Below are 72089 nucleotides of genomic sequence, written 5' to 3'. Positions count from 1 at the left end.
TTGCTTTATTGCTTTTAGAATTTTCATCAAAGTCTTGGCAGGGAATGGTAAAATGAGGCCTATTTGGATTCCTTTTCAATGTAGATGTAAAATGTTTAATATTTCACTCTTAAGTGTCATGGTAAATTTATACATAAGATTTATTGATTTGGGTGTTGTGGTGTGGTGCAGGCTTATACACTAGCTAACAATCAAGAAGCTGAAGCCATTGGATCATTGAATTTAAGGCCATAGGTAAGGGTTTATAGCTATTTCTTCAACATTTTCTAGTCTCCAATGCCTATTTTGTAGATAGCTTGCATTATTAAGGATATTTGTTTCTCACAAAATAAGTTTTTATTATTTATTTATTTTGATTTTAGTTTACATTCCAATCAGAGTTCCCCTCCTACTCTTCCTCCCACCCTCTTTCCCAAACCACCCTTATCCACATCTCTTGCTTTTTGAAAATCATTCCTACAAAATAATGAATACTCCCTATCTATTTTATATATGCATTATATATTTTCAAATGTTGACTTTTTGGAAAGAAAGGGAGATCCACATATTATTGCTCTTTTTTTTTTAAATTAAGAATTAGAATACCCAAATCAATGTAATAAAGAAGTAACCTAGGTAACAGTGAGTTTCATACTGAGAACACTTCCAAACTATTCTCCATGATCATTCTCTAGCACTATCCTCATACAGGCAGCAAATTCCACACCATACAATCAATCGACCACACACACATCCATTTTAACTCTCCCACCTCAAACCAGCCGAAGCATCAGAAAACATTTATTTAATGTTAGGTTCAATAACAACTGCTATTTAGGCTATGTTATAAAATTTTAAGAGTCAATGTGGGGAGTTTTATATTTTCAGTTGTACTTGAAAGGTCTTATAATTTTAACTTATACAATGAATTGACAAAATATGCATGTTAAAAGAAAAAATGCATACACATTCATTCTGGGCTTCAGATGCATCCATACACAAAATAGCAGACTCCAAGGAAAGGACAAAGAGTGAAAATAAAGTAATAGTTTTATCATCATCTGAGATATAGTAAAAAACATCCAAGGCAGATCAGATATGAAAAAAGTAATCTATTTAACCATTCAGAGAGTGTAATAACAACCAAACAAATTCAACAATAATACACACACACACACACACAAACACACCCACACACTTTACCTGTCAAACCCAAGTGAAAGGAGACAATTATTTGGTGGAGATGCTGGAAAATGTTCTCTCTTCTCTTAGGAGAGTGACGAGGCCTAGGTAATCTATTGAGCCTTGGGCAGTAGATCAGTATTTATCCTGAATATACACATGGACTTTGAACTCCCATCCAACAATGTGAGATGCACTCTCACCCTGAACTCTTGGGGTAGGGTCTAGGCCCTGCCCTGGATGAAATGACAGACTATGGACACCTCCATGAAGGGCTTCACCCTCCCTGGGGAAATGAGGGGATAATGGGAGGGACTGGGGGGGAGGGCACGGGAGGAGGGGAGGGAAACGGAGAGGGACCTGGAACCGACTTGTGAAACAATCTTGTTTCTAATCTAAATTTAAACTTAAAAATAAAAAATAAAAAAAAATTAAAAATGGTTACTTAAAAAAAAGAATTGTCTATGCCTTTGTGTTTTAAATCCCCATAGTTCTGGTTTTCAGGCTCTATTCCTGTCAAGAGTATCTTGGCATATACATTTAAACTTAAAGTATGAGCTATTGACTATCATTCTTTTCCTGAGTAGAGTTTTTAATTTTTATGCTCATTTTTTATTTACTGTTGGGGGCTATGTGTTATGAAACATATGGAGTTTAGTGGATAACCTATGGGAGTTGCTTCTCTACTTGTATTATGTCATTTCTGGCAGTTCAACTTGGGTCATCAGTCTTGGCAGCAAAGGTGGATTATTTAGTATTTCTGACCAGTGTTTACATTTTAAAATGAATAGAGAAAAATGTTAACCCTAGTGACACAAACTTGTAATTGTAAGATGATAACAGTGTCCCTCTACCCTAAGAGATATTGGAAACTCAGGCGTCTGGCTATATGGCTTTGTCCACACATAGGGAAAGAGGAATTTCTTAGTCTGTCTGACACTTGCCTATAATTTTGTTTCAGCTTCTAGAAAAGATGGCACAAATCCCAGAACACACTCACATGTAGATTCAGCTATTGAGTCCCAGTCAAGGGTCTGAGAAATAATCTTAAATTATTCTTAGAGGCACTTCTCATGTCAGGTTTCTTGGGGTAGAGTGTTCTCTCTCCCAACCAAGTATTTCTTGCAAAGATACTGATTCTGGGGACCCCATTGCATTAGGATGGATAATGGTTGATTTGTTTTAGTCAGTTTGCAACAAAACCTATATTTTATGTCTATAGTACTATCATAGTAACTAAAACAATAACTTTAATAGACTCATACTAGAAGGTAGAATTGTTGAAGAACTAATATATTTGACTTTGTATCAGGTAGTAATTTTGAAATTACTAAAATTGTATAACACATTATATTTTTCAGATTTCATAATAGCACCTTAAATAAAATAATCTGCTAGAAATTGTTTGGGATTGGGAAGAGGAATTAATTTCAGTTTCTCTGTAGGGGTTTTGAAATACAGTGCAAGTGAGACTGCTGGATTTTATGAGACAGGGACACATTAACTAATAAAATAGACATCTCTGACTTGTGCTTTTCAGTGTGATATTGAGATGATGAAGCTCTTGAGGTGAGAACATTGGTTACAAATCAATAAAACCAATTATGCTTTGCTTTTAGCTTCCACGGTGCTAAGGTTTTCATATCACAAAATTGGGTTAATCAGTTAAGAATTAGGGAAAGTAGAGGTGCTTTCATTTTAGATACTTTAAGATAACAATATTTTTGTATCTTAATAAAAATATTATTATTCATAGGAGTTTATTGAACATATAAAATATTTCCCAAGTGTTCTTACCTTATGAATTGAAAACATAATAAAAAGAAAATGTTGTTTTGGAAGGAAGTAAAAAACCCCACCATTATTTAGTAATGTCTGTGGTGTTATGTTTTGCTGTCTGTTATCCACAGTACTGCTCACAGAATTTGGAATTTGGTGTCACAGTTGAGATGTCTAGACATGACTCTCACTATACTTTAACAGAAATGTTACATAAGCAACAAATTTTTTGAGAGCGAATAGCAGGATTTGCTTTGCTTTGCCATTTTGGTATTCTGCCACAACAAGGTATTTGGCAGAAGAGTCTTACTTTCTCCCCAGTTTTCTCAAACAACTGTGTGAAACTATTGTATACACCATTGAATAGGAGAAGCCTTTGTTGGCATCTTGAGAACTAAAGGATGGTCATGATATAAGTTCAGTTCTCCAGGATTAATGAGAAAGAAGGAAATTTTCACAAATGACTTTTATCTCCAAACACTCTGGTCTATCAGGTTTGGTCACCATAAAAGCCCATCATCCATAGTAAACAGAAAAGTTATGTGATAGTTCTCTTGTTTCCCAGGAAGGATAAGTGCTATCCAACAATACTGATATCATTTATCCCACACATTAATACTCCCACCTGTGTGTGTGTGTGTGTGTGTGTGTGTGTGTGTGTGTGTGTGGTGTATATGTTAGAAGTTATAGAACTTTGGGTGTTATCCCTAACATTCTACTTTGTTTGACTTATTTTCCAGGCTACCAGTTTTCCCAGCTTCCAGGCATGCATTCTCTTCTCTTTCTCCCAATCCCCGTAGGAGTGCTCAGATTACAGATGCAAATTACCATGTTTGACTGTATTTGGTTTCTGGACATTCTAACTCAGGTCCTCCTCTTTGTGTGTCAATCACTTTACATTGGAACCACACTCTGTCTCTGTGGGTGGTTTTAATCTCTCTCTCTCTCTCTCTCTCTTTCTCTAGCTTTTTGGATGAAATATCTAAAACATATACAAATTTCCTTACTTTTGAACTTAGGACTTTTAGTATTGGGTTAAAAAATCCTTTTAATTCTTTCATGGAGTTCTTGAAAGTGTTTGAGTGTTAGAGAAAAGTGGTTATATAAGAGATGAACAGGAAAAATTTAAAAAATAGAAAAGAACCAAGTAAAGAGACTATAGGCTTGATAAATACAAACACTTGAAAGTGATCATTTGTCCAACATCCAAGTGCAATATTAAGAAATAACTTCAAGTTGTCAATCCCGCAGTACTTTATTTTGAAATAGAGTATTGTTTATTCGTTTATAATTTATTTTTATGGGGTTGCTTTGTACTCTCTGTATAGTCAGAGATGGCATTGTACTTATTATTTCCTCATCTCTAATGTGCTGAAATTCCTCGTGTACATGACTCCATTAAGTTTGAATGCTGGGAATAGAATCCAGGGTTTCACTAATGCTAGTGAAGGCTTCTACAAACTGAGGTATTTATACCCCCAGATTCTCAAAGTGGACTTTTCTAATGATGACATTAATCTTGAGCTTCATTAGGATGAAGTTCAGAAGGTGATGTACAAGGATGTAACAGAGATATTGAATGGCCTAAATACAGAAAAAATATGCACTGCTGTTTTTTATCTTGAACTATTTATGAGATAAATACTATGATATTGAGAATAATCAGAAGTTGTCATTGGGATTTAATCTTTGGAAATCCAAGAATTTCCAATGATTGCTTAGTGCTCACCCTGCAGCTCCTATGTTACTTTAGTTGTAGTCATGCTACTTTTTAAGCATTTCCTCCACTTATAACTGAAGATGAGACTGCTAGAAAGAGAAATGACAAGAGATTCGTTTAGGACATTTTAGTACTTCCAGCTGAAAGAGATGTGTTGCCTACTTGTGTTTCAGGGATAGAAGGGAAGAGGTAGAGCAAAGGGTATGTGAGGTGTTTTGTTCTTAATTAAATGCAGTGGAATGACATACATTCTAGGGACAGGCAAGGTGGAGACGTTAAAAGAAAGTATGAACAGAATTCAAGATGCTTGTGCCTAGTAGACATTTGGAAACCTAGGGAAGAATCCAAAAAGAGGTTTAACAAAGAATCTGAAGATTGATTTTTATATCCTGCCTTCAGCCAACCCATGATTATAACTGTTTCAGAATTGTCAAAACAAACAAACAAACAAACAAACAAAAAGGACTATAGCTCCATAGCAACAAAACAGCATGGTACCAGCTTTAAAAACTTTCCATGTTTATCGCCATGCACAAAACTTGAGTTCAAATGGATCAAAGACCTCAACATAAATCCAGCCACACTGAACCTGTTAGAAGAGAAAGTGGGAGACACCCTTGAATGAATTGGTACAGGAGACTGCTTCCTGAACATAACTCCAGTAGCACAGACACTAAGATCGACAATTAATAAATGCGACCTCCTGAGACTGAGGAACTTCTGAAGGCAAAGGACACAATTCAATCAGCCAGACAAAAAAGTAATCCTCATATTGGAAAAGGTGATTCACTAACCACACATCTGACAGAGGACTGATCTCCAAAATTTACAAAGAAGCAAGTCTCCAAAACACCAAAGGATCCAATCAAAAAGTGGGATACAGAACTAAATAGAGAATTCTCAGTAGAAGAGTATAAAATGGCTGAGAGACACTTAAGAAAGTGCTCAATATCCCTAGCCGTCTGGGAAATGCAAATCAAAACAACTCTGAGATACCATCTCACTCCTGTCAGAATGGCTAAAATCAAAAACTCCAGCGACAGTTTATGCTGGAGAGGATGTGGAGAAAGGAGAACACTCCTCCAGAGCTGGTGGGAGTCCTGACTTGTACAGCCACTTTGAAAATCAGTATGGAGATTCCTCAGGAAAATGGGAATCAGTCTACCACATGACCCAGCAATTCCACTTTCAGGCATATACCCAAAAATGCACATTCATATAACAAGGATGTCTGTTCCACTATGTTCATAGCAGCATTATTTGTAATAGCCAGAAGGTGGAGGCCACCTAGATGCCCCTCAACTGAAGAATGGATAGAGAAAATGTTGTACATTTTCACAATGGAGTACTTTTCAGCAGAATAAAACAATGGAATCTTGAAATTTGCAGGCAAATGGATGGCACTAGAAGAAACCATCCTGAGTGATGTAACTCAGTCACAAAAAGAGAAACATGGCATGTACTCTCTCATATATTTATTTTAGACATAGATCTGGGGAGTGCCAGCATACAATCCCTCTGTTAGATTGTCTGGGAAACAGAACCTTCATCCAGCGACTGATGAAAGTAGAGTCAGATAACCACAGACAAACACTGAACTGAACTCCTGGAATCCAGTGTCAAAAAGGGAGAACTGATGGGCAACTGGGCTGGTTTAACCCACAGAAACAGTTGATCTAACAAGAGGGCTGTGTGGAAAGCATGGGACTGACCCAGACCCTCGAATGTGGGTGTCAGTGAGGAGGCCTAAGTAATCTGTGGGGCCTTGGGTAGTTGTAGGAGGAAGTCTGTATGCCGCCATTAAACATGTGACTTATTAGAGGCGCATACAGATGAGGTAATAAAAGAGCGGTTTACCACACCGCTAACCACACCCACTTTAGGCAGGACTAAAGACGTATACGGCTGGACGTAAAGACATATACGTACGTAGGTGGAACTACGTCACTAGCCAGGCCCACTTTTGGGCATGGCTAGGGGGCGTTACGGGGGAAGGTATAAAAGACAGCACACAGGAAGTCTCGGTCTCTTTTCCTGGAGTTCGGCTTCCGGTTCGGCAGCGGAAAACTACTTGGCTCATCTGGGTTACTTGTTTGGTATCTTGTGAGTAATTTCTACAATAAATACTTAGTTTTACTTTCAGTAATTGTGTGTCGCTTATTGTTACAGCGTCCCTTGGAGCATACAGGTAGTATTTATCCCTGGTGTACAAATAGGCTTTGAGTGCCCATGCCACAATATGGGAAGCTCTCTCAGCTGGGACTCTTGGGGGAGGGCCTAGGCCCTGCTCTGGATGAAATGACAGTCACTGGAGATCCACCATGGAGGGCATCACCCTCCCTGGGGATTAGAGTAGAGATTAGGTGAGGGACTGAGGGACCTAGTAGGGAGGGCAGGGGAGGAGGGGAGAGAGAGGAAGCTGGGATTGACATGTGAAACAAGCTTGTTTCTAGCTTAAATAAATAAAAAAATTAATTACCAAAACCCTTCCTATGGAGCAAAAGAGAATGGAATGGGGGTCAGTGGGAGGCATGGGAGAAAGGGAGGGAGAGGGAACTAGGATTGATATATAAAATAAGATTGTTTCTGATTTAAATAAAAAAGGGAAAATATTTTAATGGTGTATCCCCCTTTTATTTTCAGGTATCATTTGAAGACAGCTTGTCAACCTCTATTAAACTTTTGTTGTTGCTATACATAAGTTGAAGAAAATTGATATGTTAACAATAAAAGGTAATCCACTTCAGGAGCCTGGTAAAATTAAATATTATTTTGGGCCTTCTTTAATTTCAGCAGTATTTTTCTGGTTTTAATGTCTGAGTTCACCTATATTTGATTAATTCTATCCATGATTACTGTATGCTTTAGATGCAATTATCAATGATTTTGATTTTTGTTTTTTTAATTTCTAATAGTTCTTTGCTAGCATATGGAAGTTTGGAATTTTGCCTGATCATTTACTCTTTGTCTTTCATAAGTTTAATGCTTAGTTGTTGTGTATGCCCTTTACAGTCTTCAAACATTCCGCACATCATGGGATAAAGACAACTTTTCTTTTTACTGTAAAAATATAGTATATAGAGGTTAAATAATTAAGATTTGTCAAACTGAAAGTAATGGTTGTCAGAAGCGGGATTGAATTTCCACGCAAAACAACAAAAACTTTAAAGGAATTTTAGAAACAGAAGAACGGAGAGAAGCACAGATTTTGGTAGCAGCATTTTTCTCAGGTATGCTCTGTTTTGCTAGCCACAAGCCGAGATTCACATGGCTGGCTTACCGGAGTCTTCCTGACTCGGCATTAAAAAAAACCAAAACCAAAAACAATAAACAAAACAAAACAAAAAAACCAGCAAGGTTCTTTTAAGAGGCTTTTCTAACGATTTAAAAGTTGTACATACAGCTGGAAGTGGCAGGGACATCTCCAAGCCAGCAGCTGTAGTCATGCTTATGCCTGCCATCTTGTAAAAAAACATCCGTTTAAAACAGCCGCAGTTTTACAGATAAGACACGTGGCCAGAAAAACGTAAAGATTTACAGTAAAGTCAGACTTGGATGAACAAAACCTCTAAAGGTTTACAGTGTGTTTAAAAATATACATGAGACTGAGAAAGAAAACGAAACGGCAAAGTGGTAAATAATAGAGAAGCCGGCTGTGGTGGCGCACGCCGGTAGGATTTGCTGCAGAGGCAGAGGCAGGCGGATTTCCAAAGAGAAACCCTGTCTTAGAGAAAAAGAAATAAAAGTAAAATAAATAAAGTAATAATAGATAAATAAATAAGCCACATAAAGATGGAAAATACACAGAGAGTCTGGATACTGTATGCTATTGTGTTTTTAAGTTTTTTCATTGCTAAGGAAGGAACAACTGCTGCTAAAGTACTCTTGATTATACATGCTGCTAAATTAATCCAACTTCTATCTTTTGAAAATGCCTTGACTTCAAAATTTAAGTATAAGGATATGTTACTTGGAAAAGGAGATTTTGCTTATGTTTCTACAGAAAATGAAAAGCTGAGGATTCCTTCCAGGCTTCTGTGGTTTGATGAACCAAGACCCCCGGAAGCAGTGGATCAGGTGTTCCAACAATTGAGACAGCTAAGATGATGCAGCTTTACAGACCCCGAAAATATGGACTTATATAGGTTTCTGAGTTTTGTCATGATCCCCATGGTATAAACAGTGCCCCCTTCCAGCATGAAGCAGTTTGGAATGAGCCACGTCCTAATTCCCATCTTATTTATAAATCTTTGTTTTCATTTAAATGGGTTGCTTATAATTGATTAATGATTACAACCAATCTCTTTTTAATAGTAAAAAGGGGAATTATGGTATGGGTATTGTTTTTCATTTAAATGGTACAAATTCAAGGTCAATTTTGTGATGTTTATATTTCTCCTCTTGATTAAGTATTGTGCTTATACTGATCTTTTAAAACATAATGCATAATTGAATACAGACTATAGATAGTTACAATAGAATTTATAGTTAGGTAAGTTAGGTTTTCTAGATATATAGAGATGTATTTGAGACAGATAGATAGTCTTCAAACCTCTCAAAGACCTTCAGTAAATGGCATTTAAAATGGTTTAGGGTTTTTCTTGACAATGAGAAATGTCTGCTCCTGGCAGCACCAATTATGTCTGAGAGGAAGATGGGCATTGAAGAAACTTGTTATGGAGTTTGCTTTCAACATGGCAAGATTAGCCATTTGGGCAAGAAACTGCTCTTACCTAGACTGCTTGACTGTTGCTGTATAAATTGGACATGCAGGACCCACAGGAAAGTGACTGCTGAACTCAGTCTTACAGGGTTCCTGCTTCATGGAAGAGTCTAAGAGACTTTCTGCAGGACACAGAAAAATGACTGACAGACTGCCAATGCAGATGGACAGTTTGAAATTTCCTGCTTTGCTGAGAAGTGTTCCAGACACATTGTGGCCTATGGGCTGAAGATGGATGTCCCAACGTTACAGAGGAACTTCGGGTGACTGTCCAGACAGTAAGATATCTCTGTCAATCCTAGTGTTTATATATTATCCTTCTGTGGTCTTTGATGGAGTTGAAGACAGATAGCTATAATTATAGTTTTCCTTAGTTATGATAAAAGATAAGCTACATATAGAACTTTAGACTCACAAGGATGGGATGGATGATATTTTCTTTAAATCTTACTGAATGTTGATAGACAAAATATGGTAACTGTATTCTTACTTGATAACTGTTCTGTTATATATGATTTGACTATGTTAAAGCTAAGACCTTTCTTTTTGTTTAAACAGAAAAGAGGAGATGTTGGGAAAGTCCTTTGTCAATAAAGCACTGTTGAGCCAATAGGAATCTAGATAGGTGGGACTACGAGTCCAGGATGATTCTGGGAAGGAGAAACACAGGAAGAAGTTCGACATGTAACCGTCATGGGGTAGGAAGCCCGGAACTATTCTCTGGTAAGAGACATACATAGATTAACAATTATGGGGTAATTACTTAAGTCAGAGCTAGCCAGTAAGAAACAAGCAAGGCCAACAGCTTCATAATTAATATAGCCTCCTGTGTGTTTATTTTGGACTGATGCGGCTCTAGAACCAGGCTGGCAGTACGGATGCCCTCAAAGGAAAAAACTTCTCTTTACAGAAAGTCATTGAAAACATGATTAATTTTTTGGTATACTGGGCGATCTTTGAATCATCTTCCCTTCATTTTTATTTAGATGATATTACTTGGCTGTTACTCTAAATACAAATGCAGACCTATTTAGAATATTGTTGCATCCTAACATATTTTATATTGATACATAAATATCACCCTGCAAAGGTCAGGAACTTCATGTTAGTTTTATATTCTATATAGCCTCTGGCCATACCTTCAAATCACTGGGTTGCTGCTATGGTTACAAAATGATGGATGGGGTAAGGGGAGGTACACTTTGTGGTTATTTGTTTCCCACCTAAATGAATAACATATTGACTTAACTGATATTCCAGTAACCTAGGGTAGGCAAAGCAATTTCCTCAGGATATTGAACACTGCAGGAATTACTCTGTTTGCTAACTCAAATTGTTAAGTGTTTCAAAGGTCAATTCCAGGAACCTGTCTCAGTTATCCTACAAGTGCTACTGTGAAAGAAATCTATAAAATAGCCACTTTATTTTTATTCTTTGATTTTCATTGGTAGTCAGATTTTATATAAGCAAGATGTACCTGTAGCCAGCCTAACCAGAAATTGTTCATATAGATCATTGACAACTGAATCCTATAGTTAGTGAGGTATCTGTGGTGGAATTTGAAGCAGCTCCCCGTGGAACAAATCAATTACCAACTCTGTGTAGCTTGAGTTTAAATCAGCTTATATGTTTAAGATTCCAGGTTGAGAAACATGGGTTCATTAAGACAATTACAAAATGAATGGAGGCAGCAGATCCTATTAGAAAAGAAATGCCTGCTAAATTCACTCTGTATTAATGAAAATATTTTCTCTTTGACAGCTCAGTTCAAGCAGAAAATGATAATCTTTTAGACAAAGAAGAAATAAATGCTAGTGTACATACACATCTGCTTTGAATAATTCCCTGTAGTATGTTTTGTGGCTTTATAATAACAGGCATTGTCATCAAGGACAGCATTTCGTTTCTCAGCTCTCCCACTGTTATGAGATAACTAAATGCAACTTTAACAAATATTACTGAAGATTTACATAATCTAAGATCATCAAATGTGTACAAATTCCTTCCTCTCCATGGAAATCTTTTTGCTGGAAACTATGTCATGGTAATGTTGACTATAAATTCTAAACAATTCATATTGAACAATATGTAATTCAGATACTATGTGTGTATTCAGCTGTTTGGGGGGGTTATTGCCATTAACTGTCATCTACTCTGTGTTAGTTTATGAGAACCTGGGAATGATTCCAGTGGAATGAAGGAACTGTTGACACAAAACTGGCCGGAGGCTTTAGCCAAGTCTTGTGTTAGAAAATCCTTTAGCTTTTGGATTGTGTTTTCTTTGGAGGTAAGGAAACTGAGCAACTTCCTTTTGAATGAGAGAACCAAAATGTTTTATTCTCATGTGTTGTCTCATCTAAAACTCCTACAAACTCCCATTCAGAACTACAAATTACATAGTTAAGCTGTTCGTAGAATCTCACTGAGCAGCCGTTTTCCGCTGTGCTGGGAAATCTCCAGCTGACTGTTGTTCAAGAAAGTCCTAGAGGTAGAAACAATTGTACTCTGGAGAACCTATCAGGGAAGATAAACAAAGACAACATCCTGGAGCATATAACACACTTAATTGTCTGTAGCATGTATTATGGTTCGAGTCACTTGTTTTGGTTGTTGGCATGATGGTTCCATGGTTATAGGAGAAGGTTCTGCTTCTTTGATCTGGTCACTGAAAATCTGTTCCACAACTGAAACCTTGTTACAAAGTTACATAAATTCTCTGTGTGTCAATGTGAATAATTTTTATTTTCCCCTTAACTAAAATAGATTGATGTCTCACATAAGATAGTCTGGTTATAGTTTCCCCTCCCTTTACTCTTCCCTGTCTCTCCCCATCCATCTGAACTCATTCCCTTTCTGTTTATCATTAGGAAAGAAAGAACATGCTTCTAAGGGATAATAACAAAATGCAACAAAATAAAATATAAAACAAAAACTATCACATCGAAGTTGGACAAGACAAACAAGCAGAAGGAAAAGAGCCTAGGTGAAGGAACAAGAGACAGAGATCCATTTGTTCACATCCTCGGGAACCCCATGAAAACACTAAAATGGAAGTCATAGCATACTCTCAGCACACCTGGTGCAGACTGGCACAGGTCCTGTGCATGCTATCTCAGTTGCTCTAAGGTTGTGTGAGCTTTGCTCACATTGACTTAGACATGTTTTCCTGGCATCCCCCATACCCTGTGGCTTCTACACTCTTCCTGCCTCCTCTTCTTCAGGGTTCACTGAGCTCTGAAGTGGCAGATTTGGTGGAGAACATGAGGACTATCTATAAATCTGAAGGTACATGTTGCCTACAATGAGGCTATTGTTTTCCTACATACATACTGATTTCTGTGTATGCTTAGAAATTTGTGCGATGGCTGGACTTTGGGGGCCTGCTCCCCATGGTGGGATACACTCTCAGCCCAGATACACGGAGGAGGGCCTAGGCTCTCCCCCAAATGATGTGACAGACTTTGAGGATCCCCTATGGAAGGCCTCACCCTTCCTGGGGAGTGGATGGGGTGTGAGATGGGGGGGTCGGTAGGGGGATGGGAAGATGAGAGGGAGAGGGAACTGGGATTGATATGTAAAGTAAGATTGTTTCTAAATTAATTAATTAATTAAAAAGAAATTTGTGTGAATGTGAATATAAATAATTCTCAACCTACTTGGTGTTCTGGACATGCCTGGGGTATTGATATTTGTCAAAGATGATGATGCATGAGGATATGTGCAGAAACATGAAAGCTGAATTCCAAGAAGGCAACTAAAGACCCATACAGAACATAATTGTCTGGCCTTCCAGTTTATTTTCATTCAAATGTCCTTTTGGATACTTGGTTGGCTAACAGTGAATTTCAAATTATTACCTTCAATAATTCATTGTTTTATACAATTTAGATAAGGTGAATTTTCCCCTGTTCAGAAATTGAACATTGTGTTGTTTACTGTTTTGAAGGTTTCAGTAACAAAGCAGCTCATGGGATTAGAGTCATCCATCTTCCTGTATCACTGCATATTTATAATGCATGTGCAATTTATATTTACCTTCCTGTGCCAGTGTATATTTACAACACAGACAATGCTTGTCTACAGCATCATGCTGCTTTCAAGGTGACTCTTGGTATAAGAACCACTATCTCTCTGCTTCATTATGATTCCCAGTCAAGTTGTGCCTGACTATTTACACATTAAAATGCACGCTGTTTATCTAGACTAATTTTACTTTCATTTATCTTTTATATAGCTTTCTATTGCCTTCACACACATGTGTATGGGTTTATTAAATTATCTGTGGATGTTACCAAGAGAGTCAATGACGTGAGACAAAACAGTTGCTAGAAATAAGGAATATTGCATTTACCGAACTGAGAACTGGTCAGTCAGGAGTTCTCACACATATTCACAAGGAATCATAACTATGGATATTCATTTAAGTGAGACTAAAACTTGGCACTATTATAAAACCTATTAACATCAAGATAGGTGATCTTTAATATTTTAGCACTAAAACCACATGGTCTTGGTGAAAAGAATGACATTAAACTATATTTTCCTCTCTCTCTCACTCTCTGCGTGTGTGTGTGTGTGTGTGTGTGTGTGTGAAAATAGCATGTACTTCAGAACTCTCCGACCAAGTGCTCTGTCCATAAAGCTTTATCACGAATTGTTTATGTAATTACACTGCTATGGCACAGTGTAAAACTATGCAATAATGGCAAACAGTATGTGCTACTATTTTTTTGAGAATGTTGCAAATAAGTATCTTGGGAAAGACTATACAGTAGGCCTAAATATCAGAGATATTTTATTTCTTTGAATAATTAATGGTATAGAAGTATAATTGTTTCAAATTCATTCTGGAAGACATAGATTAATCCATTCTTCTGGTGACAAAGGATTCTAAAGTGTTAGTAGTGCACCAAAATAGTGTCCTATGTTTAACCCGTATTTGGTTCTCACCATGGCTCTCCTCCACACAGCTCCCTGTGGGTCTTTGATGATTACACGGTCAGTTATGGAGACCTGACTTTTTCATGGCAACATGAAATATGATACAAGGATTCATTTTCATATTTGAGTATATGTTAGTTCTTTTCACAGTCTGTTTCCCACATGCATGTAAAAAATATGGTTAAGCCTGCCATTATGGAACAAGATGCAAGCTGGGGAGAGTGGCTGATGGGCGGGGTCAGGGTGACAGCATATGGTTTTTACTGTGAGTTGGCTTATATATATCTTCATCTCCTCTCCTTTTGTCCCATTGCCCTTTGTTGTTTCACATTAATTTTATTTCCTCTCCAACTATAGCATTTTTGCTAGGTTCTTTTTTTTTTCTTTCTATTGAGCCAATGCCTTCTAGCTTTTTTTTAATTTTTTTTATTTTAATTTTAAACAGCTTGTTTTACATGTCAATCCCAGTTCCCTCTCCCTCCCCTCTTCCCGCACTCCCCTTCCCCCCCTCCCTCCCACCCTATTGCCAAATACTTCCACATAGGGGATATCTAGAGTCTGTCATTTTACTCTTGGTAGGGTCAAGGCACTCCCCTAAGAGTCCAGGCTGAGAGAGCATCTCTCTTTGTGCTATAGGCACATGAAGACAGTTTGTATACCAGGGATAGACACTGATCCACAGCTCAGGGCCCCATAGGTTGCCCAGGCCTTCTCACTGACACTCACATTTGGGGGGTCCAGATCAGTCCCATGCTGGCCTCCCCACTGTCGGTCTGGGGTCCAAGAGCACTCCCCTGTTCAGATCAGCTGTCTCTGCTGGTTTTGCCAGCCCATTCTTTGCCAATTTGCTCATCACTCCTCAATCTCTGTCACTGGGTTCCTTGGGTTCAGTTCAGTGATTAGTTGTGTGTTTGCCTCTGCTTCCATCAGTCACAGGATGAAGGCTCCCGGATGGTTATAGACATCAAGTTCATTATCAGGAATGGGCATTCGAGGTGGTTCCTCCACTATTGCTTAGCTTGCCAATTGATGTTATACCTTTAGATCACTCGAGGTCACTCTGGTGCCTGATCTGTCTTTGATCCTATGATTCCCTCTTCCCCCTATTTCTTTGACATAGGGCCTGTCATTATCCCAGGCTTGCCTCTTTAGTCTAGGCTGGCCCCATACCCATAGCATTCATCCTGCTTCACCTTTACAAGTTCTAGAATTTATCACATTCAGTTCCATTGTGCAAGACCCACACAAGATTAGTTTCCTCAACATTTTATCACAGAAGAGGAGGGTTAATGATGTCCCATCCCTCCAAGATGGACTATTGGCAATTAGTGGCTGTTGGGAGAGGGGTAGTGTTGTTTTCAGCAGTGTAAAAACTGAAGTTACCCATTAAACAACTGTGAACCCACGCTCATGCAAGCATCTCTAATTAAACCCAGAGGACCACATACAGAAGAAGACATAAAAGTTAGGGCAGAACTTCCTGTGAAGTCATTCAGTAGGAAAGGATGAGCAATCAGAGAGGGGCATGGGAATGTGTGAAAATGGCTTAAATTCCACATATATAAAAATAAAATTAAAAATCTAGAACAAATTATTTTTCAGAACATCTTAAATAGACTTTTTGGCCCATTTCCTTCTGACATTAAATAATTTCTGTTTATTCTTGAGAAAGTTTCCCTTCTTTATGCCCATTATTTATAATTTTGTCATTAGTTTTCTTCACTTGTCTGGTAATTCTCAATCTTGTTTATAGATGATGTAATTGCTCAATTAATTGTATCATTAGGAATTGATTTCCAGAAAATGGCCCAATTAGTTTATTTAATATTTTGTTTTTAGGGCATCTTTCCACTCACAATGAAAACTTTCTGCCCCAACATGTGTAAAGCCTCCTCATCCAGGACTGTGTTTAGAGCACAACCAATGACCTAACAATAGCACATCATAATTGCTTACATTCCATTGTTTGCAGCAAAATTCACACTTTATGTATATATGCTGAGCATTGACAAATGCACAATTGGGACAGAAGCTTACTGGAGACCTGTAACCTGGAATTGTGAGCTAAAATAAATTCTCATCGACATCGCTTTTTATTACGGTATTTTACTATTGTCACAGAAATGAAACTGGGACACAGGGTTACGCAGAGTCCTTAAAATCCTTTGTGCTTAACTCGTTTATGTCTTCCCTGGATCCCCAGGTGACCACTGATCATTTCATTTTCTTCTCAGTTTAAATGAAGTAAGGTTGAAATTCAAAAGCTCATAGCCTTCTTAAATCTACCCAGATGTATCTTTTAATTAGGATACACGCGCCTGTGGTGTGTGGTGTGTGGTGTGTGGTGTGTGGTGTGTGTGTGTGTGTGTGTGTGTGTGTGTGTACTTTGAAAAGTTATACTTGGTTTGAGTGAAAGTTAAGAAACCAAGTGGAATGGGTTTGTCTACTTTGTATGGGAAAGAACCAGGCTTTGGGAGCTCAGCTTTGTTTCTTTAGCAGTTGTTTCTCTGGCTTCAGTTAGAGAGTAGATGTTCATGGAAGAAGGTCAAGACTTTGGTCTAGTGATTTTCTACTACAGGGATCTCATAGTATTTGATTAATAGTCTTAGATTCTTCCATGTTGCTGTTTCTTTTGAAGACATCTCTGCATTTTTTCAAAGACAATTCTATAATGAAGAAAAGGCAGGGAGGAGGGCATTCTATCTAAATATCATCTTATCATATACTTGCTAAAAAAGGCATTATGGTGTGTCACCACTCTCATCAACAATGCTTTAATCTGTACTTCCATGTTACTACTAAGGTCAAGTATGTTCACACATGTTAATAGGTATTTTATATTTCCTTTAAAATAACTATTCATTTATGTTTATAGATATTAACTTGGAGAAAAGTTGGGCAGGATGAGTTACTGGTATTAAAAAATGTGCAGTGAAGGAAAGCAGGCATGTTAACTGAAAAAAAGCACATCATGAATAATGTGGTCTTTTATCACATATTTTGAAGGCAGAATATAAGCTTATGGCATTTGTGACAGGCTGAAATGATAGCCATACAGAATTTTATAAGCAGCTGAAATATCTTGTAGAATGAATGCCAGCATTGTGAATATATTTCTGTACCTCCTTTTTTAATATATTGTGAAAATTAACCTTATTTGAGGGTTTGTTAGAATACAGAGCACACAGTTTTTTACTTCCCTTACTATTAAGAAATCATTTGTGAGTTAGCTGTTACACCAACACACAGACTGTCTGTGATGTTTGCAGCATCACTATCCAAGTTTGACATTATTTTCTGTCTTCTATCATTCTGAGTAGTGTAAAGCAGTATCTTATTACAGGGATCATAAAAAGGGAAAAGGGGAGAGGGGAGACCGGCCCCCAGGGACAGTAGCATCAGGAGAAAGGAAAGAGAGACAGAGAGAAAGAGAGAGGAAGGAACACAGAAAGAAACAGAGAGGAAACAGAGAGAGAGAGAGAGATAAAGAAACAGAGAAAGAAGGATGAGAGGTACAGAGGGCCCTTTGGGGAACATAGTGAATATTGCACAGGTGGTGCTCTTAGTGGCTGCAGCTGAGGGCATATCCTGTTAGAACCCCAAGGACAGGCCAGTACAGAAATACGAACAGATTTGCAGCACATTTCCAGTATACTTTGCTAAAGTGGATCTCGGTTTTGTAGCTCCTCAGTCAACCAGCTAGGTGTGGATTAATAAGAATCACAGATTTGCACAAAGTGGTTAACACTCAGATTCATCATTTCTCTGCCCACATAAAAGTTGTTGGCATAAAACTGTGAGGACTTCTACTTCAGGTAGCCTTATAGTCATATTAGAAGTCATAGTAAGTGGCTGTAAGATAGAAATGTGTCAATTATGTATGTATGTATATATATATATATATATAAATAAAATACTTAGAAGCAACACAGTAAAGTTTCAATTATATTTTCATATTTTCAGCAGCCTAGCTTGCAGCAACACTGACAGTTATTAAGTTTATCAACTAAAATGTGGAAGCATTTTGTAGGAAATATAAAACTAAATAAAACTTTAAATAGGAACATTTAAATTATAGGGATGGCTATATGAATCTAGAAAATAATCATACATGATATTTTGAGTGTTATGTTTAAAATTTTAAATATTAATTTTGACCACATGATTTTGTTGACAATCTATCAGTAGAAAGATATTTGAAGAATCTCAGATGTTTTTGTTTCATTTTCTTTTTATGCAAGCAAGTATTTGATAATCATATAGGCATAGGGGAGCAGGATGTGAAGTAAAATTCTCTGAGAAACATTCTTGAGAAGATATTCGTATAAGCAGACAGAGACAGAAAGAGGGGGAGCAGAGAAGGTGAGAGGGAGCAGGAGATAGTCCTACCTTCTTTTCTGTGGGTAAGAGTCATTTATTTTATTTATTTATTTTATTTTATTTTTTTATTTTAAATAGCTTGTTTTACATGTCAATCCCAGTTCCCTCTCCCTCCCCTCCTCCAGCACCCCCGAGCCATCCCCCTCATCCTCCCACACTATTTCCAATTCCTTCCGCATAGGGGATATCTAGAGTGTATCATTTCATTCAGGGTAGGGTCCAGGCACTTCCCTAAGAGCCCAGGCAGAGAGAGCAACCCTCTTTGTGTTATGGACACACGATGTCTGTTAGTATTCGAGGGATAAACACTGATCCACTGCTCAGGACCCCATAGGTAGCCCAGGCCTCCACATTGAGTCTCACATTCAGGGGGTCTGGATTGGTCCCAAGCTGGCCTCCCAGCTGTCAGTCTGGGGTCCAGGAGCTCTCCCCTGTTAGGATCAGCTGTCTCTGCTGGTTTTGCCAGCCCATTCTTTGCCAATTTGCTCTTCGCTCCTCTCTCTCTGTCGCTGGGTTCCTTGGGTCCTGTTCAGTATTTAACTGTGTGTGTTTGCCTCTGCTTCCATCAGTCACTGGATGAAGGTACCAGGATGGTTATAGACATCAAGTTCACTATCAGGAATAGGCATTCGAGGTGGTCTCTACACTATTGCTTAGCTTGCTAATTGGTGTCATCCCTTTAGATCACTAGAGGTCACGATGGTGCCTGATCTGTCTTCTAACCTATGATTCCCTCTTCCCCCTATCCTACCCCCCCAGTCGACCTTCCTGTTCCTCCATGTCCTAATCTCTCTTCCACTTCTCCCCCTCTCTATTTCCCAGGTCCCCCTCCCCCCCAACCCTTCCCCGTGTTCCCCATCTGTTCAGAGGATCTTGCCTCATTTCTCTACTCTTGGGGGTAAGGGTCATTTCTGTTTTCTTTGTTCTTTGCCACTGGGACTGGGAAAACCTAAGGGATAAGGTTAGGCAGCTAGAACAGCTTCCAGAAAGCCAACAATATCATAATCCAGGGAAACAGCCAAGATACCCTGAGTATGCTGTTTCTGAAAGTCCATAAAGTGTGTTAAGATGAACAGAGAGGAGCGTCCTACCTGTCGTAGACCATGATGAAGAAGAGATAGGATGAATAGGAGAAGAGAAGGGTAGAGAGAACATTAATGAGAGCATCTCTGGAACAGAGATGTGTGGACTCTGGTTGTCCCTCAGCTTACACAAACGTATACATATATGTGCTTACACAAAATCTGGGCCATACATCAGGCTGTAGCTCAGAGGCAAAGGAGTTGCAATAAGAAGGTAGGGGAAACAGTGACCATCCCTTCTCCTTAATGTCCAGGATAGTTTTGTGCATGGAGGTAAGGTTACCATGTTGATTGTTTTGTATGAGGGACCCAGTTGACTTGGCTCTGCCACAGAAGGCTGCTGACCACTTTTGGTGGGGGATTCTCACTACACTCACCTCCATTTAATTGTGTTCTCCCTATCTGTGAAGAAAGAACTATCCTGGGAGGAACATGACTCAATAAGAGGCAGATGGGTGTAGAAAAATTCAGCAACCCAACTGTCATTCTGGGTGTTGGTGTGCAGAGGTTTTCATTCCTTTCTTTGATTTTGTACTTTATACATTTTTTAGAGGGATGAATGAAAGGAGAAGAACAGGTAAAGTAAGTTTCCTGGGGAAATTATAAAGTGAAAGACACAGGAAAACTTCCCGAGGTTTGGAGGTGTGTGTATATAAAGCCAAAGCAGGGCATGGTAGATGTGGATTATTGTGGGACTCCCTGCTTTCCATGGTGCTTGTTTGGTAATCCCTGCATAATTATTCGTAGACTCCCCAAGATGTGATTCTAAGGAAATGAAGAAAGCATTCAATTAAAATATTAATATGGGTCATAAAGGGGATCTGAGGAAATTACAAAATAATTTACTCTCACACGGGGCTAATTTGTAATTAGTTTGAGTCATAAAATACTCTTAGTCTTTTCTTTGACCTCATTGTTCATTTCTTCTTATATATTTCATTTATGAGCTTCAAGTAAGCTTTTTCTCTCAAATTCTTTAAAAGATTTTTTTTCCAGAATCAGATAAGGACACTGGAGCTAAGGTTTCCTGTGACACAGGTTGTGAAGCTGGATTCAAGGCCTCATGCACACTAAGCACTTCTCTGCTCCAAAATGATTTCCTCCTCTTCTCCCCCATCTTCCTCCTTGTCTTTCTGTTCTCATCCTCTTTTCCTTCCTCTGTCTTTCTTCTACTACAGAATTGAAGATGATATAAGACATTAGCCCATAGACCAACACAAATTTGTTTTCTTTATGAGTAGGAGACAGTGATTTATCAGAAAAACAGCTAAAAGGGTTTTTTGGGGGAAGGATTGATTGTGTTTTAGCTAACAGAGGCTGAGTTTTTGATCACTTTCTCAATTCTTTCTCCTAATTGCCCCAGCTTGTCCCATCGAATTTCTAGAAGAAACTGATTTCTTAAAGAAAATAGTCTTAGGATGAAGCTGTTGCCTTCCCAGGAGGCCATAAAGGATCTCATTATGGACTTATCATCTTCCAGAGAAAGCTCAAGCATAGTTCAATCTTCAAAATCGGATCAGAGTTCTATCTAAGAGGAAGAAGTGCCCATGAAAAAGTAGAAACCCCAACAAAAGGAGATGTGGAAATACAGAAGAGCAGAAAGCTGTCTCCATCCCATCATTGACAGCTGATTCATACCAGTGAATTTTCTGAATACATTTTCTCTACACAGAAGTAAGAGCTCTTCTACTGCTTTACATTTTTGTGTGGGTTTACCATGACAAGGGCCTGAAAAGCATATGCTTTACAGCGATTGAAGCTGTAAAAATACTTTAAAGGCAAGGAAAATGATGAAAACTCATTTCGTGACCATGAAAAAGGAGAAAATGGGCCAAGTGCATGAAAGGAGGATGAAAAAGCAAATGGAAGGTGACTTAGCTGCTTCATAGCATTTTATATTTTGAAGTCTTAGATGGGAGTGGGGAAGAGGAGGAGTAGCAATGAGAGGGGAAGAGGGCAGGAGAATGAAAGCCTCAAGACCTTCAGTAGAATGAAGGAGAAATCTGGGAGGACATGTAATAGCATCTACACTGATGGTCTTCTTCACACTTTAGACCTTTAGTTATGACCTTTCTCCCTTATATTTTGGAAGTTCTGACTGTGACTTCAACATGACTATCATTGAGTCATCATATATCATGATACAACCTCTATTCCATGCTATCTTCTTTGAACCACACATGTATGTTAGAGTCTGGATTTTCTACTTGATCATCACAATTGCCAATGTTAGGTCACCCAAAACCTCAGTCTTTTATCATCAAAATTAGTTGTAGGCCAACTTGAGGAGGCCTGGCAGCTTCTGATGAATGTTATTCTTTGGTGAAACTCAAATGAAGTAACACCACTTACCCTGGTAAACTGTAAACCAAGCAGACTTTGAATCAAGTCTTCTTTATATTTTTCTGTTACATTTTTTCCTGTCATTGATTTGTGATGGATGATGATATTCATATTTTCAAAATTTGTGCTACTTTCAATTGTGATCCCTTAAAAAGGTGTAAGGAGATCTGTAGAAGACACTACGATGGCCAACTCTTTCTCTCCTGTGTTTTATTTACTTCAGTACAACTCTTTCCATTTCTCTCAAGACATGGAACTTTACGTATTGCTCTCTTTTCTCCTGTGTTTCAAAGAGTCTTTCTAAATGGATTGTTCTCTTTCCAAAACCCTTAATGTATGCTTTAATGTTATTGAGACTAGACAGATGATAAAATGATAAGCTTTATATACTTTGGATTAAGTTTTACTTTGGAAGCAGTTTTAGGTTACCAGCTCATTGTGTACATACATGCACTATCCCCACACATTTTTCCATTTCATATTTCATATATATGTAGATATATATCATATATATAATCAGAATTCTCCATTTGTTATCTATTACAATTTTTGTGTCTGCGATAAATGCTCTGGCAGTAAAATAGAAAAGAAAAGAAAGAAAAAAGAAATTAAGGGAAAAGGGCTTATTTTATTTTAAATGCCATGTAAAAATCCATCACTGATGGAATGTCAAGCTAGCAACTTGTGTCGAGCAACTGGACACATTGCATCCATATTCAAGAGCAGGGAGAAAGTGCATGCCTGGATCCTGTTCACTTGTTCTGAGCTGATTGTCTCCTTTCTCATACTTCTCAGTAGCCCTGCATAAGGACACTGTTGTTCATTATCAACTGGATTTTCCTATACCAATTAACAATCAAGACAACCACCCAAGACATGCACACAGGCTAACCTGATATTACTAATTACTCACTGAAATTCTCTTCTTAGGTTGTATTAACATGCCACCTAAAACTACTTGGCATAGTTGCATAGCCTACATTACTGAGCTTATATCAACATATCACTCAAATGTCATAGTTTGCTTTAGTGTTGAATTGAGTGCTGACAAATGTATAATGACAAGTGCTCATCAGTGAGCTCTTACAGTAGAGTATTGCTAACATAGAATCTTAGCTCCTATTCATTAGCCCTCGGTTTAATGTGACACTTGGCAATTTCTAATACTTTTAAAATAATTTTTATTGATTTTTTAATTTAAATTAGAAACATGTTTTACATATCAATCCTAGTTCCCTCTCCCTCCTCTCCTCCCCTTACCCCCACTCACCCCCTATCCCATCTCAATTCTGCTCCCCAGCTAGGGTGAGGCCTTCCATGGGGGATCTTCAAAGTCTGTCATATCATTTCGAGCAGACCCTAGGCTCTCCCCGCTGTGTATAGGCAGAGAGAGTATCCCTCTATGTAGAAGGGGCTCCCAAAGTCCATTAGTATACTAGGGATAAATACTGATTAACTACTAGAGGCCTGAGAGATTGCCCAGGCCTCCTAACTAACATCAACATTCATGTGTCTGAAACAGTTCTATGCTGGTTTCCCAGCTATCAGCCTGGGGTCTATAAGCTCCACCTTGTTCAGATCAGCTGTTTCTGTGGGTTTCTCCAGCCTAGTCTTTACCAATTTCTTATCACTCCTCCCACTCTACAACTGGATTCCAGGAGATTGGCTCAGTATTCATATATAGGTGTCTGCTTCTGCTTCCATCAGCTACTGGATGAAGATCCTAAGATAGCATACAAGGTAGTCATCAATCTCATTATAAGGGAAGGGCATTTAAGGTAGCCTCTCCACTATTGCTTAGATTGTTGGGGGTCATCCTTGTAGATGTCTGGACATTTCCCTAGTGCCAGATTTCTCTTTAAACCTATAATGGCTCCCTCTATTATGGTATCTCCTTTATTCTTCCCCAGAGTCAATCTTCCTACTATCTCATGTCCTCCTCTCCCCTCCTTTTCCCCTCTTCTCTTTCTCCTAACTTCTTCGCCCCTCTCCCCCATGCTTCCAAATAGCTCAGGAGATCTTGTCCCTTTCCCCTTTTCCGGGGGACCACATATGTCTTTTTTAGGGTCTTCCTTATTTTGTAGCTTCCCTGGCAGTGTGGATTGTAGGCTGGTAATCCTTTGCTGTATGTCTAAAATCCACATATGAGTGAGAGCATACCATTTTTGTATTTGGTAACTGGGTTACCTCACTCAGGATGGTTTCTTCTAGTACTATCCATTTGCCTACGAATTTCAAGATTCCATTGTTTTTTCCCCTGAGTAGTACTCCATTGTGTAAATGTACCACACTTTCTTTATCCATTCTTCAGATGAGTGGCATCTAGTTGCTTCCAGGTTTTGGCTATTACAAATAATGCTGCTGTAAACATAGTTGAACAAAGGTCCTTGTTGTATGAATGTGCATCTTTTGGGTATATGCCTAAGAGTGGAATTTGCTGAATCTTGTGGTAGACTGATTCCCATTTTCCAGAGGAATCTCCATACTGATTTCCAAAGTGGAGGAGTGCTCCCCTTTCTCCACGTCCTCTCCAGCATAAACTGTCATTGGTGTTTTTGATTTTAGCTATTTTTGACAGGAGCAAGATGTATCTCAGATTTGTTTGGCAAGGATATTGAATAAATTCTTAAGTGTCTTTCAGTCATTTTAGATTACTCTATTTAGAATTCTCTATTTAGTTCTATACTCCACTTTTTAATTGGATTATTTGGTGTTTTGGAGATTAGCTTCTTGAGTTCATTTATATTTTGGAAATAAGCCCTCTGTCAGGATGTGGGGTTGGTAAATAACTTTTCCCATTCTGAGGGCTGCCATTTTGTGGTGTTGACTTTGTGCTTTCCTTACAGATGCTTCTCAGTTTCAGGAGGTCCCAGTTATTAATTTTTGATCTCAGTGACTGTGCTATTGATGTTATATTCAGGAAACAGTCTCCTGTATCAGTTTGATCAAGCGTACTTCCTTCTTTTTCTTCTAAGAGGTTCAGTATGGCTGGATTTATGTTGTGGTCTTTGATCCATTTGTATTTAAGTTTTGTGCATGGTAGTAGATATGGATCTATCTGCAGTCTTCTACATGCCAGCATCCAGTTATGCCAGCACCACTGGTTGAAGATGCTTTCTTTTATACCATTGTGTAATTTTAGATTTGTTGTAAAAATCAGGGTTGGTAGGTGTATGGGTTAATATCAGGGTTTTCAATTAGATTCCATTTGTCTACTTGTCAATTTTTCTGCCAAAACCACATTGTTTGGGTACAGTTCTATAATAAACCTTGAAGTCAGGGATGGTGTTGCCTCCAGAATTTCCTTTATTGTACAGCATTGTTTTTGCTATCTTGTGTCTTTTGTTTTTCCGTATAAAATTAAGAATTGTTCCTACAAAATCTGTGAAGAATTGTTCTGGGATTTTAATGGGGATTGCTCTCAGTCTGTAGATTGCTTTTGGAAAGATTGCCATTTTTACTATGTTGATCCTTCCTATCCAACAGCATGGGAGATGTTAGCATTTTCTGATATCTTCTTTAATTTCTTTCTTTAAAGACTCAAAGTTTTGTTATACAGATCTTTTACTTCTTTGGTAACAATACCCCAAGTTATTTTATGTTGCTTGTTGAAACTGTAAAGGGTGATGTTTCTCTGATTTTTTTTCTCAACCCACTTATCATCTGTATATAGTAGGGCCACTGATTTTTTTGAGTTAATTTTGTATTCTGCCACTTTGCTGAAGGTATTTATCAGGTGTAGTAGGAGTACCAGGGTAGAGTTTTTTGGGGGGACACTTACGTTAATTATCATATCATTTGCAAATAGTCAAATTTTAACTTTTTTCTTTCCAATTTGTATCCCTTGATCTCCTTTTCTTGTCTTAATTGATCTAGCTAGATCTTCAAGTGCAATATTGAAGAGGTATGGAGAGAGGAGTGGACAGACTTGTCTTGTTCCTAATTTTAGAGGAATCACAATGAGTTTCTCTATATTTAGTTTGATGTTGGCTATTGGTTTAATATATATGGCTTTTATTATGTTTAGGTATGTTCCTGTTATCCCTGATCTCTCCTACAGGGTGTGTTGGATTTTGTGAAAGGCTTTTCAGCATCTGGTAAGATGGTCATGTGATTTTTATTTTTCAGTTTGCATATATGGTGGATTAAATTTATATATTTTCATATGTTGAACCAAATCTGCATCCCTGGGATGAAGCCTACTTGATTATGTTGGATGATTTTTCTGATGTGCTCTTGGATTTGAGTTGCTAGTATTTTATTGAGTATTTTTCTACCAATGTTCATGAGGGATATTGGTCTGTAGTTCCCTTTCTTAGTTGTGTCTTGGTGTGGCTTGGGTACCTAGGTAAAGGCAGCCTCATAAAATGACTTTGGCAATTAATCTTCTGCTCCTATTTTGTGGAACAATTTGAGGAATATTGGTGTTATCTATTCTTTGAATTTCTGGTAGAATTCTGTGCTGAAACCATCTGGCCCTGTGCTTTTTTTGGTGGAGAGACTTTTGATGACTGCTTCTGTTTCATTAGGGGTTATTGGTCTATTTAAATTGCTTATCTGTTCTTGATTTAATTTTTGTATGTGATATCTATCCAGAAAATCATTCATTTACTTTAGGTTTTCGAATTTTGTGGTATCCAGTTTTTCAAAATATTATCTGAATATTCTCTGGATTTCCTCATTATCTGTTGTTAGGTCCCCCTCTTCATTTCTGTTTTTGTTAATTTGCATGTTCTATCTGCCTTTTCCTAAGCTTGGTTAAAGTTTTGTCTATCTTGTTGATTTTCTCAAAGAACCAACTCTTAGGTAAATTGATTCTTTGTATTGTTTTCCTACTTTCTACTTTATTGTTTTAAGGCCTTAATTTGATTATTTTCCTGGTATCTACTCCTCTGGAGGGAGTTTGCTTCTTTTTTTCTAGAGCTTTAAGTTGTGCTACTATTTGTCTAGAGTAACTATTCTCCAATTTCTTTATGTGGGCACTTAGTGCTATGAAGATTCCTCTTAACACTGCTTTCAATATGTCACATAAGTTTTGTATGTTGTGTTTTCATTCTCATTGAATTCTAGGAAAACTTTAATGACTTTTTAATTTCTTCCTTTACTCAGAAATGGTGCGATTGTGCATTGTTCAATTTCCATGAATTTGCAGGTTTTCTGTAATTTGTGTTGTTGTTGAATTCTAACTTTAAACATGGTATTTTGATAAGATACATGGGGTTATTCAAACTTTTTGTACCTATTGAGGTTTTCTATCTTGCTGAGTATGTGGTCAATTTTAGAAAAGGTTCTATGTGGTGCTGAGAAGAAGCTATATTCTTTTGTGTTTGGATTGAATGTTCCATAGATATCTGTTAATCCCAATTAGGTCATAACTTCTGTGAGTTCTTTTGTTTCTTTGTTAAGTCCCTGTCTCAGGATCCTGTTTAGTTTTCAGAGTGGGGTTTTGAAGTATTCCACTATAAGTGTGTGAGGTTTTATGTGTGATTTGTGTTTTAGTAGTGTTTCTTTTATGAACATGGGCAACTTTGTATTGGGGCATAGATGTTCAGAATTGAGATTTCATCCTGATGGATTTTTCCTGTGATGAATATGCAATGACCTTCATCTTTTTGAATGATTTTACTTTGAAGTCTAATGTGTTAGATATTAGTAAAGCTACATCAGCTTGTTTCTTGGATCCATTTGACTGGAATGTCTTATTGCAACCCTTTACTCTGAGGTAAAGTCTGTTTTTGAAGTTGAGGTATGTTTCTTGTATGCAGCGTAAGGATGGATTCTGTCTTTGTATTCATTCTGATAGCCTGTGTCTATTTATAGTCGAGTAAAGACCATTAATATTGAGGGAAATTAGGGTCCATTGAGTGTTAATACCTGTTTGTTCTGGATCTGTTGTGGGTAGTGCTATTATGTGTGGGTTTACTCTGCTTTTCCTTTTGGCTTTGGGTAAAGGGGGATTATCTATTGCTTATGTTTTTTGTGAGTGTAGTTAACTTCCTTAGGTTAGAATTTTCCTTCCAGTACTTTCTGTATGGCTGGATTACTGGATATTTATTATTTAAGTCTGGTTTCATCATGGAATATCTTGTTTTCTTTACCTATAGTGATTCAAAACTTTGCTGGTTACAGTAGTCTGGGCTGGCATCTATGGTCTCTTAGTGTTGGTATAATATCTTTCTAGGATCTTCTGACTTTCAGAGTTTCCATGGAGAAATCAGATGTAATTCCATTGAGTTTGCCTTCATATGTTACTTGGCCTTTTTCCTTTGATGCTCTTAATATTATTTTTTATTCTTTATGTTTGGTGTGTTTTGTTTATTATGTGGTGAGGGAGCTTTTTTATAGTCCACTCTATTTGGTCTTCTGTAATCTTCTTGTAGTTTCATTGGTATGCTTTTAGGTTGGAAAAGTTTTCTTCTATGGTTTTTTTGAATATGTTTTCTGCTCCTATTTTCTTTAGAAACACTCTTAGTTACATATCCATCTCCCCCATTCCCTTGCCCTTCCATTCTCCTATACTTCCCGCTGACCCCCCAACCCACTGTCCAAGGGGGATCAACAAAGGCCATCTCATCATTTGGGGGAGGGCTCAGGCCCTCCTTTCCATGTCTGGGCTGAAATAGTTTCCCTCTGTAGGGAGAGATTCATGTACCCATAGCATGGACCATGCCCATTTGGGTGTGTTCACAGGTATGTAGAATATACAGGGGATAGCCGGGTGGAGGTGGCGCACGCCACCAGCACTTGGGAGGCAGAAGCAGGCGGATCTCTGTGAGTTCGAGGCTGGGCTGAACGGACAGCCTCGAAAACAATACAGAGAAACCCTGTCTCGTAAAAAAAAAGAATATACAGGGGATAAAGAGTCATGGGGAGGAGACTTTCTTTGAGTTCCAGTTGTGGCCTGGAGAGCAACATGTGAACCTTTGGTTCTCGGCTTTCTTTGCTTATCAGATTCCACAGGGGAAAAAATACAGAGCACCCATGGCAGAGCTGTGTCTGGCGGCACACTTGTGCCACCTACTTCACAAGCATAGTTAATGCAGGTAAAAATCCTTTCCTCAATCCCGTATCATTGGGGGTAAATTTTGTATTCTGGTAGTTTAAGCTGATACCATGGCAGATAAGCTTAGGATTCGTAATGTTAGAGATCTCATTGTTTTTTACATGAATGATATCATGGGAGAGGATTATAACATGCCCCAAATATATTTATGTCTAATGCTAACAATTAGCTTCATAGTCCACATAATATCCCAAAAGAGAAGGCTTGATCTTAGGGCAGAAAGCAGGGAAGTTGTGCAAACTATTGGTAAATTAGAAACAAAAATTCAAAATCTTCAGGTCAATGGGGAAATGTCTAACAAAGTAGATACTTTGGAACTTAAACATAACAACTTACAATACAGAATTAATTCCATGCCCAATGCCCTTTTGGCCAAAATAGAATCAATTCAGCAGGACATTATCAGACTGGCAGAAACAAATTGTTCCATATCTGATGACTCAACTAATAAAACTCAAAAGCTGGAAAACCAGATTGTTAAACTTACTGAAACAATTCATTCCATGTCTGAGGATAATGACCAGTTATCAGATAGAGCATCGTTCCTAGAAGACAACTTACATGCCATTCAGATAATATTTAAGGATGAGAATATTAAATGCTTGGAATCACATACAAATGATGACTCCAAGAAATGGACAGACTCTATGAATTTATTAGAAAAAATTTTGACCCAGGAAATTCAATCAGTCAGAAAAACGGTGGTCACTAGACTGCAGATCCTAGATGACTTACAATCTGATACATCAGATTCAGATGCATCAGCAACAGGTCATGTTAGAGGTTTACCTATACCTCTCAGATGTTGGGAAGATCTTCCTAAAGTTGTTATTCCATCTCCTATGTCTTTTCCAGTATCTATGACTGAAAAATCAGCAACAAGGAGGCATCCTAATGGTTCCATTGCTTATCAGTGGGAACCAATACAGATGGAAGTACCTTAAGGAGATTAAACAAGTCATTGGTTATGGTATTCACTCCCCTTATGTCAGGGAATTACTGAATCCTTGGGCGAGTGTTGACCCCAAAGGATGGGAGTCAATTGATCTCAGCTGTACTAGAAAATTCATCTCAAATATAATGGAGAGCTTTATGGAGGGAGGAAGAAAAAGTCTTTGAGCATCAAGGCCTAAAGAAAGGCTATAAAGCTCCCCAAGACAAAATTCTTGGTGCGGTTGCTTATTCTGACCTACAGACTCAGGCTGAATATGACAAACACATCTTGTCTTTATACTGTACAGAAGCTGTGCATGCTTTGAATGAACCAGGAGAGAAATAGAACCTTATACCAAAGTGGTACAAGGACTTAAATAAAGGTTCACTGAATTCTTACAAAGATTGTCCAGAGCAATAGAATTACAGGTAACTGATTCAGATTCTAGGCAAATCCTTATAGAATCCCAGCAGTCCCCAGGCCAGGAGATTCCAAAGAGCTCTAAGTTATATCTTATAATCCTTAAATTTGTTACTTAGAGAAAGGGTCTTATGTAGCTTATGTTGGTTTCTAATGGTCTATGAAACTGGAGTTTACTTTAAATACCTCTGGTTGAGAGAGGTATAAAGAGAGAGTGAGAGAAAGACAGAGATAGATAGATAACACATTTATCCATCTCTGCATTCTAGTTCTAGTTCTTCTATATTGCTTGTTTTTAGGCATTATGTTGTATACATTTCTCCTAATTGTAAATGCCATGAACTCTAAGTTCAGAACTGATCTGTACAAGTTGCTAACTAGTGTTGACATCATTAATCCTGATTCCTAAAAATAACCATTTAAAATAAAGCAAAGAAGCAGTTAGAAAAATCCTGTCCTAAAATAATATTAAAGACTTTATGTCATGAACCCACTGAATAAACATTTGTATGACTCTTATGTAATAAAATGCATAGTAGATCTCATTTGAGTATAATTCAACATTGAAACAGAATTTTAAAAAATCATTTGAGTTAGAAGGAAAATTATGCATTTTAATAATTAGTTTTTCTTTCAGCATGGCTTATTGGTTCATAACTACCCCATAAATTTCTTTAAAATACTGTGAGATACATTTGAAAATTTTTTAATGCTCTGTATTTTCAGTGAAATATTATTTTGATTTTGTTACTAATGATATTTAACTGTTACACCTAACTAAATGTATGCAGAGAATCCATCTATTGGTGCCTCCAACTGAGCACAAAATATACTAACATAGTCATTAGTGTTTCTCATTTAAATCCATTAAGACAGGGAAGATAATATGGAAGATGTTACCAATTTGCAAAATAACCTAATTTATATGCATTTTCCACTCTATTTCTCAACTCTTGCTATGTTGGTAAAGCAACTATTAAAATCAATTTTAACAGTTGTCTCAAAATTTACTAAAACCATTTAAAGTCAAGACACTAGTGGTTCAACTATTCTATATGTCTAAAAGAGGAAATATTAGCAGCTTCTTAAAAACTAATGTAGAAAGACTCATGTGTATACATATGTGGCATCATATTCTCCTGCTTATGATACTGACCATTCAAAGACATTTAGTTCAAAAACCTTTTCATAGTGCTATATTTATTTGCTTTAGACTCACTTCAGTGATCCCATAGTTTATATTGTATGTCTTTTGTTCTCAAAAATATATTTGTAGCTGTTTAACATTTTATATATTCATGACAATTTAAAGATTCTCCACTAATGAATATCAAATAGATGGAAGCTGTACACAAGGTTTAAAAAAGCATCATGCTGTAGAATTGTCAGTTTGCAGAAGCATGAATTCTGAAAAATAAAGTAACCCCTGTGATAGGAATTGATTTATCTGTGCCATTGTTACCTTATACTCCAGTCTGTGATCGTTCACCACAGTTTCTAGAGTCAACAAGTTATAAAATCTTGTTGCAAATTGATCTCACCTTTCTGATTGTACCCTTAAAATATTGTGTTGAATGATCTCAGATGAAATTGTTTATGTTCTCTGTTCTTATTTGTTTTCCAGGAAAACAACATTTGTTATTGAAACTAGATGATTTTTGCAATAGCCTGTGTATAGATGAATGCACTTGACATCCATTTTGCTATTTATGATCCTGGCTCAGTTTAGACTATATGTGGAATTCTCTCTGCTTTCCAGATGAGGATGAATTTTTATGATGTTTATGTGATGAGACACAGACACCTTCATCTTGCATTAATCTACCAGATAATTCTGTCCTTTTCCAAAATACACTCAAACTCAACTTGGGAGCATCAAACACACCACCCTAATATTGACAACTCAGTCACTCTTGTTGTTTATAGAAATCGTTAAAAGTCAACTTGTTTACCACCTTATTTTTTACTGAAAATATTTTTTCATATAATATAGCTGATTATATTGTCCCCCTCACTTGCTCTCCCATCCAAGTCTACACCCTATCATTCTCTCTTTCTCTCATTAGAATATAAATGGGCATCTAAAAATAACAACACAATTAAATAAAAACTGAATAGTACAAAACAAACAGCAGAAGGAGGCTAAGAAAAAGCACAAGAAACGCATACAGATGCAGAGACACACATGTTCCCACATACAGAAATACAAAAATCCTACAAAGACACAAACCTGAAGCTTTAATATACACACAAAGGGGTTGTAAGGTTAAAAAAACAAACAAACAAGCAAAAAATAACCCTAATTATGAGACAAAGATTCTTAAAAAATGTCATTGAGTTTGTCTTGTGTTGGTCACCTACAGGTAGGCATGGGACCTACATTTACTAGTGGTTTTTTTATGCCCACTGAGACTCCATTGGAGAAAACTAATTTTGTAGTTTTCCATTGGAATAACTTTTGGTTTAGGGATGGGAGCTTGTGTCTACTTCCCCTGTTAGTACTAGGACTTTGTGGTAGTTTGAATGTAATTGGCTCTCATAGGCCCATAGTGAATGGCACTGTTAGGAAATGTGGCCTTGTTGGAGGAAGTGTGTCACTATGAAGGTGGGCTTTGAGGTCTCTTCTATGCTCAAGCCACATCCAGTGTGACAGTTTAGTAATTGTTGCCTGTGGGTCATGATGCAGATCTTTGCTTTTCTCAAACACCATGTCTGCCTTCATGCCATCATGAAGATAATGAACTAAACCTCTGAAACTGTAAGCAATTAAATGTTTCTTTTCTTATGAGTGCTGCTGTGGTCATGGTGTCTCTTTAAAGCTACAGAACTCCTAACTAAGACAAACTGGCCCATATCTGTCCAGGCCCTGTGTGTGCTGCCGCCATCTCTCTGAATTCATCTGTGCTATCAGTCCTTCTGTGTTTAGAAGGCCATGTATCCTGGGTGTCTTCCATCTCCTCTGGCTCTTATACTTACTCTGCCTGCTCTTTGAAGTGCTCCCTAAGCTGTGGGGGTGGAGGAGATTTGATGGAGACATCCCATTAAAGACTTAATGTCCTAAGATCTTTCATTCTGCACATGGAACTCACCAAAGGAGAATGACACTGATATATAGGTATAGCAGAACGTCATTACAAAAAATTCATTAGCATTTGGTTTTCCACTAGGGCCTTGGCCTATCCAGTCTCAGGTTCTTGATCACCTAAGCAGGGTCAGACATGGGTTCAGTCTCATTGAGTGGACCTTAAATCCAATCAGATATTTCTTGGTTACTCCCACAAGCTTTGTGTCAGTTTTCTAACAGTCCACCTTATACTTTGGTCACCAGTTTAAATGGAAGGGTTTGTAGCAGAGTTGGTGTTGACCCTACTCCTTTGGTAGTGTACAATGTACCTTCCAGTACCATGAACACTAGTCATTATGGGTGGAAGTTCAATGTTGGGATCGTAGCACAAAGGTCCTTGAGCCCACAGATCTTTAGAGAAACCAGGAATATTAAGCATACAGGATTGTCTTTCCAATGGGAAAGAGGAAAACCTGTTCTCCCACCCAGAAATCTGAGAATTGGAAGTGACTAACTGCCTGGTGATCTGTGTTATCTATGGGGCCAGATATTTTACCCCATATTTCCTTATTGAAATGATGAAAGCTGAAATTGGAATTCAGGTTTGCCATAATCTACATGCTCGATCTTCATGTTTATAGTCCCTTATTTCTTTAATTCTTAGGGTATCATCTGGGTGTTTAAACATTGATTCTTTTTTTGCAACTTTTTATCCATCTTTTCATGTATATTTTGTAAATTGTCCCCCAAATAAAAATTTCTGTGTCTTTTTTTTTTTGGTTTTTATGAGACATGGTTTCTCTGTATTGTTTTGGAGGCTGTCGGTCCAGCCCAGCCTTGAACTCACAGAGATCCGCCTGCCTCTGCCTCCCGAGTGCTGGGATTAAAGGCATGCGCCACCACCGCCCAGCAAAATTTCTGTGTCTTGAGCATAAGACTTAAAGGAAGTTTCACTGGGATAATGGAAGAAGTCCCTGAGTTTCTTCTCAACTGATGACAGTAAAGGGAAGCTATAACTTTTGGATGGATGACCTTCATGATCAAGATTTTCTGGTCTGGATATTATTGCCATTGGGGGATGGTAATTCTTGTTTCTAGTATTATTTTCACATCTTTCAGTGTTCAGCAGCATCTACAGTATCGCTGTGGTATGTGTTCGTGACATTCTTCTCCTTTCTATACAGATGTATAACAAAAGGTTTCTTTCTACTACGATATATCCTGTGGGACATAGCACAACACTCACCTAAGAACCTCTTACTACCTTTAAAATGTATTCCTTGTCAGTTTTAAGAATCATTTGACACACTTCTTAAGACAGAAAGAATGAAGGATTTCTTTAACTAATAAGTTTCCAGAGCTTTCAATGCCTTGCTATTCTGTTTGGCTTTTTTGTTTGTTTGTTTGTTGTTTGTTTTGAGACAAGGTCACTCTATGCAGCCCTGGGTGGCCTAGAACTCACAGTGTAGAGCAGGCACTACATACAGAGGTCCTGAAACACACAGAGGTCCACCTGCCTCAGGTTCCCAAGTGCTGGAAATATAGTTGTACCTTTTCTCAATTAATTATAACACATGAACTGAAAATAAGCATCTTCTACATTCGATTACACTGAATTCTTTTATCTTAAATTTAAAACAAAATGAAGTCCATATCTATCCTCTTATCTCATACAGTTAATAAGATGTTCTTATTTCTTTATCATCTATTTCTGATCTTCTTAACATTATAAGACAGGGTTGATGTATAAACAATAACAGAAAGTTCAAGTGGCTGGAGTGCATGCAAAGAGGGTGTGGTGAAACTTTTCAAAGTGATGGGATTATTTTGTATCTTAATTATGCTTCCATGACAACTAACTTATCTCAGAACTCACCAGCTTATGACCTGATATGAATTGATTTTATTTACGCAATTATAATCCAATAGAGCTGTTGAGGGTGTCAGTGTTCTCAGTGGCAGTTACAATAGTTAATTGGAGTGGACCCACCAGATCCATATGCTGTTTTTGTTTTCATTTTTTATATTACAAGCCAGGTCCAAGTGGGTCATCCAGTAAAGCAGTGAAAGCCTGAGCTGTCAGCCTTGGTTAGCATTTTCAACATCTTCTACTTATGAAAATTCATAAAAACAGATTTTTGGGCCAAATCATTAGATCTGGTTCTCAAAGAATTAGAGCAGACTTTTCTTTTCTGTTTTTTTTACAGGATTTTTAATTTATAAAGTTAATGAGTTATCTGTGACTGAAATAACCTGTAACAGGTTGAGTTTCATCCTGAAATATGTCAGAGACCCTTTGTTCCATGAGATTCACTACTTACTTTACTGTTTACAATTTTGTAATGTTCAAGCTGTATCTATTTGGGCTGATAATATCCCACATATTCACAAGAACACTTCTATACAAGGAAAGACAATATGTTTAATAATGCTGAATGCTTTGCAAACAGGTTAAAAATAGTACATAAGTTTGTATATAACTTCATAGGTAGGATTACTTTCTGTAATCCCTTGGTTCTGTACATTTTCCTCTGTGGATTCTGTTGCACTACCAGAATTCTTCATTTTTGAATCATGTCAGTCACAGAGCATTGGATGAAAACTGTTGGAATGTCAAGATGTGACATTCTTTTTACTCCTGAAAGTCATATGCTTGGCCTTTTTTCATCATAAGCTATTATTGGAATTTATGAGTTAAATTGAACATACATTAAAAGTAATGATAACAGTTGGTTTTGAGGGCAAAACAGCTTGGTGCAAATGAAGAATCAGAATAGAAACAGAAAATATGGCAGCCACAGCATGGTGATATTGGCTGACATTCTAGTTGCTAATTACATGTGAGCAACTGTATGGAGACTGAAAGTGATGTAATGATAAACTTCATATGAGTAAGTAGGGCTATGAACTATTTCATTTCATTTTATTTTTGTTTCTTGACTGGGCTATGGTTACTGCCATTTACCTATTTCCACATATAGATGAAAGATGCTAGGACTGACATATTCACAGACAATTTATTGGCTCTACTATATTCAGAGTTCCGTTTCCATTATCCATCTAAATTCACTTTAAAAATAGTCAAAATATGGTACATGGCTTACTGTTAGCAGTAAGCTAATCAATTTATATGTTGAGAAGCTATCAAATCAGAGGCAGATAAAGGCCTATTTTATAATTGGGAGGGTATGATGTTTAGGATTAGAGCAACGCATAGTTAAAATTTCAAAATGGAATAGCTAGTATATGATGACATATTATTTCAGATTTCATTTTAAACACAGAGCAGGTAATTGAAAACACAAAAGGTTGGGGGAGGAAATGAGGTATATGCAGAAGTTTAATATATTTTGTGCTAAGAAAAAGCTAATATGTAAAACACACATATATAATTTTCTTGATTCAAGAGGAATTTAAGTTGTCTATTAAAAGGTCATTTGATATTAATTAAAAGGAAACAACATGTTGAAGGATGGCATATCAGAAGGGTGAAAAGATTAAAAATTGATATATTTATTAAATTCAGAAAAACAACTGTTTTCAAGGAATTATGGAAAATTAATTAGAATACCATATGCAAAATAAATTTCTGCTCATATCTTGAACAATGGACAGTAACTTTTACTAGAGAGTGATTTTTTAATATAAAACAAATATATTCCCAAGATATAAAAGGAAGTTTATTTGGAGGATATCCAAGGTTATATTTTTCAATTTTCAATGCATGATATTTCTTCCAAAATATGAATTATCAGTAATACAGGGAGGAAATATGTATAACCAATGCATCTCTGTATATATATTTATGTTTGTGTGGACATATATAATACCAATTTCTTTACAAGGGTTAAATGATTAAAACTGATAAATGATAAGAGTATCTTATTGAAGAAAACATGACTGAAAAGTGATGAATGTAAGAATTCATTAAGAAATGTAAGATAAAGCTACATATAAATACCACCACACACCTACCAGAATGAATTAACTGAATCAAAACTACCATTAACAATTTCTGGCAAGGATAAGGAATGACTGCATCCAATATTCTTCTAATTGAAACACAAAATTTGATGTCCACCGTGAACAGAAATTTAACTAGTCCTTATAAAGTCAGACATTTATTCCCATTCAATCTAGGAATGTTATTCCTAGGTAATTAACAAAGAACCATGAAAACCCACATTAACATAGAACATGTGTGGCACTATTTAGAGTTGCTGTATTGTTAATCTGCCAACCTTCAATATATTTAAACTATTGAATTGAAAGCAAAAAGAATAAACAGACAATAACATGCTACTTAAAAACAGGTATGAATGAGCTAGGGATATATGTAAAACATGATCTTAATCTTAATGGTGCTGATTAAATGAAGTGGGACAATGAAACATTGTGTCTGTTATTCAATGTATTTGAATTCTGGGGAATTGTAACTATGAACCAAAATTCAATCAGCATTTTCTGGAGAGTGAGTGCTGTAGTCTAACTGAAAGTGGGGGTATTTTAATGATATTATAGGAGGATGCTGCTCCTGACTGTAGTTGTGGTTATGTAATTGTGGGTTTTACTAAATCCAAAAGACTGAAATTAGAGTATTTACATTAAACCATACCTGTGTAGTTCTGAGAGATACTTTGAAAAAACTTGAATTGGGGCAAAAATACTAGTTTCAGAACATAATCTCACATATTTTCTGGAATGTACATCTGTCATTCATCTTCATAAGAAAATATATCCTAGAGTTACGATGAATGCCTTTCTCCTTTATATAGGTTTTCTAAGCTAAGAAATATGCTTAGAATATGCATCTATTGATTTGTCTGTCTCTTTTCCAATCAATATGAAGTTCTGTGGTCAATTAAGCTGTGTGTTTTTAAATCAGTTCACAATCATGTAAGACTATATGATTAGAATAACTACTCAAAGTCATGATATCAAACTTTATTTTCATTAAAATTAATTTTTCCTGTAGGAGGAGTCAATGTTTTAAATTTTGATCTGTAAAATTAACCCAGTATAGGAGAAGGGTTCTAGCTGTGATAATGATGTCACCTTCCTTCCAAACCTCTATTACCTTAAGTTTTATATGGCTATGAATAGGTTACATCTCTCTCCCAACCTTTATTTTTTCTTTTTATATTTATGTAAATGAAAACAATCTTATTTTACAAATCAATCCCAGTTCCCTTTCACTGTCAAACTCCCATGACCCCCAACGACACCCCCCTCCCCTGTCCCATCACTCTTCTGCTCCACAGGGAGGGTGAGATCATTCATAGGGGATCATCAAAGACTGGCACATCTTTTGGGGCAGGGCCTAGGCCCTCCCGCTTGAGTTTACACTGAGAGAGTATCCCTCTATGGAGAATGGGTTCCCAATGTCGATTCGTTCACTAGGGACAAATACTGTTCCACTACCAGAATCCCAATAGACTGCCCAGGCCTCCTAACTGACACCCACGTTCAGGGGGGTCTGGAACAGTCCTATTCTGGTTTCCCAGCTATCAGTCTGGGGTTCCATGAGCTCTCCCTTGTTCAGGTCAGCTGTTCCTATAGGTTTCTCCAGCCTGGTCTTGAACCCTTTGATCACCACTTCTCCTTCTCTGAAACTGGATTTCAGGGGTTCAGCTCAGTGCTTAGCTGTGGGTGTCTGCTTCTGCTTCTAACAGCTATTGAATGAAGGTTCTAGGATGACATATAAGGTAGTCATCAATCTCATTATAAGGGAAGGGCATTTAAGGTAGCCTCTCCACTATTGCTTAGATTCTTACTTGGGGTCACCATGTAGCTTTCTGAACATTTCCCTAGTGCCAGATTTCTCTTTAAACATATAATGGCTCCCTCTATTAAGGTATCTCTTTTCTTGCTCTCCTCTATTCCCCTGACTCAATCTTCCTGGTCCCTCATATCCTCCTTCCCCCACCTCTTCTCTCCTTCTTTTTCCCCCAACTCCCTCTCCCCTCCCTGCCCACCGGGTTCCCAATTCACTCAGGAGATCTTGTCTTTTTCCCCTTCTCTGGGGGACCCTGTATGTCTCTCTTAGGGTCGTTCTTGTTTTCCTAGCTTCTCTGGCACTGTAGATTGTAGGCTGGTAATCCTTCGCTCTGAATCTAATATACATATATGAATGAGTCTCCCAATCTTTAATTCTGTTCTCAGAATGGAAATAGCTGATGCTGTGGGAAGTTCTTCATGTTGCACCAGAACATATCACAGCAAATGAAACAGGTTATTGAGCAAAATTCTGATTGAAATATCTGTAAGAGCTGCAGTACAGTTTAGTTTCCTATGTTCTGTATATTACTGTACTTATGTATATTTTAAATTGACATATAAATATGTATCCTGTAACAAAATTCTTCAGTGAGATACATGTATCTTATGTTCATGGTTTGATGAACTTTGACAAATTCTTCCACTGTGTAACTCATAGTGTATCATCTCCATTCTTTTGAACATCCCATGTAACTGCTTCCAGGTCACTACTGTGTCTGCTTTATGCAGGCTGTTCTTGTTGAAAAATTATTTGGACTATTGTTTGAATGTATTACCATACTCTTGGTTTTATTTGATCTGGGATGTCAGACAGGTATAATCATACATTCTATACTCTTTTGCCTCTGCCTTTACATGGCAAAATAGTTTTGAGAACCATGCTGAGATGTATTCCATAGAATAGAATACAATTGACTCATTTTTCTATCACTCTGCAGCGTTCTCCCTTATTTATAATTCACAAGTTATATGAATATGATTATAAGAAAGTACTAATTTCCTATGATTACTTTTCCATGTTATTCTCTCAGTAGTAATTGTGAGACTTGTAATTGAGTTCTGTCTACATCAGATGTTGGTACTGGTGGTTGGTGCTGTGACAATGTGTGGCAGGAGCTCATTTTGATTGTGAACTTTCCTGAAAAGTATAGCATATAACACATATTGTGTGTCTATCAACTGGGTTATTTCTGAAAGAGTTATTCAGTAATCTTGCCCATTTTAACTTGTTTGCCATTTTACTGTTAACTATAGATAAATCTGTTTATCTAGCATGTGGATTGTAACATTCCTTCACTCCAGCCTATGTTTGTCAATTTATTTTCTAAATGACATTTTTTGATGACCCTGCTTCAATTTTTCTGAAATCCAATTTTAATTGTCTCAATATCTGCACCTTTATTGATTCATGCACTTCTTTTAAGACAAAATACAATGAAAATAGTGAATGCAGGAAAACGTTTACCAGCTGTTGTGCTTTGTGCTTGCTTTTTTGTTTTGTTTTGTTGTTGTGATTTTTTTATCAACACAGCACAAAGAGATTTTTTTTTTGGAAAGAAGGAACCTCACCCGAGAAAACACGTTCATCAAATTATCTCTATGTAAATATATACAAGGGGTTTTCTAAATTAATGATTGAGGTAGATGGCCTAGCCAGTTGTGTGTGGAAGGTGACCCCTAGCTAAATAAGAAAGCAAACTGAGCAAACCAGAGGATACAAACAATGTCCTCCACAGTTTCTACAGGAGGGTTTATCTCCTGATTCCTGTCTTGAGTTCCTGCCTTGACTCCTTAAGTGACAATGTATGACTGAAAACTGAGAGTTGAAATAAATCCTTTCCTGCCAAAGTTGGTTGGTCACAGAGGTTTTATTGTTTGTTGTTTGTTGTTTTTTAAAGCAGCAGAAAATCCAAATAGGACACAATAAAGTATATTCTAACTAGAACCTTTCATAAAGCATGTTAAAATTAGCACAAATGCTTAGCTAAGGTGTACAGTGAGATGGACAAGTTGAATCTGTGTAATAGGATTGCACTGCAAACATCACTGCATGCCATGAAAAGCTGTTTAATCACCAAAAATAAAACCTTAAGGGGCAACTGAAAAGACAGAGAAGAGCTAGGCAAACATTTGTAGAATGGTTGAAAATTATTTCATTCTATTGAAATAAAAAAGGAATTATTTATAATGAATACAATAATGTAAAATAGGAAAAAATCTTGAAAATATCTATGGGATGCATTGATTGAATTGAAGAATATTTTATTACTGTTTTTATTTTCTAAGATTTATTTTATCAGTTTCCTAACATTAAAATTCAATTGAAATTCCTTACTCTCATATTCCATAAATTCAATATTTAATTTCTTCAAATTTTTATTAGCTATTGTGAATATGGTATGTTTTAGAAGAAGAATAATATTCATCTAAAACTAATTATTTCTTTTTATATTTGAAACGATGTAGATTGATGGATTATGCTAAAAGAAAAAAGAGAGAAGAAAAAAATAGAAAATGTAATAAGATGGGGTACTGAGGAATACATGACAGAGTCTTTCTATTTTGGTTTATTCTAAAAACTCTAAGTGTTCTAGAAAATTTTGAATTTTTTTGAAATTATAATAGAATTACTACATTTTCCCCTTCCCTTTCCTCTCTCTAAACCCTCTCACACATTCCTTCTTACTGTTTCATGTTTATGACTCCCCTTTTTGATATTTGTTCTCCTATTTTTTTAATTTAAATTAGTAATAAGCCTGCCTCATGTCAATTCTAGCTCGCTCTCCCTACCCTACTCCCCGACCCCCTACCACCCCATGGGGGAATCCCTAAAGTATGTCATATCATCCTGGCCAGGGAACAGGCCCTCCCCCATGTGACCAGGCTGAGAGAACAACCCTCAATGTGGAATGAACTCCCAAAGTCCATTTGTACGCCAGGATAAATAGTGATCCACTACCAGAGGTCTAATAGATTACCAAGGCTTCCTCTCTGACATCCACATTCTAGGGGTCTTAATCAGTCCCATGCTAGCCTCTCAGCCATCCCTATGGGGTCCATAAGCTCCCCTTTGTTCAGGTCATCTGCTTCTGTGTGCTGCACCAACCCGGTCTTGACCCTATTGCCCATCACTCCTCCCTCTCTGCAACTGAATTCCAGGAGTTCAGTTCATTGTTTAGCTGTGGGGGTCCGCCTCTGCTTCTAGCAGCCACTGGATGAAGGCTCTAGTATGGCATATAAGGTAGTTATCAATCTCATTATAGGGGAAGGCCATTTAAGGTAGCCTCTCCATTATCTTGCTTAGATCCGCAGATGGTATCATCCTTGTAGAACTCTGGAAATCTCCCTAGTGCCAGATTTCTCCTCACACCTATAATGGTTCCCTCTATTCAGGTATTCTGCGCTCCTTCTATACTTCTTCTGACTCAAACTTCCAAAAGACCCAGGATGGCCAAAACAACCCTGTACAATAAAGAAACTTGCAGAGGCATCACTATCTGTGACTTTAAGCTCTAGTATAGAGCCATAGTCCTGAAAACAGGTTGGTAGTGGCACAAAAATAGACAGGTAGACCAATGGAAACAAATTGAAAATCCTTATATTAACCCACACACCTATGAACACCTGATTTTTTGACAAAGAAGCTAAAACTATACAATGGAAAAAAAGAAAGCATCTTCAAGAAATGATGCCGGCAAAACTGGATGCTGGCATGTAGAAGACTGCAGATAGATCCATATCTATCACCATGCATGAAACCCTAGTCCAAATGAATCAAAGAACTCAACATAAATTCAGCCACACTAAACCTCTTAGAAGATTAAGTGGGAAGTACCCTTGAACGAATTGGTACAGGAGACCACTTCCTGAACATAACACTAGTAGTAGAGACACTGAGATCGACAATTAATAAATGGGACCTCCTGAAACAGAGAAGCTTCTGTAAGGCAAAGGACACAGTCAAAAAGACAAACAGCAGCGCACAGAATGTGTAAAGATATTTAACAACCCCACATCTGACAGAGGGCTGGATTCCAAAATGTACAAAGAACTCAAGAAGCAAGTCTCCAAAACACCAAAGGAGCCAATTAAAAAGTGGGGTACAGAACTAAATAGAGAATTCTTAACAGAGGAGTCTAAAATGGCTGAAAGACACTTACGAAAGTGCTCAACATCCTTAGCCATTAGGGAATGCAAATCAAAACAACTCTGAGATACATCTTACTCCTGTCTGAATGACTAAAATCAAAAACATCAATGAGAATTTATGCTGGAGAGGAGTGGAGAAATGGGAGCACTCCTACACTGCTCGTGGGAGTGCAAACTTGTACAGTCACTTTGGAAATCAGTATGACAGTTCCTCAGGAAAATGGAAATCAGGCTACCACAATATCTAGCAATTCCACTCTTAGGCGTATACCCGAAAGACACAAATTCATAGATCAAGGACATTTGTTCAAATATGTTTATAGCAGCATTATTTGTAATAGCCAGAACCTGGAAGCAACCTAGATGCCCCTCAATTGAAGAATGGATGGAGAAAATGTGGTACATTTACACAATGGAGTACTACTCAATGGGAAAAAAAAAACAATGGAATCTTGAAATTTGCAGGCAAATGAATAGCATCAGAGGAAACCATCCTGAGTGAGGTAACCCAGTCACAAAAAGACAAACGTGTTATGTCCTCACTCATATGTGGACTTTAGACACGGAGCAGGGGATTGCCAGCCTACAATCCACATAGCCAGAGAGTCTGGGAAACAGTGGGAACCCTAAGAGAGACATTCATAGTACCCTGGAAAAGGGGAAGGGGACAGGATTTCCTGAGCAGATTGGGAGCATGGGGAGAGGGGAGAGGGAGCTGGTAGAAGAAGAGGGGGAGAAGAAGAGGACAAAGGTGGAAATGGGGGAACAGAAAGTATAACCCCCTTTTATCATTCATGTATTAACTGGATAATCCAAGCTAAACAGTGGCCCATTGTGATCATTATTGTCATTATTATTCTAAATCCACCCCAAGGAAACACTGCTTATTTGGAGAATTCACTAGCCCTACTCAATCTCGGTGTTATGTGCTTTTATGTTAATACTGGTTTCTTAGTAAACATTTGGGGAGGTCAAGCAACTAAAAGGCTGTAAAGATGTAAGTGATTTAGGGACAAAAGGCACATGGGAAATTGCATGCCTTTTGCTTTTATAACTGCCACTGTGTTTTCTAGCACTCCCATAGTTTATAAAAATGTATTTCAGAGTAAGTTGATTAAATTACTTCTGAAGGGATATTTTTATTCCTTTAAAATTGTATGTTATTGCATCTAGAAACTTGTGTTTCTTTCTGAGTAAAGCCCATGTTAGTCTGCTAGTAAGTTTCATTGAAGAGATAGGCTCTATGACACACCATCATTAGTTAAGTAGCTATGGCCATAAAATATTTATGGGAAACACACTTAAACATCCATTGCACATTCTCTTCTGCCTTAAATTGCTATGGAGATGATACTGGGAGGTAATCGCATATTGGTATTGAGGAAGCTGAATTATGAAGACTTAAACACTATGGTCCTGGATTTGTAGGGGTGCTTTATTGAAGATTAACCAAAGATCAGAGAGAAGCTGCACTTGTATCTGTCCCCAGTTAGTCATTGCAAGGGATTATAAGGAGTTGGGGGAGCTAATATGTCTGATATATATTCTTCCTTATTGGATGTTCCTGTGTTGCTCAGTCTCTCATTGCCTTTTCCTGTGTTGCAATTCCATACTCACAACTCCTTTGAGAAGCCTGGGTACTTTTGAGTCTTAATATGAGGTTCTGTCTGTTGGTCTGAGATGCTAGTGATCAATACCAGGCATTTTACCATATAAAACCCTCTCTAAATATTCTTGCACACAATTGAGTTTTATTATAAATCCTATAAGTAAAGGTGTGGTGGCGCAGAGGCAGGTGGATCTCTGTGAGTTCGAGGCTGGACTGGACCGACAGCCTCCAAAACAATACAGAGAAATCCTGTCTTGTAAAACCCACAAAACAAAACAAAATAAAACAAAAAATAAATCCTATAAGTAAAGGAAGATTATTCTCTCTTGAGTGTTTCAGTATTTATGGTAGGGGCTGGGGGTAAGGGTGGAACTATAGGGCTTAGTAGTGTCAGGAGTAAAAAGTGAAAAACGATTTGTTAATATAAATAGAATCACATCAGCTTCCTGTTTGCCTGAATTCTCAATGTTAGGATTTTGTCCTCCCATGAAGTCTAAGGTACTAAAATGTCATCTGTTTTCTGATTTCGTTCCTGGTAATCTTCAATTGTCTGGGAGTTGTACGTGATTCCTGTTTACAAATGTTAGCAATTGTTAGCATAAGACTGTTTGACGTTTTTGACATATAGAACAAGGGATATCGCTCCACTTTTACTATTTAAACTAGGGGTAAATTATTGCAAAAATACATCATTTTAGAAGACAGTATGCAAAAAAATCCCATTTCAGTTGGACATAGTAGAATTTCTGTGTATGTCCCCTCCCTGAACTAGTCTCCTTGGGGAACAGTTGAAGAGCCAGGCATTGGCAGAGGATCAGAGTCATCCAGCAGAAGGGCTCTGCTCTGGCGAAGATAAGCTGGTGAAGCTTCTGATAACTGTACTGGATGCTGTTGTAGTTTGGAATTGGGATATGACTGCATGCAAGGCTTCCAACTCTTTACCCTGGACTAGCAGGGCTGAGGTATCTAGATATCAAAATAGCTGGAGATACATTAATCTTTTAGTGTATGAAGAATGACACAAGGTGGAAGTAACTAAATTTAGAAAGATACAAAGAATACCAGAAATTAAAAAGTATGTAGTTTTGGTCTAAGCCGTGCATACATGTGGAAGGAAGGAATTCAGGGGGGAGAATCCAAAGTGAACTGAAAGGGGAGTTAGGATTTGGTCAAGTCATTCTCTATGCATCTGTGAAATTGCCAAAGAACAAACAAAAGATATTTTTTAAAATTTAAAACAGAAAAAATAGTATTAATGGTTAATAATGGAACAATACTTATTTTCTTTAATTTTTATTCAAAATTTATATAACAATGATAATATGCCATGTTTTCATAGCCATACCCATGCAAGAATTTAAATAAAGATTCTTTTAACTATGACTACAAATATTTACAGAGCCATGTTTCTGCTCTATGCTATATGCAGTTGAGAGCTCATAGGTTTTCAGGATTCAGTCTTTTCTTGGTATGTGAATTACAAATATTCTTTTTTCCTACTCTGTAGCTTCTTATCAGACAAATGCAATTATTTTTATAAAGTTATGTGTAAGGCCTCTATGGTAAATAGTATGAACTAAAGATTAAAATTAATTTCATGTGTCAATTTTAGTAAAATGTGAGATGTCTAGAAATGTAATTAAGAATTATTCTGGGGTATATCTGTGAATATGTTTCTGCATGAGATAAACTATTGCATCAGTACACTGAATAAAGCAGATTCTCTGCCTCCGTAAGTGGACACCTTTCGGTCTGTTGAAGGGCAGAACAAAAGCACAGCACAAAAGAAGGGACACTTATTCACTCTGACTGCTTGAGCTGGTGCACTGTTCTTTTGCCCTGCACTGGGATTTACACAATCACACTCCTGGGTCTCAGACTTTAGGGCTTGGAACAGAACTGTAGCACCTGCTGTTCTAGGCTGCCAGCTTGCAAATGGCAGATCATAGCTCCAGTCCATGAATAATCACACAAGATGATTTTACACACACACACACACACACACACACACACACACACACACACAAATCATGCACCTACATACAAACAAATACAAGCATACACTTCATCTTATTTGTCTCATTTCTTTGGATAACCTGTGTTAACAAACCATGCTACAAAAAACAAAACCAAAAAAACCCACATCTTGAATACAGACTGAAGGATTCAGTATTTATAAGATTTTAATTCTCTTAGCACATATTAACTGATTCTAAAGAATACCAATCAAAACCCAGATTTATATTCTATTTTAGGAATTGATACACTGGCTTAATCCTTTAAACTTGGAAATGCAACTGAAAAAAGATACATGAAACTGAAAACAGACATATAAGTAATGTTATGTGAACTGAGCATGTTATATTTAGGAATATTTGTAGGCAAAAAATGTGTGAATGCAATAATAATTAGAGAGCAGAATGTCCATCAATTTGCAGAAGAATGGGGAGGGATGTATGGGAATGTTTGCAGGGAAGAAGGGGGAGGGAGAATGTTTGTAATTATAACCTAAAAATAAAATTAGAAAATATACAAATCAATTATTAAAAACATAAAATAAAATAACTATGTTCCCCACCTAAAAAGAAACAAAGAAACTAAACAAATATGTCTCAAAAGATGAAGCACAAATGACTGAGAATCATTTAAAAGAAAATATTCAACATCTTTAGTGTTCAGGGAAATGTAAATTAAAACAATTTTGAGATTTTTAACTCACCCCAGTCAGAAGGGCTAAGACATGCACACACACACACACACACACACACACACACACACACACACACACACACACACACACACCCGCTACAAATGCTGGCATGGTTATGGGGAAAGGGAAAAATGATTCACTGATGATGAGAATTCAAAAGAGGTAAAGACACTTTGAATATCAGTGTAGAGGTTCTTTGAAAAATGAAAAATAGATCTACCACCTGAACTAGCTATACTACTCTTGGACAAATGCGTGAGACTTTACATCTCATACCAAGGATAGCTCCTCAGCTATGTTCATTACCACTTTATTCACAACAGCCAGAAAATGGAAATGGCCTAGATGTATATAAACTGATAAATGGATAATGACATGCGGTATAATTAATAAGTTGCATATTACTCAGCCATGATGAGAAATGAATCACAAAATTCATACATAAGTAGATAGAGTGGGAAACAATCATTTTGAATTCTGTAACCTAAACCCAGAAAAACATACATTACATATTTTCTCTCTTTTGTTGAACTTATCTTTGAACTTTCAGGTATGTATTTCATTTGGAATACCCCTAAAGACAAGGAAATTAGAAAGTATCACAGAAAGTGGAATTTAAAGGAGAGGAGATAGACTTCACTTGTAAAAAGACTTAAATGAGATTAGCAGAACAGGAAGCGTTAAATTAGTGTGGGAAATGGCAGGATCTAGTAAAGGAAGGAATATGAGGAGGGACAAAAAACACTGAAGACATTTTGAAAATGTCACCGGGGAACATATTATTGTAAAAACTCCCCCCCCTCTCTCTCTCTCACACACACACACACACACACACAGGCTAACAAATGAAAATCATCAAAACGAGGTTCAGATCAGCTGTCTCTGCTGGTTTTGCCACCCAATTTGCTCATCACTCCTCTCTCTCTCTCTGTCACTGGGTTCCTTGGGTTCAGTTCGGTGCTTAATTGTGTGTTTGCCTCTGCTTCCATTAATCACTGGATGAAGGCTCCCGGATGGTTATAGACATCAAGTTCATTATCAGGAATGCGCATCAGAGACAGCTGATCTGAACAGGGGAGAGCTCTTGGACCCCAGACCGACTGCGGGGAGGCCAGCATGGGACTGATCTGGACCCCCCCAGATATGAGTGTCAGCGAGAAGACCTGGGCAACCTATGGGGCCCTGAGCAGTGGATCAGTGTCTATCCCTGGAATACAAACAGTCATCGTGTGCCCATAGCACAAAGAGGGATACTCTCTCAGCCTGGACTCTTAGGGGAGTGCTTGGACCCTACCCTGAGTGAAATGACAGACTCTAGATATCCCCTAAGTGGAAGGAATTGGCAATAGGGTGGGAGGCTGGGGGAGGGAGGGGAGTGCGGGACGAGGGGAGGGAGAGGGAACTGGGATTGACATGTAAAACAAGCTATTTAAAATTAAAATAAAAAATGATAAAAGAAAAAAAAACCGAGGTTCAATAAGTTCCCAAACATTACAGGCTATTCCAATACTATTTGTTTTCTAGAACTTGTTGAAGATACCAGGAACATGCATCATAGAACATGTAGAAATGAATTTGGTACTCATTTGGAAACTTCTTTTCTACTAAGCAGGCGTCATAGTGCTGGAATTTGCTACACACGCTACTGGAGAAGAAAAACAATCGTCATTCATACCCAGCTCTGACTCTGGCTTTCTACAAAACTGACCAGTCCAGCAAGTTATGCCCCACTGGGATGATAATTGTACCAGTGTTATGCGAGTAATCAAATTAGATTTAAATGTTTTCCCTAAGCTGAAACACATACCTGGCACTAATACAGGGGTCAAGAACCTTTGGCTAGACAGGTCATAGGCCCTTGGGAAGAACCTACTATTAGTCTATTAAATGGGCATGTATTAAGCTGAAGCATAAAGACATTGTTATAAATATAGATAGTTCATCTCTCAGCTCTCATTGTAGAATCTTCTTTGTGCAGTAGATATCAGCACAGAAAACAAGAGCTACTCAAGGTGCAGCAGGTAAGACTGAAGTATGATCAGCCCTAAAAGTAGTATCTATACCACATCCTGTCCTCTGAAGGTTCAGAGAGCATCGCAGAAGAGGGCATGGGAAATATTTGTAAGGACCAGAGGTAGTTTATGACTACAAGAAAACTGTTTTCCAGACACAAATAAGCAATATACATATGATCTCACTGAAGATATGGCAGCATGTATAAGACCTGAATAAGCAAAAGGCAGAAAAACTTTTAGTATGGAGGAGGGAAAGTGGTCATGAAACCCACCTCTAGATAAGGGACTATTAGACATTCCTAATCCTGAAAGAGGTAAAGTCAGCTTTCATTCACGTTGTGGCCTCTGGTGTGTTGATGTTGAAGGTTCCATATCCAAGAACATGTCATGTAACCTGAATTTCACAAAGCTGTGGAATCTAAGACAGTGGAAATTGAGGAAGCTAATAGTTGTCTCTGTTATGTTTGGGGCCTCTCGTGTACATGTGTTATATTTCATCAATGCTTTTAACAGAATTAAACACGAGGAGGTTTTTTTTCAGGGTTAGGGCTAGAAAAGTAAAACATCAAAATCTGAAGAAAAACCCACATATGTAGCACAGGCAAAAATTTAGACTTGACACACAAAAAGTGCATCTTTTTGCAATTGCATTTTTATGCAATGAAAGTACATATTTGTCTTAATGAAAATTAAAATGATATTACAAAAATATTAATATTAAAGAAAAGCTGGATTTCACTCCAATAAAACATAAGTGTTACATATATTTCTTCCAATGTATTGATTCATTAGAGATCAATATAGAGAAAATTCAATTAAAACTTAAAATAATTGAATGTACATTTTATATGAGTTAAGATTAAAAGTTAATCAATATGTAAATTTCTGATGTTTTACATCTGGAACTTTATACTAAAGCTGTGCTGGGACTGTAGTGTATGATCCTGTAATGAATAATACTTCTAGCATTGATAAAACTCAATGTTGGAGTATTTCCAGTACGGTGGGAGTTTTCATATATTGCCAGCAATACTCAAATACTGTATAAGGCTTTGTTAAATTACTCACTAGATTCCAGTTATCTAAGCTTCCAACTACACCCAGAAAACCACAACGCATGGGAATTGCCATTCCATTCTTCATTATAGCCTCAATCTGGAGTCAACAGAAAACCATCAGCAGGTAAACACTTTGGCTGTGCTGCATATTATACCATTTCATATCATTGAAATATCTAGAATAGACAAATTCCTACAGGCAGAAAGTAGTTGACAGGTTTCATGAGGCCGAGTATAGAGTTCATGGGGTATTGACTGTCAAAGGGTCTGGTATTTCCTGTTTCAGTAATATGAGCTTCCCTTCCTTCCTTCCCTCCTTCCTTCCTTCCTTCCTTCCTTCCTTCCTTCCTTCCTTCCTTCCTTCCTTCCTTCCTTCCTCCCTCCTTCTTTCTCCCTTTCTATCTTCCCCCTCCCTCTTTCTTTCTTCATGTATTTCTTCTTTCCTTTCTTTTATTCTTTCTTCATATAATACAACCCAATTCCCTCCCTCCATTCCTCTCTGTTCCCCACCTCCCATCCCCCGCAGATCCAATCCCCCTCCATTTCCCTTCTTAAAAAGAGCATGACTCCCAGGGATATGAACCAAACACAGTGTAACATGATACAAAAATACTAACCACAAACCCTCATATCAGGGTTTGCACAGCAACTCAGTAGAGTGAAAAGGGTCCCAACAGGAGGTGATAGATTTTAATTAGATAGTATCAGGTGTGAATATATTAAGGTCTTTGACTTAAAAATTTTAAAGTGATGAGTTTCCAGTCCTTAATGAGATGCATTCATCCTATCCTTCCCCTCAGGACTCAGGAAACTCTGATGAATAGGAGGCAGAAAGAGTGTGAGAACTAGAGGGAGTGGAGGACAGCAAGGAAACAAGGAGTTCTAAACAGGAGGACCAACATATATATGAACTCAGAGAGACTGTGGCAGCATGCAAAGCCTGCTTGGGTCTGGACCAGGTGAAGCTCCAGCACCGAGAGGTGAAGTAGATACAATCATCAACCCTAACCTAGAAGTTATCTCCAATTATAACTGCTCACATTTGATAACTGCTCACAACGTATGGGTGTCCTCGTTTCCTCTCAGCTTTGAGAGGAGAAAAAGGCAGAAGGGGAAACAGAAAGCTTTGTATGTGACGGCCCATGAGATATAATGGAGACAGCCCTCTGGAAGACAGATTTAAGCTCAACTTTATTTCAGACTATAGGGGAGGAATATATATATATATAGGATTGGGGAGACTGGGGACAAGCTCTAATTTGCATTGAGTGGCAGTAGTGTCCTATAGCAGAGTTCCTAACACAAGTATTCTCAGCAGGGATCTGTGCCAAGGGTCAAGGTAAAGATGAATCAGGCACCTGGTTTAGAGACAGCTTTCAGATAGGGTCAGTCCTCCAGGCCTGTGGACATTCTTCAGATAAGGGCATGTAGAGAGTAGGAAGAGTTCTGGATGGAGGGAGTTTCATATTGCTGAGCTTAGAGGAAAAACTGTAGGCTTAAGGTAGACTTTGACCTCTGCTAGCCATCAATGTATTCCAACAATAAAGGGAAAATTAGTTTTCTGGAACAGAGTCTCACTAGGCATACAAACCATTCTTAAGGACAGGCCCTATGCTCAGCGATAGATGAACAGCACAAAAGGAACTAAATGAAACTTTCAGAGGTTCTTTGTCATAATGCTTTGTCAGTGTTTTGAAACACACACACACACACACACACGCATGCACACACACACACACACACACACAAACCACTTACAGGTATGGTTTCCACTTTTGTTTTTTATGGAATTTGTGTTTGTGAACATTTGTATCTCTGTGTCTATATGTGTTTCCTGTACTATTGACTCTCTTTCTCTGTTTTTGTTTTATCTTATCGTATTATTATTTTTAGATTTCTGTATTATTTTTAGATTCCTGTTTGTTTTCTAATGAGACAGGGAGAAGAGGTAGGGAATATGGATGTGGATTTAGATTTGAATGGGAGAAAATGTGGGAAGGATTTGGGCAGAGTTGAGGGAGAGGAAACCTTAATCGGAATACAAATACAAAAAAAATCTAAAAACCTATTTTTTAATTTAAATTAGAAGCAAGCTTATTTTGCATGTCAATCCCAGTTCTCTCTCCCTCCCCTTCTCCCCTGTCCTCCACTGACCCCCTATCTCATCCCTTTGTGTTCCCCAGGGACAGTGAGGCCTTATAGGGGGGAACTTCAAAGACGGTCATATCATTTGTGTCATGGCCTCGTTTTTCTAGACTGAGAGAGTATCCCTCTATGTGCAAGGGCTCCCAAGGTCCATTTGTGTACTAGGTATAAATAATGGTCCATTACTACAGGTTCCATAGATTAACCAGATCTCCAAACTACATCCACGTCCTGTGCTTGTTTCCCAGCTATTAGTCTAGGGGCTATGAGCACCCCCTTGTTCAGATAAGTTGTTTCTGTGGGTTTCTCCAGCCTGGTCTTGACCTCTTTGCTCATCACTACTTCCTATCTGCAACTGGATTCCAGAATTCAGATCAGTGTTTAGCTGCTGTGGCTGTCAGCTTCGGCTTCCAATAGCTTCTAGATGAAGGCTCTAGGATGGCATATAAGATAGTCATCAATCTCATTACTGGGGAAGGGCATTTAAGGTAGCCTCTCTGCTATTGGTTAGATTGTTAGTTGGGGGTCAACCTTAAAGATCTCTGGGCATTTCCCTAGTGCCAGATTTTTCTTTAAACCTATGATGGCTCCCTCTATTATGGCATCTCTTTTCTTGCTCTCCTCTATTCTTCCCCTGACTCAAACTTCTTACTCTCTCATGTCCTCCACTCCTCTCCTCCCATTCTCTTTCTCCTAACTCCCTCTCCCCTCCAACATGCTGGCAATTAGCTCAGGAGTTCTTATTCCTTTCCCCTTCTCCAGGAGAACACGTATGTCTCTCATAGGGTCTTCCTTGTTTCCTAGCTTCTCTGGCATTTAGGATTGTAGGCTGGTAATCCTTTACTCTATGTTTAAAATCCATATATGAGTGAGTATATAACATATTTGTCTCTTTGTGACTGGGTAACCTTGCTCAGGATAGATTTTTTTAGTGCCATCCATTTGGCTGAAAATTTCAAGATTCCATTTTCTTTCCTGCTGAGTAGTACTTTATTGTGTAAATATACCACATTTTCCCTATCCATTCTTCAACTGAGGGGCTTCCATGTTCTGGCTATTACAGAATGCTGCTATGAGCATGGTTGAACAGATGTCTTTGTTTTGTGAATGTGCATCTTTTGGGAATATACCTAAGAGTGGAATTGCTGGATCTTGTAGTAGCCTGATTTCCATTTTCCTGAGAAACTGTCATACTGATTTCCAAAGTGACTGTACAAGTTTGCACTCTCACCAGCATGGTAGGAGTGTTCCTCTTTCTCCACATCCTCTCCAGCATAAACTCTCATTAGTGTTTTTGATTTTAGTCATTCTGACAGGAGTAAGATGGTATCTCAGAGTTGTTTTGATTTGCATTTCCCTGATGGCTAAGGATGTTGAGCACTTTCTTAAGTGTCTTTCAGCCATTTTAGGCTCCTCTATTGAGAATCCTCTATTTAGTTCTGTACCCCACTTTTAAATTGGATCCTTTGGTGTTTTGGTGACTAGCTTCTTGAGTTCTTTGTATATTTTAGAAACCAGCCCTCTGTCAGATGTGGGGTTGGTGAATATCTTTACACATTCTGTGCACTGCTGTTTTGTCTTTTTGACTGTGTCCTTTGCCTTACAGAAACTTCTCAGTTTCAGAAGGTCCCATTTATTGATAGTGGATCTCAGTGTCTGTGCTACTGGTGTTATGTTCAGGAATCAGTCTCCTGTACCACCTAATTTCTCTTCTAAGAGGTTCAGTGTGACTGTTTTTATGTGGAGGTCTTTGATCCATTTGGACTTAATCTTTGTGCATGACAATAGATATGAATCTATCTTCAGTATGTTACATGCCAGCAACCAGTTATGCCATCACCTTTTGTTGAAGATGCTTTCTTTTTTCCATTGTATAGTTTTAGCTTCTTTGTCAAAAATCAGGTGTTTGTAGGTATGTGAGTCCATATCAGGGTTTTCAATTCTATTTCATTGGTCTACATGTCTACTTTTATGCCAATACCAAGCTGCTTTCATGACTATAGCTCTATAATAGATCTGGAAGTCAGGGATGGTGATGCCTCTGGAAGTTCCTTTACTGTAGAGGGCTGTATTGGCTATCCTGTGTCTTTTGTTTTTCCGTATAAAGTTGAGAATTGTTCTTTCAAGGTCTGTGAAGAATTGTGCTGGGATTTTGGTGAGAATTTCATTGAATCTGTAGATTGCTTTGGCATGATTGCTATTTTTCCTATGTTGATCCCACCTATCCAAGAGCATGGGCAATCTTTCCATTTTGTGGTATCTTTAATTTCATTCTTTAGTGACTCAAAGTTTTTGTTATATAGGTTTTTCACTTTTTTGACTAGTGTTACACAAAGATATTTTATGTTGTTTGTGGTAATTTTAAATGGTGATATTTCTCTTATTTCTTTCTCATCCCATTTAGCCTCTGTATATAGTAGGGCTACTGATTTTTTGAGTTAACCTTGTATCCTGCCACTTTGGTGATGGTGTTTATCAGTTTCATGGTAGAGTTTTTTGTGTCACTTATGTAAGCTATCATATCTGCATGACTTCTTCTTTTCCAGTTTCTACCCCTTGATCTCCTTTTGTTGTCTTATTACTCTAGCTAGAACTTCAAGTACAGTATTGAAGAGGTATGGAAAGAGTGGACAGCCTTGATCTGTTCCTGATTTTTTGAGGAATCATGCTGAGTTGCTCTCCATTTAGTTTGATATTGGCTATTGGTTTGCTACATATTGCTTTTATTATGTTAAAAACCTATTTTTGATAAAAGAAATTAGAGTTTCATACAATGTGAGCTTAATAAATCTAATGAATAGCAATGTTATAAAATGTATTATTACAGAGAAATTAGAGAAAATGAGTTACTGTCTTTACTCATCATCAAATATCCTTCTAAGCAATGCTATACTCATAGAAGGGCCTAGAAAACACATATTCTTTTATCCCATTTATATTAACTCAGGTGGAGACAAAGCTTAAGGACAATGGAAGAAACCATGAGTGAAAGAAACATCGGAAGTGTGATGAGCTATTCACTGTAAACGTGGCAAAACAGAAAAAGTCCTTCAGTGGATCTGAGGACAGACAGGCTCCACTGTTTCATTTGTGATTGTGTCTGTACACCGAGGCACAGAATGTGGGTTACTAAAGAAAGGCACAATTTGTTATGAAATTCATAGGGAATTGTATGAAGGAGGTCATCTTTGTAAATGTTCTGCAGGTTACAGAAAGATGCCTCTGTTTCCCTTATTGGCATTTCTGCATTTGTGAATAATGGTTTGACCACACACACACAAATAACCATATGACCGACTTACCTTGTTATGACTCTTACGACGCCATGAAAGAGAAAAAGCTTTTTGGCAGCAGTTTGAACAGCCCCAGGTCCAGACATCATTTGCATCAGTAGTTTAAATTCTTTCTATGAATTTTTTTAACCTTTCCAAAAGAGAAAAAAATTACCACATTTGAGGATTGAATGAATAATAAACCGTGCTTTGAACATTATAAATGAAAAGTCTTCTACAAAGTACAATTGGATGGAAGGCATTAAAAATATGAGTCTGCAGTATCACATTAAAAATATATGTAGTAATCAGTGATGGGTGGAATTTTTCAAAAGTAATTCAAATGCTAATGCCTGTGGTGAAATCTTTCAACTGGGAACTGTGGGGATCTGTTTGTGTTGTTTGCTCTGCCAGATTCCAATTTCTCTCGGTCGAGAAAATCCTTTTATGAATTAATAAAACCTTTCCACTCTGAAAATAGTGGGATATGCAGCTTAATGGCTGGAATATGTTGCCAGGATTTTGTAATTTAGACAGTGTGCTGTGGTTAGGACAATACTCCACTGAACTGCACTTTAGTGTCAAATGTCAGCTTCCTGCTGAGTGGGATTCCAGACAGACCCACAACAGCTTCCTGTTAGCATAGCTGTCATTTATATCCTTGTCTGGTGACAAAAATTTGTAATTATGTGTGATGATAATATCAAACACTTCTCATCTACCAAGCATGATACATTTTTAACACATAAAATCTTGTAAATGCCCAACTTCCATCTTTAAAATTAAGAAAAAGCAGTAGGGAGATTAAACATTTGGAAAGAAAAGTCATAGAACCACTGTGTTCTTATCCTGGTTCTAAGCCTTTTCAAAATAATATGTTTACTTCTCCTGGAAAATATTACAGTGTAAGTCATTATTTTTCATGTTTACCCAGGAGTAATGGATACATTTCAATTTACAGTCATTAGTGTTGAACAAATACAGATTGATGCTAAAGTCAAACTACCAAGAGTAAATTCTTCTCGTGACACAGTGTTGGAAATAGCCTCTTTAAGTTCTCAGTAGAATCCATGAATCATTAGGTAGCATAATTTGACTAATGGATGACTAGGTGTTCTCCAGGGAAGGATAACTCAGAATAGGATTTGTGATAGTAAGGTGTTTGTATTAACATGTATTTCTACAGAGTTAATTTTTGCTTTTCATAATATCCTAGTGTTTTAGTAACTTTGAAGAAAATCAAAAGCTAAAACATTCAATCAAGTATATATTGAGAGAATCAAGGTAGAAAAGGGAAACTAATCATTGGGGTTCTACTTTGTAAAACACAGAAACTGTGTGTGTGTGAGTGTATGTGTGTGTGTGAGTGTGTGTGTGTGTGTGTGTGTGAGAGAGAGAGAGAGAGAGAGAGAGAGAGAGAGAGAGAGAGAGAGAGAGAGAGAGAGAGAGAGAGAGAGAGAGAGTACATTCATGAATAGACTCTGCACACAAACTGTCCTGTGGTTTTCAGGAAGAGAATAGGATGTTTTATATTGAGAAGATTTGGTTGTGTGACAACATTCCCACCTCCTCCAGATCTGTCCCCATACTCCAAGTTCCCAGGTCATAGTTCTTTCCCAAAACAATACACTTTGTGAAACATCGCTTGGAAATTTGGAATGGTCTGAGATTACTAGATTAAAGTCCATGAATGACACTTTACTAGCAGAGCTTTAACTAGCATTCAAAGTTTGAGTATGTACAGCTTTCTTAGGATTTGTAAAAGAAGATATTATCAAGAGCCCTAGCAAGATCATCAGTCTCAGATCATGTTATTTTCTTATAACTTATATCTTATTAACACCTGAGCAAAGGTTTGCCTGAAATTTATGACTGTATTTGAGAAATGAGCACCATGTGATTTCTAACTTTTAGTTCATTGCTGAGCAATTTTAAAACATGTTTATCAAAGAATTAGATTTTCCATAGTATTTAAGTCTAAAATGAGTTTCTGTGATCGAGCGATTTTATAATATTCAATCAATTAATAGCTTGTCCTCAGTGCTAGCTTGCAAAATGTTCTAGGCACACAAAGTGACATAGACAAGGCTATGGACCAAAAAGTGGATATAGATAGAATAATTGTAATTCACCATTTTTTAACAAATTAACCCAAACTTATTTCATTCAAAAGCATTATACTGCCTAGTTTTAATGGGTCAATCATTTACAGGTGTGGTCAGTGCCACAGGTACATGTGATCTCCCCTACTGTTGTGTTACTAGTCCGTCTATACTGACTTCTCTTTGATGTTTATTGAACTTTCTGACCCAGACTGCTCTGATGTGACAGCAGCCATAAGTAGTACTTCCATTGCCAGGGTGATTCTGTTATCCTACTTGGCAATCTTCCTGGCTTTGGTGAGATACCTAAATTTCTCAGCACATGGAAGCACCTGATTAGCTGCTTAGGTGTCATTACTGCTTGGCAGGTGACTTCTTCCAAAGTGTATGATTGTTTCCCATTTTCATTCTTGATGAAAAAAAACACAACAGAAAACAAACAAATAAACATGCTGGTATTTTGTTGCTGCTCACTGGTATTGCAAAGTTAAAAGAATGGACACAGCCTTTCACAAAGAGGCACAAAGTTACACAGCTGAAGATGTGAGGCAAAAATGTCACAGTCAGGTCACACTGTAATAGTAGTACTATAAAGTCTGATCTTTGGTCGCTGCTTCCTTGAGGCATTCTGGAGACAATTAAAGAGTAAGTCTATGATGAAAAAAAGGAAAGGCTGTCAAATACTGTTGGCAAGACTGTAAAGAGAGATAGAAAAAGAGAAAGAGAAGAAGAAATAAGCAAGAACAAGAAATAGCTTCCAAACTGTCATTGGAATTCAAGGTCTAAAACTTCAGGAGGCATCATAAGATACATAAACATATGACAGTCAATGCTATCGATTATTAGAAAATATATTTTATCCAGTTGAAACTATATTTGTGTAGGAGTTGACAAAAGTTAACAAATTTATTGATGCATAGATTAAGATACATGGGACTTGGTTAAATATAGGTTAAAGTTATTCAGAAGTCACTTACATAAGAAACCAATGACCTACAAGTTCCTACTCCAAGGATCCACACCCACGCTGCTCTCAGTGACCCAACCAGAACCAAAAGAGAGAGAGCTGGGTTCTGGGACCCCAGACCTAGGCTTCTCCTGGTACATCCACACCTGTGACCATGCCTAAATGTGAGTAATTAGTACAACAGGTAAGGGCTAGGTGGATATCTCACTATACATATTTAGACAAAGAAGAAAGTTCAACACATAGTCTATTTTTTTTGCACTCTGAATTTAAATTTAAGTCATAACAATATGTCCTTTTATTAAGTCAAAAAATCACAAGGAACAGAAATTCAATAAAAATTAAACAGAAATTTACTTTTTCATAATACACAATTTCATGATTTTGTTTCCATAACAAGTTGGTTAAGCCTAGGTACTTGTTATGGGAAAGGTTTGCTCAGCACATGCCTTTGGAGGCAGCAATCCAATCCTGTGTGGTACTCAGATGAGAACATTCTTATCTGTGGCAACATAGTGTATCTGAAAGGGAAATATCTGTATGCAAAAAGGTCCAAGCCCTTGGATTGACTTTGCCTCAAAGCAAGCCACCTTTACAAGAGCCAAGTCAAATGATGATTAACATGAGTACTTCACAGTAGGATTACTGCCTAGAAAAACTCCCATCACCTCAGCATTGTTGAACCAAGTACCCAGCTTCTAGCACGGGGATATTTGGGGGACAAATTCTACCTGAATCACAGCAAGCATCATCCGAAGTATTATCTCTTCCCAGACAAAGTGAAAATACAGAAACCATCTACAACACACAAGCAAGCACAACTGAGGAAAATTCACTGTGTAATAAGTCCATGAATTACACCAGATATAGCTGACAATCTCCTGTCTGTTAAATCACACAAAAGGCACTTTGATAAGACTCTTTGTAGGGAGAAAGGAGTTCAAATACCTGCTTGCTGGAACAAATTGTTACTTAAATTTTTTCCTGTTATCTGTTTATAATCTCTCAAGAAAATTCTTAAAAGGGGATATTAGAGTGTTCATTCAAGTTGCAATTATAATTTTGAGTATTTAATGTAACTTCTTCATCTAATCTTAAATTATTGTCCCAGGAATATTTTATCACTTGTTTCCTCTTTAGAGTTCTACAGGATGTCATTCTTGTGAAAAGAATTTACTTGAATGTCCACTTGTTTTCCTATGAAACGTGATGAATTCTGTGCCATTGGCTTTCATAGTGGTTCTAATTGGATTGCACCCTTCAGGATCAGCTACCCGGACTCATTAAAGGATTCAGTCACATACTTTTCAGATGTTATAAAGATTGTGTGACAAATTTTCTATCTTGGGAACACAGCAGCTGGCTTGGTGTGTATCTACTTTAGTGCTGAGAACAGTGTGGGTTTTCCAAAATTAGAAACATGATATGTGAAAGAAGTTTTCTGAGTGTGTGCACGTTTATCTATCTATCTATCTATCTATCTATCTATCTATCTATCTATCTATCTATCTATCATCTATCTATCTATCTATCATCTATCTATCCATCATCTATCTATGTATCTATCATGAATCTATAATTATATAAAATCTATCCAACATCTAATTATCTATCATCTGTTTTTCTCTTCTCTACCTATATTAATTTTTGAATAATCTGTTCATCTATAAACCATCAATTTATATCTATCATTTTGCTATTAATCAACCTGGAATAAATCCATATGTATATGTGCATATCTATCCATGTATCATGTATGTTTTGTCTATATAAGAATATTCATCATCACATGAAATACATCCATTTTGGTAATAAATGAATATTGGAAGACAACAGTGACAGAGGGAAGAAATAGGATATCAAGGCTTTAGGCAGACATGAATTAGTAACCCCATGCCATGAATAGTTTTTGAAGTGTACATTATTATTATTTTCACATGTTGGTCATTTGTCCCAAAGGTTGTGATCAATATATCAATATCCAAAAGAGTGCAGAGAGTCATAGAAACACTGAAGAGTCAAAGTGTGCCTGAAGTTATAGCAAAGTTTACCCTGTAGAGTGGTTCTGAAGAACTGTAGGTAATGCACTTTGAAAATATCAGGAATGCAGTGTATACTTTTACTTGGTGAATATTTACACCTTCTTAAATGTCCAAAAATTGCTGAAATTGGTGAAAAGATGATACAAAATACCCAGTATTTAATGGGATTTCTCTTGTAAACTGAATTTTAAATGTTCATTGAGAAATACAGAGAATGTTTCAGACAAAAAGGTAAGGAAAAGTATAGTCTTGTAAGCAATCAGTGAGGAAAGTAAGGATGAAATGAAGATTCCCAAAGACATGTCTTAAAAAGGCCCCAAGAATCTCAAAACAGTTGCTTTTATTATCATACTTAAAGTCGGCTTCATAACCTTAACAGGAAAATATTTAAATGAATTCTTCACATTCAATATAATTGATAGATATACTGGTATTCAAAGGTATATTTACAGACAAGCATTGATATTTTAAACCATAACTTCTGAAGTCTGTTTACCTGAATAACTGGTGTAGGAGGAGACTTTAGGACTGTGCCACTAGTCATGCAGCATGCTAGTAGCATGTTTGACCATGCAGGAGAGCTGTACGAACTCTTTTTGGCTTCCGGTTTTGTGGTGGAAAGCAACTGACTCACCTTCGTGGACCATATTCCCTTGTAAGTAATTTCTACAATAAGCAGTTACCTATACCCTCAACAAGTATGCCTTTTATCATTACAGCAACGTTTGGTGTCAGAAGTTTCAGAACCTGGATACAGACACCTTGGGAGTGGCTGCTCCTCCTCAGCCTGAACACCACCGGCTCCAGGCACATGTGGGCTCTCCTATTGCTAAGTTCCCCACCACTTTGCTCAGCAAGGCACAATTCTAGCCGCCCCTGCTGCTGCTCACAACCGGGAATGAGCACCTTCTACATTCACCTGCTGGTAAGGTTACATGGTCTTCTGAGATTTCTCTCACAACCACATGCTCCTTTACTGGAAGCCTGCTGAATTTGGCCTGAATAAAAATCCACTGGTAATAACCTTAACTCCTCTATACATATGGCAAATAATATTACAATCCAGGATGTTAAGAATTTTCTTGTTTTTTGTATGGATGTGATGTTGGAAAGGGTTGAGAACCTACCTGGAAGGTACTTTCTACCTACAATAGTGGTTATCAGTTTGATAATCCATATAATTATACTAAAGAAATGGTTCAAAATATGGCGAAAATGACAAACTTATACAGGTCATATGGTCATCACATGATGGTTATGAAATCCTAGTACAAAGAATTCAGAAAATGGAAAATTCCTTGCAGGATAGTAAGGAAGGTTTGGTAAAAGTATTCCCAATATTCAAAATGATAATGAAGGTCAGACAAACAGGTTTAAAGAAACAGAACATAAAATTGAATTACTTTCAGGAAAAATGTGTTCCATATCTATTGATTCAACAGTCAGAATACAAAAAGTAGAACATAATGTTGAAACACTTTACCAAAAAAACCTGTTCCATGTTTGATGATTTCAGTAGTAAACTACAAAGACTGGGACATAAGATTGAAATGCTAAAAAAAGTATTTTTCCATGTCTGAGAGCAATGACAAACTAGCTGATAGAACATTATTTCTGGAAGGCAGTTTACATGCTACTGAGATACTTTCTAACGATGAGAATATTAAATATTTGGAATCACATATAAATAATGCAAAAAATAAATAAAAAATGAATGAATCCATGACGTTCTTGGAAATTTATTTGACCCAAGAACTTCAAGAGCTCAGAGAAACAATGATAAATAGATTGCAGGTCTCAGAAGATGTCCAATCTGATAATTCAAAATCAGACATACAAGCAACAGGTCAGGACAGAGGTTTCCCTACACCTCTCATATGCTGGGAAGACCTCCCTAAAGTTGTTATGCCCTCTCCTATGGTCTTCCCAGTATCTGTAACAGAAAAAAAACTAGCAACAAAGAAGCACCCAAATGGTTTCTTTGCTTATCAATGGGAACATAGGCAGATGAAGGACCTGAAGTAAATCAAGGAGGCCATTGTTTCATAAGGTCTTCATTCTCCCTATGTCAGAGAGTTCCTGAACTCATGGGCCACTGAAAATAGAGTGACCCCTAGAGATAGGAGCCAATTATTAGCCTCAGCAGTTCTCAAAAATTCATGTCAGATGCAATGGAGAGCTTTATGGAGGCAAGAGGCAAAAGCCCTAGAGATTCAAGGATTAAAGGATGGCTATGAAGCACCCCAAGACAACATTCTTGGGGAGGGTACTTATGCTGACCCACAGACTCAGGCTGCATATGATGAGCACATATTATTGTTATGCCACACAGCTGCTTTGAGTGCTTTGGATAAGGTTTATGAAACAGGATAGACAATGCAATCCTATACAAAAGTAGTACAGGGTCCAAGGGAAAGGTTCACTGAATTTTTAGAAAAATTGTGCAGAGCAGTAGAAGTACAGGTAAGAAATCCAGAATCTAGGTGACTCCTTATAGAATCTTTGGCATACAATAATGCAAATCCACAATGCAAGCAGGTTCTTTGGCCATTAAAAATAAGATCAGCGCCATTGGAGGAATGGGTCCTATATACAAATAACCTTGAATATAAAGGTTAGGATGCAGGAGCTTGGGTAGGTGAAGCGATTTCTACAGGTTTGAAGAGGCACCAGGATGCCAAATGCCTTAACCGTGATGTTATAGAGGCCTGGATAGGGGAGGCAATCTCCAATTTCAACAGACATAAACATGCTAAGTGCTTTAACTGTCGTATAATAGGACATCTGAGTAGGAACTGTAGATGAAGCATTCCTAGAAATAATGCTTCTACCAGGAATGCTTTGAACAGAAGGCCTCAGCCTTCTGGTTTCTACAGGAGGTATGGCAAAGGCAGACACTGGACCAAAGAATGCTGCTCGACCACAGACAGACAAGGTAAAACTTTTCTGCTGGTAAACGGGTCCAGGGTCCTCTTAGAAGCCCCCAGATCCAAGGTGATCCAGTCTTTCCCAGTAACAGTCGAGGACAGCCTCTCCCAGGACAATTAGAAGATCCGCTGCCTATTGTAAATAATACAGCACTGGATAATACATTAGCTACAGAGGATGAATCAATTATAACTGGAGGAAATACAAGACGCATATTTTGGCAAACTTCTATAGAGGATCACAGACCCAAGTTATCAGTTAAAGTAAATAATAAGGTGATTACCAGCATTTTAGACACTGGAAGTGACCTCACTATCACAAATCAGAAGTCTTGGCCCTGGAAATGGCTTCTAAAAGATGCAAACATTCAATTCTTAGGAATTGGAATCCTATCTCAAGTAAAACAAAGCACTAGATGGATTTATTGGGCCAGAAGGACAGAGAGGAAGATTGAAGCCATATGTTGCAGATATTGCTATAAATCTCTGGGGCCATGATCTATTATTGCAATGGAATATACAGATTAACATTCCTACTGTATCAGATATAAGTCATAGACAAGCTTTTGGTGGTAGAACAAAATATTGTAAGGTATTACAGAAAACAGATGCCAAACATACAGGCTGTATAGAAACAGGATGCTAGTGCCAAATCTACAGAGCAACCAAAAGCTCTACCCTTAAAATGGCTAACAGATGAACCTGTCTGGGTAGGTCAGTGGTCTATGACCTCTAAGAAGTTAGAAGCTTTGTAGAAGTTAGTTCAGGAACAGCTAGATGCTGGACATATTGAAGAATCAACTACTGCATAGAATTCACCTGTTTTTGTTATCAAAAAAGAAGTGTTGGAAATGGAGACTGGTTACTAATCCTAGAGTCATAAACAAGGTAATTCAGCCTATAGGCTCTATACAACCTGGGATGCCACTACCTCTCTAATACCTAAGGATTGGCCAGTTATAGTTATAGATTTAATGATTGCTTCTTCACTATACCATTACAAGAAAAAGACAGAGAAAAGTTTGCCTTCACAGTACCTACCTATAATAATTCCCAACCGGGATGAAGATTTCAGTGGAAGGTTTTGCTACAAGGTATGTTAAATAGCCCAACTTTGTGTCAGTATTTTGTGCATAAACCTCTGAAAATAATTTGTAAACAATTTCCACAAGCGTTAATATATCATTATATGAATGACATATCACTGTCTGGTTCAAATAAAGGTACTTTGGAAAAGATGTGTAAAGCAGTAAAGGAAACTTTGTCTCACTGAGGATTACAAATTGCACCAGAAAAATACAAAGAGGAGATTCTATTAATTATTTAGGTTATAAAATAGACTCACAGTAAATTAGACCGCAGAAACTACTGATCATAAGAGATCATTGCCAGACTCTTAATGATCTTCAAAAACCTTTAGGAGAAATCTCTAAACTACTGACAATTATTAGAGTAGAAGGGCATCATTTAAAACACCTGAAAATGGTCTTAAAATAAGACAAAGACCTAAATAGTTCATGAGTGCTATCAGCTGAGGATGAAAAGGAATTAGAATGGGTAGAAAAGAGAATATTGGAAGCACATATGGACCATGTGGAAACAAAACTGGACTGCATTCTGGTTATTTTACCATCTAGAGAATACCCCTCAGGAATTTTAATGCAGAGGGGAGACATCATGCTAGAATGGGTATTTCTGCCACATAAACAAAATAAAAAATAAAAACATATATAGAAAAGATCTCGAATTTGATATTAAAAGCTAAGTTAAGGTTTAGTAAACTGCCTGGAAGAGACCCAGCAGAAATTATTGTACCTTTAAATGATGAGGAAATTTTCTTTTTATGGAAGGATAATGAACAATGGCAAATGGCTTGCAGTAACTTTTTGGGAACGATTAGTAACAACTATCCCAAAAGAGAGAAAATCAAATTCATAAAGAAAACAATTTTTATTCTTCCGTGTATCTTAAGAAAAACTCCTATTTTTGGAGTTCTTACCTTCTATGTGGATGCAAACAAATCATTTAAGGCAGGGTATTAATTAGGAAATATAAGTGAAGTAGTTCAAAGTCCTTACAATGCTGTACAAAAGGCAGAGTTGTATGCCATTCTCATGGTACTTAAAGACTTTACACAGCCCCTCAATATAGTTATAGATTCTTAGTATGCAGAGAGAGTTGTCTTGTACATTGAGACTGCAGAATTTATTCATGATGGCACAGAATTAACCTCATTGTTTTTACAATTATAGGAAACCATCAGAAACAGAACTCATCCTATATATAACACACATCAGATACCATACGGGTCTGCCAGGTCCTCTAGCACAAGACAATGAGGAAATTGATCATTTATTAATAGGAAGTGTGTTGGCATCTTAAGAATTCATAAGAAACACTATGTTAATAGCAAAGGTTTAAAGAAGTATTTTTCTTTGGCAACAAGCCAAGGAAATAGTAAGAAATTGCCCCACTTGCTCATTCTACAATGAAACTCTGTTACCAGCAGGTAGTAATCACAAAGGTATTCACAGAAATGAATGTTGGCAGATGGATGTTCTTCACTTTCCAGAATTTGGCAGTTTGAAATATGTATACCATACCATAGAAACATTCTCAGGCTTCCAATGGGCTACTGCCCTCTGTTCTGAAAAGGCTGATTCTGTTATTACACACCTCTTAGAGGTGATGGCTGTTATGGGTATACCTGCATAAATAAAAACTGACAATGCTCCAGAATATATCTCCAGTAAATTGGAACAGTTTTTCAAATATTATAATATAAAACATGTAACTGGCATACCTTACAATCCCACAGGACAAGCAATGGTTGAATGATCTAACAGAATGTTGAAAGAAATGCTTCATAAACAGACAGGGGGAACAAAGACACCCAAAAACTGGTTACATAATGCTTTACTAAAGTTGAATTTTCTTAATGCTAATGAAAAACGACAAACTGCTGCAGAAAGACACTGGACTACAGAGAAAACTTCTGAAATGAACCAACTGGTGTGTTTTATATTGTTATGACCTCAGTCTGGAAACCAGGATATGTGTTACATTGGGGAAGGGGTTTTGCCTTTGTTTCCACAGGAGAAGAAAAACTTTGGGTTCCATCAAAATTAATCAAGATTCGATCCAAACAGAAGGCACCTCAGGAGGAGGAAAGATGACAGCTCATCTACAAGATCATATGCTACCGTGGGTAAGGTGACCTCGTAAAAGGAAAAAGAAGTATTTTCTTTTTTGTCTTCACAGGAAAACTCAGCGAGAAATACTGGATATATGGATACCTGAAGAAGAATGGATAGCTACCCTGAGGACCATCAAACAAACAATAACTCACTGTGTGGTATCAAATTTCTCTACACTGTTTTTTTATAATTCCCATTTCTCTTTGTTTCCTAATATGCTTTGGTCCCCATTCATTTAACTGAAGCTTGCTTTGGAGTTGGATTGGCCTTCCTACTCTAAATTCAAGAGTATTGTTTAGACAAAATACAGAATTTCTGTAGTATATCAAAGAGCCAATGATATAAGACAGAAGAAAACAAAATTGGGGACTATCATCTGTGGATTTCTTTTCTGAAAGTCTATTCTCCTTCATGTTTACTATCTTCCCTATTGTTGCCTTTCCAAGTATGCATATGTATAAAAGTTGAAAATTTCTTTGTTAACATTAATATTTGAGTTTTCCAGAGAACAAGGAATTTCCTGACAGCAATCATCAACTGCTTCAGAAAAAGCATGGAGCTCCATTTTATCTGCTCCATCTGATTCAACTTGATGCATGTGAACTGCCCCACACCATCGACTCCACCTGACAAGCACCATCCTGAAACAGGCTTGGAACTACATCACTTGACACTACTCCAGACCACGGAACTAATACAGTGCACCCTCTACAATCTGGCCTGAGCTTCAGATGAGAGCTTCAATCAATATTAGAACTCCAGTCAAGAACTTCAATCAAGCATCTCCTGCCAAACACAGACTGTCTAATCTACTTAAGATTCTAGTTACACTAACATTTTTCTTCTCACAAGTCCCCATGTGATTGTCATCGTCCTATCTCAGCAAGAAGTAGTTTTGAGAATTTCATGCCCCCTCTCCCTACTATTGATATTGTAGGATAGTTTACACCTGTTAGTGTTAGTTTTCAATTATTTTAGGGTGGGATTGGAAGGAGGTATTCAGACTTGGGTATTTCTTTCAGATAAGCTTAGGTTTAGATGGGATAGATATTTGAGACATTTTGTTCATTGACACAAGTTAGTTTGTTTTAAGTTTAAATATCTTCTTTAGACTAAAAGGGGAATTGTAGGAGGAGATTTTAGGACTGTGCCGCTAGCCATGCTGTGCTCTAGATGCATATACGGATGTGGTAATGTAAGGGCAGTGAACCACACTGCTAGCCATGCCCACTTTGGGCGTGGCTAGAGGCATGTATGACTGTTCAAGAGAGCCACACCCATTCTTTTCGGCTTCCAGTTTTGTGGTGGATAGCTACTGACTCACCTTGGTGGCCCATATTCTCTTGTAAGTAATTTCTGCAATAAACAGTTACATACACCCTCAGCAAGTGTGCTGTTTATCGTTACAGCCACACACTGGTTTTAATTTTCCATTAGGAAATCCATGCATGTGAGTATCAATGACAGTTTTAAAACAGACATCTGTCCCTTCCTCTTTGACATCTCTTCTACAAATTTTTTTTATTAATTTTTTTTATTTTCCATTTTAAATTTAGATAAGAAACAAGGTTGCTTCACAAGTCAGTACGAGGTCCCTCTCCCTTTCCCTCCCCTCCTCCCGTGCCCTCCCCCCCATCCCCCCCCGTTATCCCCTCATTCCCCCAGGGAGGGTGAGGCCCTCCATGGGGGTGTACATAGTCTGTCATTTCATATAGGGCAGGGCCTAGACCCTTCCCCAAGAGTTCAGGGTGAGAGTGCACCTCACATTGTTCTATGGGAGTCCAGAGACCGTGTGTATACTTGGGATGGGTACTGATCTGCTGTCCAAGGCTCAATAGATTACCTAGGCTTCCTCACTGACACCCGGATTCAGGGGGTCTTGATCAGTCCCATGCTGGATTCCCAGGCTGATGCCTGGGATTCAAGAGTTAACCTTTGTCTGGTCAGCTGTTTCTGGGGGTTCAACCAGCCCAGTCTTAATCCCTTTGATCATCAGTCCTCCCTCTCTGATACTGGCTTTCTTGAGTTCAGCTCACTACTTAACCAGCCACTAAATGAAGTTTCTGTTTCCCAGACTCTCTGGCAATAGGATTGTAGGCTGGCACTCCCCAGCTCTATGTCTAAAATCCATATATGAGAGAGTACATGCCATGTTTCTCTTTTTGTGACTGGTTCTACAAATTTTTTATTATTGTTAAAACTCACTTTGTATTTTAAGTTGATTATATATTTCCAGTTGACTTCCTCAATACCGTGAACTCTGAAATTATTTTTTAAGCATTGTATCATTAGTATATAGTCCAGGAGAATATAAAGTCAAATGTCATGAATAATCAAAATTATATCTCCTAAATTTTCCCATTTTATGATCTTTAACATTTGCACTGTCTGTCAACCATCTGTATTAAAAAGTGCACATATTGTACCTGATTATTTGAAATTAGATGTCTAAGGTAACTTTTTTGGGGGGGTTGAGCCAGGGTTTCTCTGTGACTTTTGAGGCTGTACTTGAACTAGTTCTTGTAGACCATTCTGTTCTCAAACTCACAGAGATCCGCCTGCCTCTGTCTTCTGAGTGCTGGGATTAAAGGCATGTGTCACCACCACCCAGCTCAAGGTCACTATTTTTTTTAACTCAGTTCTATTAGAAATTGTGAACTATATTTTCGTAGTGAAAATTAGTTAAAGAGAAAAATATTAACTTTCATGTTAGAAGTAAAAGTGTCTTTGGGTAAAATTAGAATGGTATAAAAAAGGTTTAATATTGTTGCTATTATTGTCTTTGAAACCTGTTCCTCTTTATAAGCCAGGCTGTCCTTAATTCATGATCCTTCAACTTCTGCATGCCTAGTGCTGGGACTACCACCTTGGACCACATCTGGCTCATGATGATAGTTTAAATGATAATGTTAATCTATGTTTTTATGTTCTTTTATTAGCCTTTTACTTAACGGCTTTTAGAAGTCTTTTGTGCATTGAATGGTGCTGCAGAATTACTGAAATGGTCCAGTAATATTTGTTACAAGCATCAGTCCACAGGATGTACAAACAAGCTGGGCACATTTTCAAACTTTTTGAACCCAGGTACTGTAGAAATATAAACAGATGAATCCCTACAGCTTCTGGGACAGCTGGTATACCTGAATCCACAAACCCAACCCAACATCCCAGTGAGTAAACCTGACCTGCTACTTCCACTTGAAACTTACACACACACACACACACACACACACACACAGAGAGAGAGAGAGAGAGAGAGAGAGAGAGAGATGAGAGATAATACAATCTTGAAAATATCTCATAGGTTTTGCCTAATGTTTATGTTTTAAAACTTGATCATAGGACATGAAGAAATCAAACTTTCTCACTGTTGGCAAGATTTCTAAGGACTGGAAGGTACTATGCAAGCTGCTGGTAGGAATCATCACTAATACTTTTATCAGCTGTGAATCCTGTGACCTGTAATTATGACCAATGTAGCAAGATATGCCTATGGTACAACAGCAGCACTTTTATAGGAGTAACCATTGCGTTCTGATTAGATTAAGGTCCATTCAATAGGAGGAAACACATACCAGGTATTGTAAACCTGGCCAAGGACTTGTGCTTGGAGAGATCAGATCTACTACTATTAGCGTATGAAATAGCAATATTTGCAAACTGCTCTCTAATTGTGTATCTTCCTGTTTATAGATTAGTTTAAGCTTCAGTTGATATTGGGGAAGTTTCTCTATGCAATAGATGGTTGCTTAACATAGACAGTCACATCTAATCAAATTGCAGAGCATGAGTTAATGAGATGTTCAACCTCAAATGTGATATCTCTATGAGAATCTTCCCAAAGCTTAGGAACCATTGAAGAGAAAACTAAAAAGATTGTAAGAGCAAGAAATCAGATAGGACAGCTGCTTTCAATGAACACATAACATGTAGAAGTATGTGCTGTCCTCTCCAAGATCTATACAGGATCAAACCACTCAATAGTCTAGCATAGATGAGGGCGGGACTCCCAAGCTCCTGCCCATAAATGAGGAGCAATGATAACTTCTGGAAGAGGAAAATTCAGTTTTCTTTAAAGGTACTATCCCTGGCAGATCAACCAGTCTACAGTGAATTCCTACATATCCATGAGTATATGGGCAGCACAAATTAGTTTTGATTTAATAAGTTTAATAAAATTCATCTTTATTTTCTTCATCTAGAGGCTCCTAAATATCATCATTTTGCTCTGAAAGCAGGGCACATATCTTGATGTTTTGTCTTCATAATGAGTTGGGAATATATTGAGGATCACTGGAAAGAGTGGTCAGTTAATTCTACTAACTATTTCCAATGTGTTTTATTCTTGCAACAAAGAAAAATTAACTATAAATTGTCAGAAGTGTTGCTCTTGGGAAACCTTGACTATATCTGTAGTTGGTAAAAATGTCAGGAATGGAGAACTGTATCATTGGTTAAGAGAGCTTGCTGCTATTGTAGAGAACCCCAGCACTCAAGAGGAAGATAAC

The sequence above is a fragment of the Mesocricetus auratus genome, unplaced genomic scaffold (assembly GCF_017639785.1).
Source record: "Mesocricetus auratus isolate SY011 unplaced genomic scaffold, BCM_Maur_2.0 Super-Scaffold_100018, whole genome shotgun sequence".
In the NCBI taxonomy this organism is placed as follows: Eukaryota; Metazoa; Chordata; class Mammalia; order Rodentia; family Cricetidae; genus Mesocricetus; species Mesocricetus auratus.
The sequence above is the reverse complement of the archived record's forward strand: the minus strand, read 5'-3'. Positions refer to the sequence as shown.